The following is a 72,089-nucleotide window of genomic DNA, read 5'->3' as shown; positions in this document are numbered from 1 at the left end:
GTAGGTTACAGTACGCTTGTTCGCCCACTGCTTGAATACTGCTCAGCAGTGTGGGATCCGTACCAGATAGGGTTGATAGAAGAGATAGAGAAGATCCAACGGAGAGCAGCGCGCTTCGTTACAGGATCATTTAGTAATCGCGAAAGCGTTACGGAGATGATAGATAAACTCCAGTGGAAGACTCTGCAGGAGAGACGCTCAGTATCTCGGTACGGGCTTTTATTGAAGTTTCGAGAACATACCTTCACCGAAGAGTCAAGCAGTATATTGCTCCCTCCTACGTATATCTCGCGAAGAGACCATGAGGATAAAATCAGAGAGATTAGAGCCCACACGGAGGCATACCGACAATCCTTCTTTCCACAAACAATATGAGACTGGAATAGAAGGGAGAACCGATAGAGGTACTGAAGGTACCCTCCGCCACACACCGTCAGGTGGCTTGCGGAGTATGGATGTAGATGTAGATGTAGATACCCTTGTCTCTGATGGACACTCACCATTCAAGAAAAAGTACTATCACTTAAGAACTCTTGGAGCCACTCCCATAATGGAAACATATTCTGTATTCTCAGACCTTCATTAACAGATGCAATGCAGCACCTTCTGTAAATCCAGGAATATTGTATTTGCCTGTTGTCCTTCATCCATAGCTTGCAGTGCATTGTGTGACAAACGTGCAATCTGGGATTCACATGAATGATGTTTTGTAAATAATGCTGATTTGTGGACGGAAGCTTTCATGTTTCAAAGACATTTGTTGCATTCAAAAATAAAATGCACTCAAGAATTCTGCAGCAAACTGATATCAAGGATATTCGTCTGTAATACTGCAGGACCGTTCTTTTACTCTTCTTAAATTCAGAAGTCACCTGTGCTTTTTTTCCATTTACTTGAGACTTTTCACTGGGCAAGAGATTCATAATAAATGACTGCCGCACCACACTCTTCAATGAGTGCTTGGATAGAAGCGTTCTACATGTGTCACGATTTCATGTAGGAGCAGAATATTCTAGAGTTTTCGGCAAGATCTTTCACTGACACAGTACAATGGAAGTTATAAGCATTGCACACAAAACTTTTTTAACCCAAGAGTGGAACAGTCTCTGTGTACTAAGCGTTTTCTGAATTTTGGTATTAAACCATGATGAGTCTTTTCCATACTTAATATATTTACTTAACACATACTTCTCAATAGTGCAATTTACATTCTATTTAAACTTGACCCACAACTCCTCTACAGCCATCTTATTTGAACTAAATGATGTCCATTTACTGCCTGAAAATGATGCTAACAACTCCTTGTCTGTCCTTTTCAGCATAAGAACTCTCTTAGCCTTTTTTGATAGATTACAGACCTCTAGTAACCATCGTTGCTTTGATTATGAACACTGATTATTGTCTCTTTACTGCCATTTTCATTATGATCAGGCCTGTTTGTGCTACAAGGTCTAAAATATTTCTGTTCTGCGTGGTTTGTCAAACTAGTTGCTCAAGAACTAGTTTTTAGAAAATGTCTTCAGAACTACAGAAGACTGACCGACTGTAACGTGCAATTAATTAACAGACATCCCAGTCTATAATCAGTTGGTTAAAGTCACCTTCCACTAACACTGCATGACTGCGGTACTTCCATGCTAACGAGCATAGATTTTCTTTGACTGGTTCCACAACTGTTAGAACAGCATCAGATTGCTGGTAAAAAGATCTTATTATTAACTTTCATAACATTAAGTTATTTAATACTTAAATGAAAGGTACATTCTTGGCTTCTTTCCACATATCAGAATTCCCTCTCCTGTGAGATCCAAAGGATGTAATTGTATTGCAGATTTACTGTGTAGCATCTCCAGTGATGTAACACAATAAGTCTGCCTTACAATAGCACATGGACACAGAGAAAATTTTTTCACCAGAACAGTTAAAAACTTTTTGCAACTGCAATAGTAGCTTTGACAGATTAGTGATGCATGCCAAATATTGTGATTGACACTAACGACAAACATGAATGTCTCGGACAATGCTTATCTTCAAATATTAACTTCACAGATCTTACAGGAAGTCTATATGCTGCCTTTTCAGTGGAAGTACAGATGGGTCAAGTTATCAAAAGTGTGTTGATAATATAGAATAAAAATACTGATGGTCTATTTAAATCAATATTTATTCAACTATTTTTTATATATAAAAAAGCAATACACTGAAACGACTTTTGTCACGTACCTATGAACAGAATTCATTATAAGAATTTTTACACTTTTATGTTGATGTCATTGTCTGTTTTGTTTATGATTACAAGGTGCCAAAAGATATGGTACCAATAGAGTGAAACTACTAGTACATTTCAGTAAAGTGTATACAGCAGCTGATGATGAATAAGAACATGTCTTACATTAAACATATCACTGCTGTGAAGCACAACCTTGAAAAAATATTTGAAAATGTTTCTTTGGTTCAAAAACACTGAAGATGTGAGTACCAGACTCATTCATCAAAAATGTTAAAAATTACATATCTATGAGACACACTCAAGCAGATGTGCAGAAAGGCTGATCAGGATGAACTACCATAGCTACAAATGATGAACTCTCAAATGTGGTGCTCAAAATGTTTCAGAATTCACCAAGGTAAATTGTGTGTGGTGCAAGTGCTAGTAGTGAGTGAAACATTCTGGTGTGTTTACTCCATTCCAAGCCTTGTGCAAAAGCTAAGAGTCAATGATCCAGCTCTCACAGTACAGTCTTCTGAATCGTTCTGTGGGATGGTTACATGTGAACCACGATTTAGGGGTATCATTTTTTCAGTAAAATGAAGCATACGTCAAACTTCATGAAAATGTCAATCAACATAACTGAGTGTACTGGCATAACGATAATCCCCGCACTGTTACTGAAATGGCAGTGAATTTGCCTGGTAAGAATGTGTTGTGCAGTGTGTCTCATAACAGATTGTTTGGAGGTTTCTGTTTTGAAGGTACTGTCAAAATCTATAGAAAATTACCTAACAGTGCTCGCTGATTACATTTTTCCTTCATTGGGGCAATGTATCTGTAACTGCTATATGAACATGCCAGTATAAGAACATGTCACACCAGTGGATAGTACTCTAGACCTTACACCTTTGATCTTCACTAATGGAGCACAGTAAAAGAGGAAGTCTACTGTCACAAACCATGTAACTTAGACACACTTTAAGATGGATGTCAAGCAGCGTGCACAGAATTTGCATTGGACATTTGAGTGCTGCCTAAACGATCTTTCATGACGTACTCAGAAATTTGTTGATGTAGAAAATCAACTTTTTTAAAAAATTTCTTCGACCATCTTACAGAACATTTAGTTTAACAAGAAAGTACATGTGTAGGTACAAAAATAAATTTTATAAAACTGTTCAAAGTATGTGAAGCTTTTTTGCACACCTTATATACACATGGTAGAAGAATAAAATTCCAAGTTACAGATCTAAATGAGTACTGCACTGAAAAACACTGACGTCTGTGCTCCAGTAATAGACTCAGAAACATAAAAGATAGTTATTCTCATAATATATAACCCCCTACAAGAAATGTTTTAAATTTCATAGGGCAATTCAAAATTGTATTACGAAGATTTGACAGAAATAATCCGGTAGTCATTGGGTGTGGAATGCTATATGTGAATGTTGCATGGATGCAAAAGTGACAGAATGCAGAAGTGAAAAACAGCTCAAAAACATAAAACAATAAACTGGTAGCCAAGATCGCAGGAATTCTTTTTATTCCATGATTACCAGTTTCGGTGAAACTAAAGCCGCCATCATCGGATTTTAGGACACATACAGTTTACAACATAAAGGCAAACAATGGTGATATTAATAGTTGCCTATAACACGTATGCCTTACAAAATTGTCGTAAGTAGCACATAGGCATCCAAGAGAGATGACATTATAAATGTTAAGTGTCTCCATCACATACAAGCGCAAGCAGTTTATTGTTTTACTACCATCTAGATCGCTCCCACATGAGCACAATGTGCTCCCTACAAAGCTCAAAAACTTGATAAAGGAAAGGCTACAGGAAATGGTGGAATGCCCAATTAATTTTATATGAGATATACAGAACAGATGGCGCCCACTCCAGCATCATGTTAATGTAAGTTACCAGAATAATTGCATGTGTCACGTGAAGAAAAAGTAGAAGTTATTTTAATTTATGAGGAGGATTCTAAAAAAAATCCACAGAAATACTATCTGTGTATGAATGTGGTACCTTTTTTGGAAATCAGAAAGCTATGTAAAAAAGAAAAAATAAATAAATAAAACATGGTTTCCATAAGCATTGTTTACAGCTTGTGGTCTAGTGGTTAGTTTTGGTGCCTTTAGAGCTCAGAGTTCCCGGCTCACTTCCCAAACAGGGAGCTGGATGTTTGCTTTTCCTGATCATTTCATCTCATCTTCATCAATGCACAAGTCACCTACCGTATTTACTCGAATCTAAGCCGCACTTTTTTTTTCCGGTTTTTGTAATCCAAAAAACCGCCTGCGGCTTAGAATTGAGTGCAAAGTAAGCGGAAGTTCTGAAAAATGTTGGTAGATGCCGCCACAACTAACTTCGGCTGTCGAATATATGTAGCACTACACAGGCATGCTTTGCAGGCACAAAGATAAATACTGGCACCAAAACCTCTGCGTCATTAAAAAAAAAGGTGGAAGACTAGCTTTTTTCTCCGCCCCAAGTTTCGACCACCGCATTTTCATACATTATCCAACGAAGTAAATACAAATTTCGTATTGTTCATCTTCGAATGTAGCAGCATTTCAATGTACTACGAAAATCCGACTGGCAAGACTGTTTGGGATGTTTGTCACAAGACCACCTACAATACCTCTTGTAGATGGTCTTGGTTTGTCAATATGGCCAACTCTAGGTTCTGAATTTTTTCCTACCTGTGAGAAGAAGTGGTTGCTAATAGGAACTTTTATGAATTGTGAATCACATGGAGTATTCTCTTCACTATAATAATAATACGAATATAAACATTTTGCCATGTATTCTTTCGTGTTTACTGCTATCTCGTATAAATCCTGTCTGCCTAATAAACTACGAAACTAGAGTGAGACAACAGCAAACACGGAAGAATATACATATCATGTCACGTTTATATTCATATTATTCTTATGCCTAATAGTGATACAGCCAGAAATGAAGCATGGCAATTGACTAGATTTATAAATCTAAGATGACTCTAATTTCTGTGAATGTAATGTACTAAAGAGGCGTCTGCAAAGAGCTCCAAACAGAGAAAATTTTTTTGCTAAACTCTCATTCAGAACATCTTCTACCATACACAGTCAATTATTTGGTTCTTGTTGATCATTATCAAAGAAAGCAGAAGTGTAAGTAACAACAAATAGCAGTCTTTTGCCATTGTTTCGCCAACAAGACGATGCCCCCCCCCCCCTCTCTCTCTCTCTCTCTCTCTCTCTCTCTCCCCCCCCCCTTTTTTTTTTTGCCACGCCGCGAGCAGCAACAGGCCGTAAACACTCATTATCAGAATGCGACAAACAATGGATGACAGTACAGTAATGCATTTTCAGCTTAGAGTGACGTAAACACCTATAACAAAGAGAACGGCACTTATCAGACCAAAGAAAAATAAGCAATCAATTCAAACCACACGAAGCACGTGAAAAAAGAAGGGTACCAGTATAAATACGGATGGAGCGCCTGACGCATAGCAATGGCTACCTGGCAAAGCTTAATTACTAAGCTTACGACTCGAACCAAATTACTGTAGCTGTATCATCATTCATTCAACCTAAATTGTGTCTCATATTACAATGGACCAACTTTGTTTCGATTTGGAGGTGCGGCCTAAAACTTTTCTCTCCCCTAGAATATCAAGTCTCAAATTTCAGGTGTGGCTTAGATTCGGGAATTTTTTTTTCCCTTGATTTTGAGTCTCATTTTTCAGGTGCGGCTTAGATTCGACTAAATACGGTAAGTGGTGTCAAACAGAAAGACTTGCATCAGGTGGCTGAACAATCCCAGATGCTGTCTCCCGGTCAATAATGCCATTGAATCATCTCATTTCCACAAGCACTGATGGTCAGAAATCCTGTTTTCTCTTGTCATTCATGAGCTTTAGTAGGCAGCTGTTTGTTTAGCTCAAACCACAGCTGTGTTTCTTGACTTCCAGACAGCCTTTTGTACAGTTCCACAACACTGCCTAGTAAATGAAACACACGCAAACAGAACATCTGATCAGATATGGAATGGGATTTAAGATCTGTAAGCAAACAGAACTGAATATGTCATTCTTAATTGGCAGACATCATCAGAACCAAGGTAGCTGTGGCAGACTTCAAGATATTGCAAATAGGCCACAGCTGTTTCTTATTATGTCTGTAGCCTTACGAGGCTATTTGCAAATGACAAAGTTGTGTGCACAGAGGTGACATTGTCAAAAATTTGTTATAAGATACAAATGACTTGCACATGATTGCCAAATGATGCAAAGATTGGTGGCTGACTATAAACGTAAATAAAGGTAACGTAATGTGGATAAATAGACAAAAAGATACAATATCATTTGATTAATCAGTTAGTAGAATCTGGTGTAACCTTAAAGGATGTAGGAGTTTCTGGACAGAGAGATTTAAGGTGGGACAACAATATAAATCTAATGATGGAGAACAAAAATGACAGCCTTAAATTTACTGAAAGAATTCTGAAAAAGTGTAATTACCACATGAAAGAGGTTGCTTACAATACCAAACAATGGAAAATCCAGGACGGAATGTAACAATATTATGAGAAGGAAAGTTGCTACTCACCAGAGATACTGAGTTGCAGACAGGCACAAGAAAAAGACTTTCACACATAAAGCTTTTGGCCAATGGCCTTCGTCTACAATACACACACACACACACACACACACACACACACACACAGACATAAATGCAACTCACAAACATGACTGCAGTCTCAGGCAACTGAAATCACACTCAGTTGCCTGATACTGCAGTCATTTGTGTGAGCACGCGCACACACGTGTGTGTGTGTGGGGGGGGAGGGGGGGCCCACACGCGCGTGCGCTCTCACATATGTGTTTTCTATTGTTGACGAAGGCTGTTGGCCGAAAGCTTTAAGTGTGAAAGTCTTTTTGTTGTGCCTATGTGTGACTCAGCATCTGCACTATATGGTGACTAGCAACATGTCTTCTCATAATATTGCTTACAATACCCTCATCTGACTAATTCCTCTTCCAGCATACCCTATAAAAGGAAGGCAAGAAATGAGACTGGTAAAACAATACCGATGAAGATGTGGATGTAACAGTTCTGTCATAATTTACTCAACTGTGAGAAACTTGAGCCTTTCTGAGGATATGTAAGAAAAAACTTTTGGTGCTTCTTTGCATACAATTAACAATTACTAAAACACATACCTGATGAGAACAGTGGAAATGATCATTTTAATCACATGTGGAAAAGATAAAACACAGTATGAAATGCTGAGCTGCACAAGTAATCATGTTGCGTAGTGGTCTGGATCTGAAAAAAAGGTGCGGACAAAAAAAGCGTCACCAAATACGTTGACTACTATACAGTCTTGTAGAGGAGGCTTTGGTACATGCTACTCCAAACGGAAAGTGGGATATATTCGGTACCTCAGACACCTGGCATAGTATTAATGATGTGCAGTGGCTCCTTAATATCACATTATTGGAAGTGCCTGTAACTTTTTATGCAAGTGTCCTATTTCAGTTCTGTTTGATGGAGGGTATTAAGGATGGTTTCTAGAATATTAGCATATATAAAGTTTTCATTTATACTACTGTGTGTCAGAAATCATTGTCAAAAATGTGCCTACATAATGGCTTTCCTTGTAAAAAATTTTAACAAAAATTAGCAAAACATTGTTTTCAGCGTTATTCAGAAATTTATGACAGGGGCATATAGCTTCTGATGTTTTTTCATGGAATGTAAAAGAAAATTCTGTTCATCTCTGCTCCATACTTTTGAGATTAGAAATACTCGAGATCGAGCTACGCTGGGCAGCTGTTTTGACAAGTTAGGGTCAACTGCTATGGCCATTGTTGCTTTTTTTAATTGAAATATACTGGTTGTCTTTTTTTAATTTACTATTATTATTGTTATTATTTTCATTTGTCTAACTAATAATTCTAATAGAGCCTACATGAAAATATGAAAGTAAGTGGTATCTACTCTCTAGAGTGCTGCACTCCAGCAGGGTTAGCAGGAAAAAATTTTAGTAGTTCTTATTTGTCATGGTAGAGAGCAGTTACTAATATTACATCACATTATGTCTACATTTTACATTCACATGTTGATAAAATAATCTGCACTCAATGAGAGCTGCTCGATGTTTTCCAGAACAATTTCATTTCCAACTTGGACATGCTAATTGAGTTTGGAGCAACATTTAGCAACAAAGATGATAAACTGTTGTGGAACATTTGACGAGGATAGACAATCTTTCAAGTTGTTGTTGTTCATACCTACATGGAGATAGAAACAATCCCAAAGAACAACAGAAAGGTTTCTTAAAACTATAAAGAGTGGCTTTCTTTTGCTGTGGTTAGTAATGTGAATATTGACTTTAATACAGAAATACAGAAATTTAATTCTAATTAGCTCAAAACCTTACAATGTGATGCAAAATCTTCACAATAAATCCATTATTTACTTCACAGATTGTTTGGACAACTAGTAAAAAAACTTCAGATTTCAGTGCAGCCAACAGCTAGTACATCTAAATCAAAATCCACTGAATCTAATAAGGATGATGGACCAAGCATGGGGTTCGAGAAAGCAAGTGATTGAAGTAAAAGAAGAAAAGCTTTTGATTTATATAACATAGTAAACAAATTGGAATTACTGTTGGCTACTCAAATGGGCCTTCGTTCTCCAAACAGTGATGCACCTTAGCATTTTCCACACACATAAGTCTTTGCTAGATGTTGTCAGTGACAGAAAAACTTGTTACACTAACAAAGGATCCTTGGATTTATATTATGCCACTTATCCACTGAGACACCCAGCGAGTTACAACTACAGTATACTTTTGCAATGGCCTGCTTAAACAGACACCACCTTTCTGAGACACATTTTTTCCTGCAAAGAATATTCTTTGTGAATGCACAGGTATACTTCAGATATGATACCACACTAAATATTAGTAACAATAAACAAGCCTTGATACTTACATTCTCAATCATTGCAGAGACTATTTTTACAATGACGCTCACATTATTCAACTTCTATGTTAAGATTCTAAGTGTGGTGCATACATAAAAGCTTTCAACTAATCGCAGTCCTAAGAATTTATTGTACTCCACTGATTATTTGATCATTCACTGATAGTAAATTCTCACTTTTTGTTTAGACTTGTGTAAGTAACTGTATGCAGTTTGTTTTGGTGCAGTTAAACAATGTCCTATGAGACAGCGTCCATCGAATTAAGTCAGGTGATGCAGAGGGAATTAGATTAGGAAATAAGTCACTTAAAGTAGTAAAGGAGTTTTGCTATTTGGGGAGCAAAGTAACTGATGATCGTTGAAGTAGAGAGGATATAAAATGTAGACTGGCAATGGCAAGGAAAGCATTTCTGAAGAAGAGCAACTTGTTAACATCGAGTATTGATTTAAGTGTCAGGAAGTCGTTTCTGAAAGTATTTATATGGAGTGTAGCCATGTATGGAAGTGAAACATGGACGATAAATAGTTTGGACAAGAAGAGAATAGAAGCTTCCGAAATGTGGTGCTACAGAAGAATGCTTAAGATTAGATGGGTAGATCACATAACTAATGAGGAGGTATTGAATAGAATTGGGGAGAAGAGGAGTTTGTGGCACAACTTGACAAGAAGAAGGGACTGGTTGGTAGGACATGTTCTGAGGCATCAAGGGATCACAAATTTAGCACCAGAGGGCAGTGTGGAGGGTAAAAATCATAGAGGGAGACCAAGAGATGAATACACTAAGCAGATTCAGAAGGATGTAGGTTGCAGTAAGTACTGGGAGATGAAGAAGTTGCACAGGGTACAGTAGCATGGAGAGCTGCATCAAACCAGTCTCAGGACTGTAGACCACCACAACAACAACAGCAACAACAACAACATGAGAGAGCATCACACATTAATTGCATAAAACTTAGTCACTCACATTAAAGATACTAACCACTTCCTTCACCAACTCTCAACCATTCCCACCCCTTTACCACCAGGATCCCCGTTCATAATTGTTGATGCCACCTCCCTATACACCAGCAACCCTCATGTCCATGGCCTCACTGCTATCGAACACTACCTCTCCCAAAATCCTTCTAACTCCAAGTCCACTATCTCAGTCCTCATGTACATTACCAAGTATAGCCTCACACACAACTATGTCTCCCTGCAGTGGAAAGTATACAAAATCGGAGGCACAGCCAAGGGCACTTACTTGGCACACTTCTATGCTGACATTTTATGGGCCACCTAGTGGAAACCTTCCTAGCCTTCCAAAACCCCAAATGATTGGTCTACTTCAAGTTCATTTATGGTATCTTCATTACTTGGACTCACCATGAAGACACCTTATCATTCCTCCACAAACTCAGTACATTCCCCATTATCTGCTTCACCTGGACCTGCTCAATCCATCTTGCTGAGTTGGCCTGTCAACAACTTAACACTTCTGCTATTCGGTGACTTGTCTCCTTCATTCCTACATTATTTATACATATTGATGTTATTCACCACTTTACATGTTAATCATGAACATTAAAATGCCCATCTTTCATAATAACATCTGCGTTAACTGCAGTTTTTGATCACGTGCACCATAGTCAGTGCTTACAACTGCAGTTGACACTTAACCAGTGCAAAGTGTCTAACTTAAGTCTAACTTAAATTAGTTTCACAGCTGAGAATAGGTGTTTGTACAAGCAACAAATTCTCAGACAGGTGAGGGAAATCAGCCACATTACCTAAAAAAAGCAACCCGACATTCAAATTACACAATTTAGGGAAAATCTAAATCTGGATGGCTGGACAGGGATTTGAATCAGTGTCCTTCAAAATAGCAGTCCAGTGTCTTGTCAATGCACCATCTTGCTTGGCTGAATGTATTAGAACGATAGTAATTACGAGATCAGAGATTGTGAATCGCAGGACGGAAACTGCATTCTTGGGAATGACAGTGTGGAAGCAGGACTTTCAAATCTGTTCTTGACACTGCAGAATCAAACAACACAGCCAATGATGGTAATGAAGTTGATGACAAAGAGCCTGCACTGTCAAAAACAAACAAATCAGCTGAGACTTGACATAAAGAACAGCATAATATTCAGCATCAACTATTTAAAAAACAAGAACATATGGCTAGAAATATAAAAACTGTTTTCTTTAGGCTTCTGCTTACAGATGATGTACTTCAATTTGTAGTTGATAAGACAAACAATGCAGTGAATATGCTTCTGAGTAATATTACAGTGTTCGGGTATACGATTTGTAACTGGAAATATACAAGTTTAGAAGAAATACTTTTCTTCTTCAGAAATTTGTTACATTGTCAATAATCCACTGCCAAGACACCCAAAACCAGATGAAAGATTAGACAAGGAACAATCTTTACTAAATTATTTCAATAACAAACCGTGTCAAATTTATTACCCATGAATAGAGGTATCTTTCTATGGAATGATTATTTTGAGAGGGATACTGTCAAATAAACAATATATAGGGTGATTCAGGAGAAGTCACATAATTTGTGAGGCGATTCTGCATGCAAAAATAAACTGAAAAAGTCCTATGCATGTGTGTGTGATTTTCAGTTGTTACAGAGCTGGGCCTTCGTTGTACCTGTCTGCAACCCAATATGTCTTCTTTATGGTGAGTAGCAATCGATTTTTTCCTTATATTGTTGATATTCCCACCTGGAGTTTCTGCTGTTTGTAATGGGACTAAGTTCTACTGACAGAGAAATTGCAACCTCATCCTATCCATTTTGTTCGACTCAGTACTCTAACATTGTAAATCCATATATAGTATTCTTCACAAGCAGTAACAGTGCTTCCACTACAAAACCAACAAAACAAATACTATACTGGTATATTCAGAATGTGTAACATGTGTCACACTGTTTGAAACATTTTTATTACCACAGAAAGACAATTTCAACTGCAATATTGTTCCATTAAGACATCAGAGTCATGAGTTTGAAGTCTCTTTCAGACTTAGGTTGCTAGTCTCGGAACAGAATGTATAAACACCTAGCAACTGTATTTCAACTGAAATATTACAAATATGTACATGACTTTTTTAAAAAAAAAAACAACCTAAAATACTCAGTATTTGCTCAGAAACACACTGTATACGTAAATTAACTTCTTTTACAAAGAGTATTCAACCATTTTTTATTTAAATTGGAAATTCAGAAATAAGTAACGTACAACACAGACATCCTGAAATGTACGAAACAGAATTAAATCAGAATGTGTAACTTCTGAATTAATACTCTTGACTAGCTCTTGTAGTAAAAATCACTGATGGTGTTTGTTATCATCATCTTAATTACATAAAAACACTAAAGCAGTCTCATAGGTAGCAGAAAGGTACAAAATTCAGTGATCACCTTAATCACCAATGTTAACAACACATAAAATTATAAACAATTCCGTCCTTTTCAAAAAATATATGTATCACAGGTTACAAACACAATTGTCATTTCTGTTGCCACATGACATTTTCATTGCAAATTATTACACAAAACCATTCACCCAAACCAGTTAAAATGCCTTCTTAGTTCGCTGAGGTAGTATAGAATCCTTCGCATAATTGAAGAATGACAATAGTCCATATTTCTTTCCTTTCCTTGAAAAGTAGTTGGTAACCACATCACTGTCATCTGCAATCAAAGAAGAGAAACTATTACTACTTAAATACATGTTATAGATGTTCTCTTATGCCACAAACTTAAAAAAGGGAATGAATAGTATGGACAAAACCACTGCACCACAATAAAGTCAATTTCATTGTGTGAACTCCTTTGTCCACTGTCCATGAGAATAAGCAAGTTAAAAAGAACAGTTGAATTTTTGTATGACTGATCACCACAGCCTTAACTGAACACGAGATTTACATTGGCTCCAGTCTCTGTGTTAACTCCTGTTTTCAGCTGCATTCCTCATTCTCAAGTTCAAATTCTGAATGTCTTACAAAATGTCTTCTTACTTAACCCTCCATTTACAGAGATGAATCAAATAGTAATATACAGAAATCATTTCATTAGTCACTTAATACCTTCAACAGACCCAAAAATATAAACTGATCGAAAAAGAAAGTGTTACGCCATGATCACCTAGACTGAATGTTACCCAACTATTACTTCAGAATTTCAGTGCCTGGGGGATATGTTGATCAGAAATTCAGCCTTGAGCAAGCTTATTTTCAGTACAGAACAAAGCCAATTCTGGTGAGAGCACATGACAGAAATTTTGTGTGTGTGTGTGTGTGTGTGTGTGTGTGTGTGTGTGTGTGTGTGTGTGTGTGTGTAAAACATTACTGGAAGTTTTCAAATAGAAATCACAACACAATAAGACCATAGGATGTTCACATGTAGCCTACAGCCATCTTTTGAACTTTGAGAAAGGTTGAATCATTGGCATGAAAGACGTGCTGGTATCATACTGAGATAGTAGGATGTGGCTCAATAATTCCAGAATAAGTGGTGATGAGATGGTCTCAGGAGAGCTGTGTGGCAAGAAGAGGTGGCACAGTTTCTTCCCGAAGGACTACACTACATGATTATATGTCTGTTTACTGACACAGATGAACAGATATATAACAACAGCTGAAATATGGGAAGAAGTTACAGGCACAGTGTCATCACAAACCATCAAGAACAGATTACTTACTTCCAACAACCTGGTCCCAACAGTTTGTGGTCACCTGTACACTCTACCTGGATTTTAGCTGTTGTCTTCCCTCTATTTTTGTCTAGGCTGAGGCCTCTAGATATCATGCACCATCAAACACTGGCACCATACCACAGACAACACAGACTTGCATGATGTAGGGTCAAGTGAGACATTAAGTGGCTTTCTGCAGTGTCCTGTGACAAGTCTCACTTCTGTCTGTGGTGGACAGATTAACACCAAAGTATTTGTAGACAACCTAATGAAAAGTCACAGAATGAAATGATTCTCGGGACTCATACCTCTGCAATTCCTGTAATTAAAGTGTTGGAGGTTACTGGATATGTTAACAGGTACTGATATGGTAATTGTTCAAAAGAGGCTGAATGCGTGTCAGTGCGTGACAAGAATGGTAAACTCTTGTAGTCATGTACTTTATGACCAGGGTAGCAAATGGCATATTTCAGCAGGATAGTGAAAACGTCACACTGTAGTTTGTTAATAAAGACCTTGAGAAATGTACAGATCTTAGACTGGTCTGCCCAGTTCCCGGATTTATTACACTTAGAGGACGTTAGCGATATGATGGGAAGACACATACTTTCATTCCAGCCTCCGGTCAGAAACCTTCTTAAACTGACACAGCATGTGTTTCAGGCAGGGCAATGAATTTGTCAAAACGACATGTGAAGACTGCTTGTTTGCATACCGGAACAAATACAAGAATGTATTGATGCCAATGGGGGTACACCACATACTGATACTGGTGATGAGACCTCAGTTCTGAATTGAACAAAATTTTAAGTATTTGTACCAATATGTGATGGACATCTCTACAAAGGCTGATAAATACCAGACTTGCGCTTCATGGCATAATATTTTCCATTTCCATCAGTGTATACTCTGATATTAATTTCCCTGGCTATTTTTCAGCACATGCTCCAAGTTTCTTGGCACATATCTCTTAGTGGTGCATAATTTTCAAACTCCATCAGCTGTTTATATAGTCATTTGCACACAATCTTTACAGACTGTGTCACTATGAATTTTTTTGGAGGTGGAGATGAGAAAATCTTCCACACTGTAAAGACTGCTTTCTCTCAAACCACATTAACTGAAAGGAACTGAAGTATTTTCAAAAGAACTATTAAAAATGCCAATTGACTATAATATTTCCAACATCAGATAGCAACACCATCCATGCTCTTGAGGTAGGAGCATCAAGCATGTGTGAAAAACATCACAAAATGTAACAATGAATAAATCGTGAATATGAGATATTGTTGTACATGAAAGGACAAGCTGAGAATATACAATCTTTTGCAACACAGAATATGCTCAAGGAGAACAGTTGAGAAAAGTGAAGAGACAGATCCTCCTCATTCCTTATGTAGCATATACACTACATCCAACTTTCATTTATTTCCTTGCTTGGGATTGCAGCATATACTTTACACCATGTGCTTTTGTGTACATCATTTGTTTTCATTCCTCCATGTTTCCAGTAGGTTGCAGCACCTGCTTGAAGGGAGTTGTTTATCATATTGTCAGCATGTCTTCAAAAAAAGGGTAATCTGTGTTTGTTTTCAGCAATTTTGGACTGAATATGTTTACAATAAGCTGCAACATGTTAATATACTCTACACTTTCAAAAATCCAATTGTTTATTTCATCACAATAAAACAACATATTTTATCGGTGTAGCACTACGGTGTCTACATTCGGCAATGACCCATACTTCCACATTTCAGTGACATCGTTTTCGTAATTTTTAGGTTTTTAGTACTGAGTTTTCTGAGAGCTGCACATATCTCAGTTATTTTGGCATAAACTGTCTTCACTTTGAACATGTCCTAAAATTCTGAATCACACCTTTTTTTTAAATTAAGTATTTTAGTCTTTATTTTGTCCCAGATAATGCATTGACCATATACCGAATGAAAGTATGCTAGCAGTCCCTTTTGCCGGTCAACATAATGAGAGGAATTTCTATGCACAAGGCAAGCAGAACTGTGACTCTGGTTCAGTTATCCACATACTAGTGCCATCTCTGCTTGATTGAACGATTGCTACCAGCAGCATCTAAAATGGGAACTGGGTAAAGCTATGTGTTAATATCTGCAGTCATTTTACTTGGTGGTTACTTACATGCTTATTACCTTGTAGCTAAGTGAATAGAGCTGCAAAAGACAAGTAACAGTTACTGTTACCTCCAAGATAAACTTTTTTATATGATCCATCTTCATCGGAATCACTCAGAACGCAGAGGATGTCAAAATATCACAAACCTGGCTTACGTATTTTATCATACTCAGTGCCCGTTTGAATAGATTTTGTTACTTATCTCTTTTTAATAAATAGTTTGAAACTTTTTTTTAAATTATTGTTACCGTATAGGGTGTAGGATCAACTGATCTTAATTGCCCTATTAAAGAATTACAAGCAGCTGCCTTCTTATCTCTATCGCTGTATCCATTACTCTTAATCTTCCATGAACATGTGATTCATGAGCATTTCAGTAATTTCAGCAATGAACTCTACAGAGTAATTATATGAATCTGCCATGTTGAAATTCACTGTACAAATGCAGACAAGAAACACTAGACTGAACGAACAGCTGATTCAAACACCTGACTCAAACACATTTCGCCTGGCAGATTTGTGGCACTCTCCTGCCCATCCACTACAATTTATTAGTGTAGATGTGGTTGGTACCCATAAATTTGAGCAATTTTGCTCAAACCTCCAACTCCAACTCCCAGGTTTACACGTATCTCATATATGCGCACATCCAATGTTGCAGGTCATTTTTGACGATGTGGCTGGGTGAATTCCTTGGTGGAAGTTTCAGGATTCAGGAACTACTGAAGTATGGTCCGAAGAGCACAAATTCCTCACACATTCTTTTTTTTTCAGCCTTTTGAGTACTTCCACATAACAGGCAGGGCGGGTCCAGGGTCCAGCAGGCACAAACTCACGGTCGATGGTACCACCAGCATCGGACAAAAAATGAGCACTGCTTTCAGTTTGGATCTCTACATGCATGCCTTCTTGGGGCACAGTGATAATGAGGTGCATCACTCGGAGCTCTGTATCTTTGTCTCAGTTTTGTATCCAAACCCTATGTCTTAGCTCCTATAACACTGTACAAAAACTTAACATCATTTTCACAGAATTCAGGAAGTTCTTTACAAAAAGGCACTTGGTTGGACTTTGTGGTAGTCAGTAAAGATTTTCAGGACTAGTTTTGCAACACATTTCCTTCATCTGTAATTGTTTGGTTCCAATATTGTGGAAAATGGTTTTGGGTATATCCAGAGTCAGAGCTATCAGAGAACACTTATGCTAGGGCCTATGTTCAACGGTCCATGCACACAAATCACACTACCTTCAACTTTCAACATTAAAAGGTCTCCAGCCCATGTTTCTTCATCAATGTCACCTCAGCCTTCCAAAAACGCCTTGGGCCACAAAACACCTGCATTTTTGACATGTATTCATTCCCAAATGCCTGCTTAATTGTTGAAAATGTTTTCGCAGTGGACTTCCCAAGATTCAAGCAGAATCTGACCGAAGACCTTTGGTTCAAGTGAACACTGCATCGCGGCTGGTGCAAGATCACCAAACAGAGGTTCACGTAAGGGCACGGGCTGAGTCTCCGGGAGCTCAGAGGAAACTAGTGTTGTTTGCACTGAGAAGCTAACAACTAGCCCATTGGGTTGATCGGGCTCCAACCAACAGTAGCATTAGAATAGAACCAGCAACATTACTTTCTGGACAAAACTTTTACACACCCTTTCAATGTTACTATTAAAATGTACTTCTGTATGCAAACAAATCTGTGTAATTTGTGGTATCTGTTGGTGTTTGTTAAGAGTATACAAAAAGAGGTACTTTATCATATACTGTGTAATTCAAAGCTACAACTGTCAGCTACTTTTATCTGCATCGAGTTTGTCAATGGCCTCACTGTAAAATTCTGCCACCTGTGAGCTAATCCAAGCTTTGACACTCTCCTTTAACTCACAGTCTCTTTGAACTGCAGTCACCCTATCCATTTCTTCATCTTTAGAAATAGTGACAGTTACTGGGTAACAAATCAGGGCTGCATGGAAGATGATCAAACAATTCCCAGTTAAAACTGTTAAACAATGTTTTTGAATGTGTGGCATTATGTGGTCTACCATTATTTTAAACGAACCAAGACCAGAACTCTGACATCCAATGCGTTTTGTTCTGGATGACCCTACTGAGCTCTTTTAGGGTTTCACAGTAAATTTCGGAATTCACTGTAGTATCTCTTTCCCAAACTTCAACAATGAGTACTTCCTTTCTGCTCCAAAAAACAGCTGTCATCGGATTCCGCATAGAAAATCTTTGGCACTACTTCAGAGACTTACGCAACACAATAGTTTTGCTCCACTAAATTTTTTTTGGTTTCCATGTTGATGCATGCAACCCATGTTTCACAATGTGATTGAGAAATTAGTCTCCTTTGGCATTGCACCACATCAGGAAAATTAATGCGGCTTCCAACCCATTCATTTTGTGGGCATCATTTTAAAATTTGGGACCCATTTGGCACAACATTTGTGATAACTGTGTTCACACAACAATGTCCACAATACCTGAGGGAAACTGACTGATAATTCTGTAATTGTGAACTGCCGATTCTGTCATTAATCTCTGTAACATGCTTGTTTGTCACAACAGATGGTTTTCTACTTCTTTCTTTATTATGGCTGTTCACCCAATCTTCCTGAAACAAACGGCATCATTTTCTTCCAGCACAATTACTCGAAGTTTTCACCATATAACCCACAATGTTCACCACAAATTTCTGCATATTTCGTGTTTTTGCATACAGAAAACACATTACAGCATATAATTTAGAAAGATGACCAGTATTTTCAATAAAAATGGCCATTCTGATTTACAGTTACAGCACAAACAGCAATTTCCACTCCTCATCACAGCAGAGAGCACTGGAACTTATGTTCCAAACAACCCTCTTAGTTAACGGTGTGGAACAAAAAAAATGTTTGAAACAGTGGTTGCAGAGTTCTCAAATTAGAACAAGGAACAGAATAGAGTAATAAATTTCTGCAAAACTGATTGAAATTTTCAATCTGCAGCTGAGTGTGCACTGATATGAAACTTCCTGGGAGATTAAAACTGTCTGGTGGACAGAGACTTGAACTAGGGACCTTTGCTTTTGCGGGAAAGTTCTCTACCAATTGAGCTACTCAAGGATGAGTCACGACACGCCCTCACAGCTTCAATTCTGCCAGTACCTCGTCTCCTACCTTCCAAACTTCACAGAAGCTCTCCTCCTAACCTGCAGAACTAGCACTCCATGAGCTTCTGTGAAGTTGGGAAGGTAGGAGACAAGGTACTGGCAGAATTGAAGCTGTGAGGATGGGTCATAAGTCATCCTTGGGTAGCTAAATTGGTAGAGCACTTGCCTGCAGAAGGCCAAGGTCCTGAGCTTGAGTCCAGGTGCAGCACACAGTTTTAATCTGCCAGGAAGTTTTGTTTCTGCAAAACTGTTAAAATCTGCAACATGTTTGTACTGAATGTATTGTAGAATTGACCAAACTAATACTGTGAACATTTAAGTGTACTTCACTTTTGTGGTCTAGAGAGGTGACTGCATTTACTAATCTTGTGATTTTATTATCTCAAAAAATCCATGTGATGCACGTGTTTTATACCTGCATCAGTCCTAAATGTATTTCCTCAGTGTTTCATTAACCTAAACTCAAAAATAGCTGTTAACTCCACAAAGGTTTAATAGTGCAGATTGGCAGTAGAAGGCCAAAGATATTATGACCACTACACAGCCATTCTCTGGACCACTACACAGCCATTCTCTGCGTTGAATAAGGATTTTCGTAACCCAAACTGCAACATTCATTAAAGCTAAGCTAAGCTAGATTCTTGGCAACATTTTAAAGGTACGACAAATTACAATTATAAACTTGTAATCAGTGCATTTAAGTACTGGTTCAAACCAAAGAATTGCAAAAATATGAAAAAGGTATGGTTGCAAAGAGTTAGCTCTTGCAGCTAGTTATTGTGATACTTATTTTCTTGCCATAGTTAAAGGGATCCATTTGCTTACACTATACGCAAATGGGTAGTAATTTGTGCCTATCATAGTTTTGAGTGTGTTTACATGCAAGGAAAACAATTTTCTAACTTGACAAATGGCTGCAACAACATGAAGGGATGCTAACAGTACATTAAGGAGCACAAGCAACTGTGAAACTGATTTTAAGATTTTTTGTTTTTTACTTACCAAGAAGTGGTCTTGTTTCTGCCACTGTAGGGAGAACATTTTCGTTTGCAGACAGTGAGACGAATAATGCAAATGGAACTAGCCATAGGCATAATGTAAAATATGAAAGTACCTGAAAAGACATTCACAAGCATGAGAACAAACTCTGGCAATTTTAATTGTTGTAAAAGTAAATAGGGAAAAGGAACTGTGTGCTAGTGAGAACAATACGTAACTGTACCTATTCTACAAAACAGAAATTTTAATGAAGTAGATTCCCGTCAATCTGAACTAATTGGGACTGGACCTTGTTCGGATCACCGATTTGTTCGCATTAGTCGGTATTACGGTGACAAGTTTCTAGAATGAAGTATACCATGCAGATAAGTAGGTACACAATGGGAACAAGTGTGGGAACAATGGCTCACTATCACTCCCTACCCTTGTTGTTGTGCACTGTTGAGACCTTTGTAGTGTCTAAGGTCAGTACACAGCCAGTCGGCTCGCAAAGCGCTTGGTTATGTTAATTACCTATTGCTGGCATGCGTAACCAGTTGTATTGTATTTGTTCAGGTGTAGTGTTGTACATATTTTCATCATGATTAAACAGAAACATACAATGTTAACTCTCAAAGAAAAACTGAATGCTTTGAAGCTGACAGACAATGGTGAGAATGTACCTAAACTGGCAATGATTGGAAGAAGAACCGAGTGAAGCTTGAACAGTCCTGTGCAATGTCTTCGGGAAAAACACTCGAAATTCGGCAGATTTTGAAACAGTCCCAGTATGACAAAGTGGATGAAGCTCTTTTCCTTTGGTTTACGAAGGAAAAAGAAAGGGGAACTCCTTTGAGTGGAGAACTGGTTCAGGAGAAGGCTGCTTACCTGAACAAGTTAACGAATGGTTGGTTGGTTGGTTTAAGGAGTAAAGGGACCAAACTGCTTAACGAATGGTGATGAGTCTTTTAGTGCAAGTACAAGTTGGTTGGACAGATTCAAAAAACATCATGGTATCTCTCAGGTAACAATTACTGGAGAGAAGCTTTCTTCTGACCGCGATGCAGCGAAGGAATACTTGGGCAAGTTTGAAAAAAATGATAAGAGAGGGAAAGTATTTTCCCCACCAAATTTATACTGCTGAAGAGACTGGCCTTAATTTTAGGCCATTGCCAGCAAAAAGCCTGGCATCAAAAGCAGAGGACCATGTTCCTGGTTTTAAAATGTGCAAAGATCCTGTGAGTTTATTAACATGCAGCAACACTGCTGGTAATCACAAGCTGCCTTTAATGCTGATCAGGAAATCTGTCAGGAAATCTGCTAGGCCCAGAGCTTTTAAAAACTGCAACATGAAGTCCCTGCCCATATATTATCGCAACCAGAAAAAAGTATGGATGGATGGTAAGCTGTTCAAAGAATGGTTTCATGGCCAGTTTGTTCCCTCTGTTCAACGAATTTCTAAGGAAAATCATTTGTTTCCTCATGCAATCCTTTTGATTGGTAACGCGCCACCTCACCCCAGCACTATGGAATTATGTGATGGAGAAATTGTGGCGAAGTTTTTGCCACTGAATGTTACACCACTTCTACAGCCGATGGACCAGATTGTACTGCAAACATTAAAACTAATTTACAGAAAACAATTTTTAAGAATGCTGATCTAAGGTGATAGCATTTCTTTAGTGCACGAAATAAAAAAGATCAATGTGAAGAAATGTTGTTTATTGGGCGGCTGAGGCATGGTAGAATATTTCAGAAAATACTCTGAGAAAATCATGGAGACAACTGTGGACAACCTAGTTGAACATTAAGAGGAAAATCTACTACAAATGATACAGACAATCCTTGGATGTGAAGAAGCTAGTGAAGGAGACATAGATGAGTGGATGGCAGCGGATGGTGCATGTGTGGAGAACCTTGCTGACACTGATTTAGTTGCTGCTGTGACTCAAGACCAGGAAGAAGTGGACTGCTGTGACGGAAGTGACAATGAGCCTGAAAGCAACAAAGGAGAGTTGGTGCCACACAGTGACGCAGCAGAAGCCCTTGACCTCACGCTACGTTATTTGGAGCAACGGCCCACTGCTACACCTGCTGATTTGATGTTTACGAGGCGATGGCTCAACTATGCGTCATATAACAGATTGTCTTCATTACATCAAAAAACAATGACTGAGTTTTTGTCATCTAAAAAGCAGGGATAAAATGTCCACTGCATATTAGTAAGTTTGACAGCTTTTCTTTCACTGTTATGCAGTGCTTAAACCGAACGTTTTCTTGCCAATTTTTCTAATACATGTTTACTGTACTGTATAAATTAAAATAGTGTGTATGTACAGCAGTTTACTGCACAGTTTTCCATACTTAGACTAACACTTGTCATGTTCGGATTAATCGAACGTTCAGATTATCGGGACTCTTCTGTACTTATAAGCTTAACATTTATGAAGTTTGAGGAATGTGATCCATCAATGGCAGGTAGATGACCAGTGTTTAACAGGTGGTTTTTTTTCCTCTGATGGTTTTGAAAATATTTTCAAATTTGTTTCAGAGATTTTTAAGCAAAGCCAATCAAAAGAGTCCCTATATAATGATTAAGAAAATGACCAGTACCTAAATATGGCATATTGGTTCTCACTACAAACAAAATATTGTTTCAATGAGTGTTTGCAGCAGCAGCTGCAGCAGAGAAAAGCTGATGCAAGGGAGACATGCAGTACTGCATTGTCTTCATATTATTGTCATAAGACACCTTGTAACAAATGTTGCTGCCAACAATAAATAGCTTCATTATTAACGCATAATGTGAAACCAAATACTGCATTACATAAAATAAGGTAAAGGCAACACCTACAGCAGACTGATGTGTGCAGGATAGAAACACCTAACAGGAAATGGTACTCACTCTAGCTTTCAATCCATTGCTCGTTTTCTAGTAGAAGTACACACATTCACACACATGCGCACACAGACACCCAAATGTACACTCCTATGGTCGTGGCGCAACTGATTATTCATTATCAATAATTGAAAGCAGGAGTGTGGGCTGGTAGAAGTTGGGAGGGAGGAGGGAAGGACACACAAGTCAAGGAGGGGGAACATGGTTGACAGAAGACCTGATGACAGATGATTCACTGGCTGCACAACAAGACAAAAGGGAAAATTTTGTAAAAATGATAACATGAAAAATAACATGAAATTAGCAGTTTAAAACCCTACTAATTATCTTAGAAGCTAGATTAAGAAAAGGCAAACCTACATTTCTAGCATTTGTAGACTTAGAGAAAGCTTTTGACAATGTTGACTGGAATACTCTCTTTGATATTCTGAAGGTGGCAGGGGTAAAATACAGGGAGTGAAAAGCTATTTACAATTTGTACAGAAATCAGATGGCAGTTATAAGAGTTGAGGGACATGAAAGGGAAGCACTGGTTGGGAAGGGAGTGAGACAGGATTGTAGCCTCTCCCCGATGTTATTCAATCTGTATATTGAGCAAGCAGTAAAGGAAACAAAAGAAAAATTCAGAATAGGTATTACAATCCATGGAGAAGAAATAAAAACTTTAAGGTTCGCCGATGAGATTGTAATTCTGTCAGACACAGCATAGGACTTGGAAGAGCAGTTGAATGGAATGGACAGTGTCTTCAAAGGAGGATATAAGATGAACATCAACAAAAGCAAAACGAGGATAATGGAATGTAGTCAAATTAAGTCAGGTGATGCTGAGGGGAATTAGATTAGGAAATAAATCACTTAAAGTAGTAGAGGAGTTTTGCTATTTGGGGAGCAAAATAACTGATGATGGTCGAAGTAGAGAGGATATAAAATGTAGACTGGCAATGGCAAGGAAAGCATTTCTGAAGAAGAGAAATTTGTTAACATCGAGTATAGATTTAAGTGTCAGGATGTCGTTTCTGAAAGTATTTGTATGGAGTGTAGCCATGTATGGAAGTGAAACATGGGCGATAAATAGTTTGGACAGGAAGAGAATAGAAGCTTTCGAAATGTGGTGCTACAGAAGAATGCTGAAGATTAGATGGATAGATCACATAACTAATGAGGAGGTATTGAATAGAATTGGGGAGAAGAGGAGTTTGTGGCACAACTTGACTAGGAGAAGGCATCGGTTGGTAGGACATGTTCTGAGGCATCAAGGTTGTCACCATTTAAATATTGGAGGGCAGCGTGGAGGGTAAAAGTCGTAGAGGGAGACCAAAAGATGAATACACTAAGCAGATTCAGAAGGATGTAGGCTGCAGTATGTACTGGGAGATGAAGCAGCTTGCACAGGATAGAGTAACATGGAGAGCTGCATCAAACCAGTCTCAGGACTGAAGACCACAACAACAACAGGGCAAAAGAACACAAAATCAGCAATTTTTATGAGATATTGCAAATTTGCAATTCTGCCATAAAAAGTAACTGACACTTATTGGATGTTAAAACTGCATCTCCTCTAGGACAATGTTTGTGTATAATCTGAAACTGACAGTTCATTTCCCGCATAACGAACTTTGATGCGACAATCAAAATAGCATCGTACTTAGTAAAAATAACAAAGATTATGACAAAAAAATGCCAAATTTGGCAAAATAAGCACCAAATTTGGATAAATAAACAACACCAAATTTGGCAAAAAATTACAATGAATATGGCAAAAAAGTCAAACATGGCAAAAAGTGACACCGAATATCACACACACACACACACACACACACACACACACACACACACACACACACACACACACAACTGCAAATTTGGTAAAACCCAATTTGCCAGAAAAAACCTAGCACAAAAGCTGGCCTAAACTAGCACAAGATTTGTCAAAGAAGTAGCATAAAATTTGGCAAAAAGTGCATCTACATCAACATCTACATGGTTACTCTCATATCAGGGACACTTTCACCCCTATTGCATGATAACACAAAATGAGCTGCCCTTCTTTGCACTTTTTCGATACCCTCCGTCAATCCTACCTGGGAAGGATCCCATACCGCGCAACAATATTCCAGCAGAGGACAGACAAGTTTAATGTAGGCTGAGACAGCCTGGGTTTGTTGCATCTTCTAAGTGTTCTGCCATCAAAGCACAGTCTTTGTTTTGCCTTCCCCACAATATTATCTATGTGGTCTTTCCAATTTAAGTTACTTGTAATTGTAATTCCTAGGTATTTAGTTGAATTGACAGTCCTTAGATTTGTGCAATTTATCGTATACCCTAAATTTATTGGAGTTCTTTTTGCACCCAGGTGGACGACCTCTCACTTTTTTATGTTTAGTGCCAAATGCCACTTTTTGCACTATACAGAAATTCTCTCTAGATCATTTTGTAATTGGAAGTGATCGTCTGACGATTTTACTAGATAGTAAATTACAGCATCATATGCAAACAATCTAAGGGGGCTGCTCAGATTATCACCTAGATCATTTATGTAAATCAGAAACAGCAGAGGGCCTATGACACTACCTTGCGGAATGCCAGATATCACTTCTGTTCTAGTTTATGATTTACCATCATTCACTACGAACTGTGATTTCTCTGAGAGGAAATCACAAGTCCAATCACACAACTGTGATGACACTCCATATGCACACAATTTGGTTAATAGTCGCTTGTGAGGAACAGTATCAAAAGCTTTCTGGAAATCTAGCAATATGGAATTGATCCGAGATCCCTTGTCGACAGCACTTCCATCGGAACAAAGAACGAAATTTTCTGAATCCGTGTTGGTTATGTATCAATAAGCCTTTTCTTCAAGGTGATTCATAATGTTCGAGTACAGTATATGCTCCAAAATCCTACTGCAAATTGAGGTCAGTGATATGGGTATGTAATTCAATGGGTTACTCCTATTTCCTTTCTTGAATATTGGTGTGACCTGTGCTACTTTTCAGTCTTTAGGAACAGACCTTTCGTCAAGTGAGTGGTTGTGTATGATTCCTAAGAAAGGCGCTATTGTGTCTGCATACTCTGAAAGGAACCTGATTGGTATACCAACTGGACCAGAAGACTTGCCTTTCCTAAGTGATTCGAGTTGATTTGCAACACCTGAGATCTCTACTTTTATGTCACTCATGCTAACTGCTGTTCTGGTTTTGAATTCTGGAATATTTACTTTGTCTTCTTTCGTGAGGGAATTACGGAAAACTGTATTCAGTAACTCCGCTTTAGTGGCACCATCATCGGTAACATTCCATCGCTATCATGCAGTGATGGTATTGGCTGTTTTTTTGCCACTGGTGTACTTTACATATGACCAGAATCTCTTTGGGGTTTCTACCATATTCTGAGACAATGTTTCATTGTGGAAACTATTAAAAGCATCTCGCATTGATGTCTGCACAAAATTTTGAGCTTCCATGAAACTTAGCCAGTCTTGGGCATTTTGCGTTCTTCTGAATTTGGCATGTTTTTTTTGTTGCTTCTGCAACAGTGTTCTGTCGTGTTTTGTGTACCATGGTGGATTAGTCCCGTCTCTTATTAACTTATGCGGTATGAATCTATCTATTGCTGTCGATACTGTATCTTTGAATTTGAGCCATATCTGGTCTACACTTACATAATTAGCTTGGAAGGAATGGAGACTCACTCTTAGCAAGGCATCAAGCGAATTTTTATCTGCTGTTTTAAATAGATATATTTTGCATTTATTTTTAGTGGTTTTGGTTGATACGGTTTTGAGCCTTGTTACAATGACCTTGTGTTCACTAACCCTTGAACTTTGAACATGTATTTTCGCCAACAAATTGAGGGTAGATTGAAGTCTCCACCAATTATAGCTGTATGAGTGGGGTACTTATTTGTAATGAGATTCAAGTTTTCTTTGAACTGTTCAGCTATTATATCAACTGAGTCGGGGGGTTGGTAGAAGGAGCCAATTATTATTTTGGTACGGCTGTTGAGTATAACCTCTACCCATAGTAATTCGCAGGAACTATCTATTTCAACTTCACTACAAGATAAACTACTACCAACAGACACAAACACACCACCACCTACTTATTTAATCTGACCTTTCTGAACACAGTTTACATCTCTGTAAAAATTCTGGCAGATTTTATCTCCGGCTTTAGCCAGCTTTCTGTTCCTGTAACAATTTCAGCTTCAGTGCTTTCTATCAGCTCTGGTACTTTTCCAATACAGCTACGACAATTTACAGCTACAATACTGACTTTGCTTGGCCGATTCTCGTCATTTCTTTGCCCTGTACCCTTTGAGACTGAAGCCCTTTTTGATCTTTCCCAAGACTGTCTAACCTAAAAAACTGCACAGTCCACGGCACACAGCCCCTGCTACCCGTGTAGCCACCTCCTGTGTGTAGTAGACACCTGAGCTATTTAGTGGTACCCTATGGCGCAAGTTGAGGAATCTGCAGCCTACACAGTCACAGAACCGCCTGAGCCTCTGATTCAGACCCTCCACTCGGCTCTGTATCAAAGGTCCACAACCGGTCCTGTTGACAATGCTGCAGATGGTGAGCTCAGCCTTCATCCCACTAGCAAGACTGGCAGTCTTCACCAACTCAGATAGCTGCCGGAAACCAGAGAGAATCTCTTCCGATCCATAGTGACACGCGTCATTAGTGCTGACATGAGCCACCACCTGCAGTTGGCTGCACCCTGTACCCTTCATGGCATCCAGAAAGACCCTTTCCACATCTTGGATGACTTCCCCCCGCCCCAGTATGCACATGCAGTGCATACTGGCTTTCTTCTCATCCTCAGCTGCCATATCCCTAAGGGGCTCCATCATCCGCCTAACACTGGAGCTCCCAATGAAAAGCAATCCCACCATCTGTGCTTGTCTGGGCCTCTCAGGAAGGCCAGCCACTGCCACAACAGGCGAGGCCGCCCTTGCTGGCTCAGAAGTACTTCCAGCAGTGGGCAGTACCTCAAACCTGTTACGGAGGCGTAAGGGTACAGCCTTTCAGCCAGCACCAACTTTCGCCTTCCGCCCAGGGATTCGCGACCCCGTCATGGTTCGCCAATCACCATCAGGCAAGTGTCAACCAGCAGGGGCATCCGAATCCAAGGGCAAAGTGGCTTCAGGGATCCCAGGCTACAAGTTCCAGAGGCGCCAAAGCACTCGCCTCGGGTGTCCCAATGTCAACGCAGCCCAGGGCAACAGCCTGGAGCCTGTCGACAATGGCCAACACAGCTTCCAGCAGTTTATGGACGGTGGCCAATTCCCCCTGAAACCATACACAATGGGCGCAGTTCCTATCCATCCCTCACAATTTTTTCCTCTCTTTTACCTCACAAACTGTTCAAAACAAAACAGATGACTGATGACTACGCAAATTTACACTATTCAGGTACTAAAACGCAATGCTACAACACTCAAATACTATAATATGCCCGAAATTTGTGAATTAAACTATGCAAGTACTCAAAGCATGCAAAGAAATTATGAATTAAACTATAAAACAAATAAGTGAGCTAAGAGTGTGATTTACTGCTGGTTGCTGCTTATCTAACGGCAGCGAATGTGACAAAAAATATTCTTGTCCCTACATACAAGAGATATAGAGTGAGGAAGGGAGAGTGGGAGGGAAAAAGATGAGGCTGAGGGAAACAGTTTAGCAGAGATTTAGGGCAGGGGACTGTGACAGTGCAGGATATGCTGGAGAGAGAAATCCCACTTGTGTTGGGAGGGAGTATATAAATGGCTTGCATAGTGAAGCTGCTGTTGAAGTTACTTCAAGAGATTGTACTTAAATAAAATACAAATATTTCCACATCCTCTCTACAAGCTCTATGGAATATGTCGTATAATGTAATGTACTGCCACGTATTACTTAAGCAAGTTAGCTCTACAGCTCTAGCTTCCACAAAGCTTATTACCTGGCAGCACAAGACTAATTTTCCTTGTATCTGTTAACTAGTACACATCCTTAGATTGCCATTTTTTGTAGTTATTTTATTTCTTCCCTGTTTGAAACATTCTTGCTACTGGTTTGATACACTCTGTTTGCTTCTACTGCTGGATGAAAACATTTCTCTAATGTCTCACATAACAGGTGACATTCATGTTTCAATTTGGCACAGAGAGTACTCTGCCATCTTGTTCTTTCTCATCTCTGTCCTCTATCTGGGCAACTGCCCAAACTAAACTGAATCTGCAGTCTCATAAAAACTCTCCCAAACTAACAAAATCAAAGAATATCTACATCTACAGGTATGTTCATGATGTTACATGTTTTGTGGGGCATAAGCTCCTACATTAAGTATGAAATTTACTCCTGTTATTCTAAGAATCACACAAAAAATACTCTACAATCTATGCTCTTGTATGTCCAAAACTATTGCAATACAGAATTCACACACTGAAATCTGCACCATATTTTGACAACTGCTGAAATATAATAAAAGCATGTGCATCCTTTGTTTCCTTGTTACATACCATCACTCACATTAACTAAAGTTATTATTGTTACAGCATTGCACATTAATATTGTTCTTATCATATAGAGAGACAAGTCGGTATTATTCTATAGCACAGACACAAAATATGACACTCACCTCCGAAAATGAATGGTACACAGCAGCAAAATATTGGAATGCTAAATAGTGGTTCACAACCAACATAATAACTGCAATTATAAATGAAGGTGATGTGATCACAACATACGGATATGTTTTCAGGATAAAAAGATGAGAGATCTGACTAATAATGCCACACACAGTTAGAGTGCGGGGTAAATCTTCAAAGAGGATGAAGCCAATGTATATAAGCAAAGTTCCCTGCAAAATATAAGATAAAATGAATCAAATATGTATGAAGTAAATATGCATGTTCATGAGATATCAAAATTATAATACACAAATTGAATATGAAAGTGCTTATCACATATTAAAACAGAAAAACTGACCACAGATGTTTCCTGGGTGCTATAACTTATTAATTATGAATTTTATTTTCTGCTACTTTCTTATCATAAATAAATAACAGAATTATTAGTATTACTGCTTTGCTGTCAACAATATGCACCTTTTAAAAATGTACATGTCTTAACTACCATCTGAAAAATTTCTGTATGCTGGAAAAATTTTAATGAAAGACACTTTTTGTTTGGCGAAACTGTTTAAACATTTAATACTGCTTCCCATATTACAAAGAAAAAAAAAATCACAAAAAGACTGTTCCTTGAGCTAAGATGAATGAGTATTACATTGCCACATTAGTGCTTCGATATAAACCACCACAAGCAAAGGAGCAGCACTAAAGTAGAGAAGTACATTTGTGCATGTTTAATAGTAGTATCAATATTATGAAAAGGATACATGCTACTGACCATATAACAGAGATGCTGAGTCGTAGATAGGCTTAACAAAAACACTGTCAGAAAGTGAGCATTCGGCCAACAAGGCCTTCTTCGGAAATAGACAAGATAGATACACACACACACACACACACACACACACACACACACACACACACACACACACAACTACAGTCTGTGGCTGTTAAGGCCAGACTGTGAGCACCAGCGCATGATGGGAAAGGCAACTGAGTGGTGGGTGTAAAGAGGAGGTGGAGGAGAGTACAGCAGCTAGGTGCAGTTGGGAGGTTAGATGAAGGGCGGGGGTAGCAGAAAAGGAGAGAAGTAAAAATACTGTGAGTGTGTTGGTGAAGTAGAGGGCTGTATAGTGCAGGAATGGGAACAGGAAAGGGGCAAGATGAGTAATGACAATGACTGGCGAAGGTTGAGGCCAGGAGGGTAACAGGAATGTAGGATATATCGCAGGGTGAGTTCCCATCCACGAATTCAGAAAAGCTGGTGTTGGTGGAAAGGATCCAGGTGGCACAGGCTGTGAAGCAGTCATTTAAATGAAGACTGTGGTGTTGGGCAGCGTGCTCAGCAACCAAGTGGTCCAGCTGTTTTTAAGCCACAGTTTGTCGGCGGCCATTCATGTGGATAAATGGCTTCTTGGTTATCAAGCCCATGTAGAATGCAGCTTAGCTTGTAGATCACATGAATAGTTTCACAGGTAACCCTGCCTTTAACAATATAGGCGATGCTTGTGACCGGACTGGAGTAGGTGGTGGTAGGAGAATGTATGGGACAGGTCTAGCATCTAGATCTAATACAGGGATATGAGCCATGAGGCAAAGGGTTAGGAGCAGGGGTTGTGTAGGGGTGGATGATGATATTGTGTAGGTTCGGTGGGTGGCATAATACCACTGTGGGAGGGATGGTGAGGATCATGAGTAGGACATTCTGATTTCAGGGTATGATGAGAGGCAGTTGAAGCCCTGGAGGAGAATGTGATTCAGTTGCTCCAGTCCTCAGTGGTACTGGGTCACAAGTGGAATGCTGTTCTGTAGTTAGACGGTGGGACTATAGGAGGTGTTGGGTCATGAGAAATAAGGCATGGGATATCTGTTTTTGTACAAGGTTGGGAGGGTAATTAAGGTCTGTGAAGCCTCAGTGAGACCCTTGGTATTGGTATATTTTAAGAGGGACCGCTCGTCACTGAAGATGCAACGGCCAAAATTTTTCCCCAAATCCCTCAACATGCATATCAACCAATGTTTTGACGCATTCAGTTAATTTAATGAGTTAAGTTTTATTTGTAAATTCTGTAACTTTTAACTTCAAACCTACTTCAGTACCTATTATTGTGATGATATATAAAACCCCAATTTTGATCATGAGGCAGTCAGTCCACAACCAAGTTTCAGACGAGAAACTTTTGTTGGTTAGAATGACAACAATGCATCAACTTAACAGTGAAATTAGTGTTACACCAATAAGCTGTGTGTTAAAGCAAAGACAGTGTCTGTTCAATTTATTTGAAAGACTGAACTGTGTGGTTATGTTTTTTACTGCTCTTAGATGTTCAACAATAAACTATTGTAGCAGTATGTGGATGTTCACCTGCAAACTATCAATGAGGCTTATCGAAAGTTAAACAATAGTGCTTTGGCAATATATGGGGGGGTTGTTAAAAGTGAAAGTAAAAGACAGTGAAACGCAAATGTGCATCTGATGGGTACATGATTTACAGTAGAAAGTAGTTTCACTTCCACCCCCTATTTTTTCAGGGAGGATGGGAGAAAGTAAATTGGTACCATGGTTAAAGGATTTTGTTAAAGAGGTAAGTTAAACATAAAATGAAAGGTGTCAGCATATGTGGAGGATAATTAACATCTGAAGTAATCAGCTCATTGGTGCAGCAACAGAGGCAATACGCAGTAAACACCATCTTAAATTATGAGATCTTAATATTAATTGGGCTATAATTGAAGTGTTTGTGTTAAGTGCAATCAGTATATGGAGATAACTATCTACCCATAGAAGTGTGTCATGATACAGCCTTCTCTAACATTAAGGAATTCCAACTTTAAACATAGTTGCCTGGAGTAATGTGTGGAATATATAAGCAAGATCGGTATGTACGAGCGGGGACCCAGAAATAACCGGAATAGTAATGCTGCACATCATGTACTTGTAGTAGCAGGTTCCACCGCCAGAGGGTTGTAGTAGGAGCTCTGTTGAGTCATTCTGCCACGCAGTGTCACCCAACAGTGAGAAGTGTGGTTTCTTTGGCAATTCTTCGAGTGAGCATACAGTGCAGACGTGACACGAGGAAATGGCTAGTTCTTACGAACAACGTGCGGCAGTGAAGTTTTGTTTCTTGCTCAGCAAGAATGCAGCAGAAACTGTTGTGATGATTCAGACAGCCTACAAAGACCATGCTCTTAGTAAAACGCAAGTGTACGAATGGTTTTCTCGGTTTAAAAAGGGAGCAATGGTGGTTGAAGATCAGCCCCGTTCCAGTCAACCTTCAACTGCTTGAAGCGAAGACAACATCGACAAAATCCGTGATCTCATCAGTGAAGATCGACGCAGGACAATCAACAAACTCGAGAACTTGTCCGGGTTGTTCTGGAGCTCAATTCAGTGCATATTGACCATTGATTTGGGGATGCGAAGAGTGGCAGCAAAATTCATGCCGAAGTTTCTTACCGGAGATCAAAGGGATCGTCGCGTTCAAGCCTGTCTCGAAATGAAGGACGCGTTCAAAGATGATCCACATTTTTTCAACAAAATCATTACAGGTGATGAGTCATGGTGCTATGGGTACGATCCAGAAAGTAAACAACAGTCATCACAATGGAAGTCACCTGGCTTACCTCACCCAAAAAAAGCAGGACAAGTGAAATCGAATGTGAAAACGATGTTGATTTTTTTTTTTTTTTTTTTTTTTTTTTTTTTTTTTTTTTTTTGAGGTCATACACTCTGAATTTGTCCCTGAAAACCAGACAGTAAACCAACAATTCTATTTGGAGGTTATGAAATGGCTTTGCAGAAGTTTGTCGCGACAACGTCCTGCTTCGTGGGATTCTGGTGTGTAGTTCCTGCATCACGACAGCACTCCCGCGCAAGCGGCTCTCAGCGTTCGCCAGTTTTTGGCCTCAACGAAGATGACTACCTCGACCCACACGCCCTATTCGCCGGATTTAGCACCCTTGGTTTCTTCCTATTCCCAAGGATGAAAAGAGACTTGAGAAGGAAGCGTTTTGCAGATGTGGAAGACATAAAACGCAAAGTCATGAAAGTGCTAGCAGGTATCAAAGAGGACAAATTTAAAAGGTGCTTTGAACACTGGAATGAACGTTTGGACAAGTGTATTAATGCTAATGGAGAAGGAGATTAACGTTGTATATTTGAAAACAATAAAGTACATGCTTTCTAGGAAGAAATTCCAGTTATTTTTGGGTCCCGCCTCATATATCGCCCTTCAGGCTAGAATGCCAAACAAATAACAGTTTTTCTAAGTGATAATTTTGTCTGATCGGTAATGAGAGTTAAGTTTGCCTTAGCATAAGGTTCTGTTACTGTGGAGTGTTTTTTGGTAGAATCAATTTTGCATTAGATAAGCAAAGCAGGTGTTTATTTACTAGATAATGAAACAATAAGGAAATAATAAAATAATGAATAATGTTAGGGTCTTAATGGTTAGGGAACCTGTCTCTGCAGTACGGACATTTTTTGAGAATGCATTCCACTAGCTAACAAGGTAAGAAATGTAAGTGAAATAATGGTGCTGACAGACATGATTAATGCAAAAAATAACTTGTACAAACAAATGTGGTGTAACTGTATTGATAATCTATTTTTAAACTAGGCAACATTGGGTATTGTGTATATAGTGCAATTCATGACGCTGCGGCTGGGAATGAAAGTTTAACAGAAAGAGTAATATTTTAGTGAGGTACAAATCATATAATGCTGCATCATTGGATCTATAGGTTACCTGAAAACTTCTATTTGTGTTCTGAGGAATCATGAGCTTGAAATGGTAATACTGGGATGAAGAAACATTAATTTTGCTGACTGACTGATAACTATGATGCTAGAGTGAATATTCTGACAGGTCAACTATTTGGTAACATTTTGTAATTTTTTGAGAATTTAATTTTCTAGTTGAATAAGAGTAGTGCTCGAGTTGAGTAGATAAGTGGGGCTATGATTTGGTACAACTTCCATCCCCTTTATTTTCATCTGAACAGTAATTAAGTTATGTGATGGTGATTATCTTTTTTCATAACATGATGATTAATAAATCTATGCTACTGCACATCTTGAGTTTTTGTTATTTTGACAATGGGAAAGAAACAAAAGTCTTTCAGGTTTAACCAATTTCAGACATTTATGACTTAAGATTAATATTTTGTGGTGTATGTGCAATTTATTTAAAAAAATTGCTAGTCCACACCTTTCATATTATAGTCAATTTTAGTGCTAATTATTGTGAAGTCATGTGGACTATATGATGTAATGACTATTATTTGCCATTAGTGTTAAACATTTTTTTCTTAGACTTAAGTTAGAAGTAAAGGTATGTGTACTAATGTAGGGTATTTTGCCTCATTTTTTCATGGACTGTGGTGGAAGAGAACCACCTGCAAGGGAACCGATCACAGTGCATTTGGTAACTGCCACTTGGACCTGTTGAAGGCATGGACAACTTGGTGAAAGAGTGTGTTAAAGCTCATTGAAAAATTGCAAGTTCTTGTGAAAATACTGAACATTGAGCAAGTGAAATTTTCTATCTAAAAATAAAGTGAACTGCAATCACACAATATAATTTAGTTCCCCCCCCCCCCCCCCCCCAACCCACGAGGATCTATTTTGTTTAGCAGCAAGACAGGACTTGTACAAAGTGATATGTATCTTAAAATGTAATCTATGCTTACCCAAAAAGGACATAACTCACGATGAAGATGCCTAATTTTTGTTAAAAGTATAACTTTTGGATATTTTATGTAAATGTACAATACATTGTATGTAAATATTTTGTATGGGGGATTTTCATACAGCCAGTTATTATAAGTAGGAATTTGAAAAATATATGAAGGCCTTATTTCAGTAGTGGTACAAGTCCATTACCTCCACTTTTCTGCCTATAATGCTTCTGAAATTAATGATCCAAACAAACAGAAAGAAAGGTTCATCTCTAGCAGGAAGCCATATGCTTGAATATCTCTGGTATCTCAACTGCAGATTTTTCAGCGCTCATTTAACTTTAGGACTCTGTATCTCAAAATAAAGAAAAATGGACTTGTACCACTATTGAAAAAGGCCCTTCATATGCACTGTAGTTTTTGAAAGGATTTCTTATGTAATATTTTTGTGTGTGTAGATTTTAAACCCAATTTCTGGCATCACTTGTGGTCATTGAATTGTCCAGTTAGCCATTTGCAATATCTATCTGGTCAATCCAATGAGGGAGTGAGGTGACGAAGCAAGTTGGGATATTTTTACTTCCCCTCTTGTTTTTCCATCTGCCTCTTTAAAATTCATTTTTTTCAATTTTAACTAATTACCATTAACATAAGAGAGTATAATCTACATTTTCATAAAAGAGAAAGAATGGCCCTTAGTTTTAAAGAATATAAAACCAGATCTAATTTTGTGCTTAGTTTTAGGTATGTAATTGATTTTCTAAATTATTTTGACTATTCCTAGTTAGTATCTTTTATTATAGGGCAAAATCAGTAATTCTTAAGTAACTTAAATTCTACTGGTGACGTATAAACAAATATAAACATTTGGGAGACGACACAATGGCGTTCTTAAAGGATCTCTTTGGCTCTATCCGAAAACATGTTAGCAAAACCAGCCCTTCATTAATTCCAAAGTAATTAACAATTTTGTCAAAAGTATTGTTTACATAACTATATATGTTAATTTCATCATTTAAACAAATAATTTGGCCTAACTCCTGCAGTAGAAGAAACTGTTACAAGAACCAATGTTTTGATGTATTCAGTTAATTTAATGAGTTAAGTTTTAATTGTAATTTCTGTAGCTTTAACTTCAAACCTACTTCAGTGCCTATTATTATGATGATATATAAGAGCCCGAATTTTGATCACGAGACAAGTCAGTCCACGGCTGAGTTTCAGACGAGGAACCTGTGTTGGTTAGAACAACAACAATGCATCAACTTAACAGTGAAATAAGTGTTACACCAATAGGCTGTGTGTTAAAGCAATAAAAATGTCTGTTCAGTTTAATTGAAAGACTGAACTGTGCGGTTATGTTTTTTACTGCTCCTAGATGTTCAAGAATAAACTATTTTAGCAGTATGTGGGTGTTCGCCTGCAAACTATTAATGAGGCTTACGGAAAGTTGAGCAATAGTGCATTGACCATATAAATGTGTATATGGGGGGTTTTGAAAAGAGAAAGTAAAAGACAGTGAAACGCAAATGTACATCTGTCGGATACATCATTTACAGTAGACAGTAGTTGCACTTCCACCCCCTATTTATTCAGCAAGTACTTCGACACCAAGGACAATCAACACTGAAGACACAGAAGGCAAACGGCTACTAAGTGGGAACTCTACATGCAATAAAACCTACATTCCCAAAGTCCTCTTGGCCTCAACCTTCATCAGCCATTGTTCCTACCCATCTAGCCCTTCCCTGTTGCCGTTCCAGCACTATAAAGCCCTCTATTCCACCAGCACACCCACAGTCCTTTTACTTCTCTCCTTTTCCACTACCCCCTTCTCCACCTAACTATCCAACTGCATCTAACTGCTGTAGCCTCTCTCCACGTGCAGCACCTTACCGTCCCCCAGCCCTATCCTGCTTTCTCTCCCCCTACCCTCCCCCAGCCTCCTCCTTACACCCTCACCACCCAGTTGCCTCTCCCATCATGGACTGCTGCTCACAGTCTGGCCTCAACAGCCAGAGACTGTGGCCATCTGTGAGCACGCTTGTGTGTGTGTGTGTGGGGGGGGGGGGGGGGGGGGGAGTTAAATTATGGTGAGGCAGCACTTTTCTGATGAACAGTGATGGAGCTCTATATAGTGTAGGCAGACAATATGACGAGGTGCTTATATATCTAACCTCTTGTCAGTTACAACAGACTGTGGGATAGTTTCTAATTCAAGCTTTTACTTCGAGAAAGATACAAGCATGGCCAGTTAAAGACAGCAGCACAAGGCAATGACTGGATGGTATTCTTTAGGACTCAAAGGAACACGATTATATTCCCATATCAACTACACTCTTTTTCTCGATGCAGCAACCAGAAGGGTGCCATAACCGAACACCATTTACAGAAGGCTCCTTGAAGAACTGTAAGTACATCTTGATAAGTCACGCACGTGCCAGTCATAATATGTCACGGGACTTGTCAATGTGTACAACAGGTTTCAGATCAATTGAAGAGTCTCAATTTTGCTTGCAGAGAGAGGGCAAATGTGTTTCAACTTGCCAAGAAACGTGAACTAAGTATCATTCGTCGAACTTCAGTGAAAGAGATGAATGAGGTAATGTTTATGTGTGGCATGGTAGATCTTTAAATGAAGCTCCATGTCATTCCACATGGGACAGTGACTGTGCACATCTATAACAAAAATATTCATGATGCTTATGAAAATCCTCCCCCCCCATGAACCATGGACCTTGCCGCTGGTGGGGAGGCTTGCGTGCCTCAGCAATACAGATGGCCGTACTGTAGGTACAACCACAACGGAGGGGTATCTGTTGAGAGGCCAGACAAACGTGTGGTTCCTGAAGAGGGGCAGCAGCCTTTTCAGTAGTTGCAAGGGCAACAGTCTGGATGATTGACTGATCTGGCCTTGTAACAATAACCAAAACGGCATTGCTGTGCTGGTACTGTGAACGGCTGAAAGCAAGGGGAAACTACGGCCGTAATTTTTCCCGAGGGCATGCAGCTTTACTGTATGATTAAATGATGATGGCGTCCTCTTGGGTAAAATATTCCGGAGGTAAAACAGTCCCCCATTCGGATCTCCGGGCGGGGACTACTCAAGAGGATGTCGTTATCAGGAGAAAGAAAACTGGCGTCCTACGGATCGGAGCATGGAATGTCAGATCCCTTAATCGAGCAGGTAGGTTAGAAAATTTAAAAAGGGAAATGGATAGGTTAAAGTTAGATATAGTGGGAATTAGTGAAGTTCGGTGGCAGGAGGAACAAGACTTCTGGTCAGGTGACTACAGGGTTATAAACACAAAGTCAAATAGGGGTAATGCAGGAGTAGCTATAATAATGAATAGGAAAATAGGAATGCGGGTAAGCTACTACAAACAGCATAGTGAACGCATTATTGTGGCCAAGATAGACACGAAGCCCACGCCTACTACAGTAGTACAAGTTTATAAGCCAACTAGCTCTGCAGATGACGAAGAAATTGAAGAAATGTATGATGATATAAAAGAAATTATTCAGATAGTGAAGGGAGACGAAAATTTAATAGTCATGGGTGACTGGAATTCGAGTGTAGGAAAAGGGAGAGAAGGAGACGTAGTAGGTGAATATGGATTGGGGCTAAGAAATGAAAGAGGAAGCCGCCTGGTAGAATTTTGCACAGAGCACAACTTAATTATAGCTAACACTTGGTTTAAGAATCATGATAGAAGGTTGTATACATGGAAGAAACCTGGAGATACTAAAAGGTATCAGACAGATTATATAATGGTAAGACAGAGATTTAGGAACCAGGTTTTAAATTGTAAGACATTTCCAGGGGCAGATGTGGACTCTGACCACAATCTATTGGTTATGACCTGTAGATTAAAACTGAAGAAACTGCAAAAAGGTGGGAATTTAAGGAGATGGGACCTGGATAAACTGAAAGAACCAGAGGTTGTACAGAGTTTTAGGGAGAGCATAAGGAAACAATTGACAGGAATTGGGGAAAGAAATAAAGTAGAAGAAGAATGGGTAGCTTTGAGGGATGAAGTAGTGAAGGTAGCAGAGGATCAAGTAGGTAAAAAGACCAGGGCTCTTAGAAATCATTGGGTAACAGAAGAAATACTGAATTTAATTGATGATAGGAGAAAATATAAAAATGCAGTTAATGAAGCAGGCAAAAAGGAATACAAATGTCTCAAAAATGATCTCGACAGAAAGTGCAAAATGGCTAAGCAGGGATGGTTAGAGGACAAATGTAAGGATGTAGAGGCTTATCTCACTAGGGGTAAGATAGATACTGCCTACAGGAAAATTAAAAGAGACCTTTCGAAATAAGAGAACCACTTGTATGAACATCAAGAGCTCAGATGGAAACCCAGTTCTAAGCAAGGAAGGGAAAGCAGAAAGGTGGAAGGAGTATATAGAGGGTCTATACAAGGGCGATGTACTTGAGGACAATATTATGGAAATGGAAGAGGATGTAGATGTAGATGAAATGGGAGATGCGATACTGTGTGAAGAGTTTGACAGAGCACTGAAAGACCTGAGTCGAAACAAGGCCCCCGGAGTAGACAACATTCCATTGGAACTACTGACGGCCTTGGGAGAGCCAGTCCTGACAAAAACTCTACCATCTGGTGAGCAAGATGTATGAAACAGGTGAAATACCCTCAGACTTCAAGAAGAATATAATAATTCCAATCCCAAAGAAAGCAGGTATTGACAGATGTGAAAATTACCGAACTATCAGTTTAATAAGCCACAGCTGCAAAATACTAACACGAATTCTTTACAGATGAATGGAAAAACTAGTAGAAGCCGACCTCGGGGAAGATCAGTTTGGATTCCGTAGAAATACTGGAACACGTGAGGCAATACTGACCTTACAACTTATCTTAGAAGAAAGATTAAGGAAAGGCAAACCTACGTTTCTAGCATTTGTAGACTTGGAGAAAGCTTTTGACAATGTTGACTGGAATACTCTCTTTCAAATTCTAAAGGTGGCAGGGGTAAAATACAGGGAGCGAAAGGCTATTTACAATTTGTACAGAAACCAGATGGCAGTTATAAGAGTCGAGGGACAAGAAAGGGAAGCAGTGGTTGGGAAGGGAGTAAGACAGGGTTGTAGCCTCTCCCCGATGTTATTCAATCTGTATATTGAGCAAGCAGTAAAGGAAACAAAAGAAAAATTCGGAGTAGGTATTAAAATCCATGGAGAAGAAATAAAAACCTTGAGGTTTGCCGATGACATTGTAATTCTGTCAGAGACAGCAAAGGACCTGGAAGAGCAGTTGAACGGAATGGACAGTGTCTTGAAAGGAGGATATAAGATGAACATCAACAAAAGCAAAATGAGGATAATGGAATGTAGTCAAATTAAGTCAGGTGATGCTGAGGGAATCAGATTAGGAAATGAGTCACTTAAAGTAGTAAAGGAGTTTTGCTATTTGGGGAGCAAAATAACTGATGATGGTCGAAGTAGAGAGGATATAAAATGTAGACTGGCAATGGCAAGGAAAGCGTTTCTGAAGAAGAGAAATTTGTTAACATCGAGTATAGATTTAAGTGTCAGGAAGTCATTTCTGAAAGTATATGTATGGAGTGTAGCCATGTATGGAAGTGAAACATGGACGGTAAATAGTTTGGACAAGAAGAGAATAGAAGCTTTTGAAATGTGGTGCTACAGAAGAATGCTGAAGATTAGATGGGTAGATCACATAACTAATGAGGAAGTATTGAATAGGATTGGGGAGAAGAGAAGTTTGTGGCACAACTTGACCAGAAGAAGGGATCGGTTGGTAGGGCATGTTCTGAGGCATGAAGGGATCACCAATTTAGTATTGGAGGGCAGCGTGGAGGGTAAAAATCGTGGGGGGAAACCAAGAGACGAATACACTAAGCAGATTCAGAAGGATGTAGGTTGCAGTAGGTACTGGGAGATGAAGAAGCTTGCACAAGATAGAGTAGCATGGAGAGCTGCATCAAACCAGTCTCAGGACTGAAGACCACAACAACAACAACAACAACAACAACATGAAAATCCTTATGCCAGAACAATACCTTCTGGCATTGTCCTACAAGAAGATAATACTTGACCACACAGGCAACATGGGAAGCCAGCTAGATCTCTCCAAAGGGCATACATGGGATGTTCCCAAGAGGTACATTGCTGCTACCAGTTCACTTTCCACCTTTAAAAGAAAATATTAATTTCCTGTTTACCATGTTTAACAGTGTAATAGATTGCTGAATATGTACGTGAGTGTTGCTGTTTGTGATAGATGAACTCCATACTTCCCTTGTGCAATGCCAAACTGACACATCCCTTTGGAAAACTTCATATGCTCCCCACACCTTAATATAAACTCTCTGTCAATAAAACTGCATTTTCACGTTTTACTTATATCACAACTAAGGTTCACACACTTCAGTTAGCTTTCATCACAAGGCACACTTAACTTACAAACGCAAATATTAAAAATGGACAAACATCATCTAAGTGCAGAATAAAAACTGCAACATTACATACATACTTCTTAAGTGCTGATATTTCTTTTGAACTGCTAAGGAGAATCAATGTGGAATGGTATTACATGCAAAAATAAATCTCCCTCTCAACCCACTCATCATCTTCAAATTTTTTCATAGGCAAACAGAAATATGTAAGAAACACTTTTATCATTCTGACAAGTAAAAAGGGTGTTTTGAAATTTTGAAAAATCATACTTTTTACTTTTACAACATTAATTTCACGGTAATGTTATACAATATTAAATCAAAGAACTGTTCAAGGTCTTCAAAATGACACCACGGTCAATTCTACAGCTTTAATTGTATTTATGCTCAAATTTATACCTTCTAGTTTTGGAAAATTGTCCAGTTTTTCATATTTTGAAACCCCAATACAAGTAATAGGCATGATCAAAAGATGTTAGAATTTGCAGGCTTAGTTACCTGCATGGTTACTGTTGAAAATCTGATAAATATGGGGCATCAAGGTCTAAAAAGTACGAATCCACCGTTTCCAGTTCACAAACAGTTCCTTTCACCTATTAAACAACCATTTCGGCTAGTTCTAATAACTTTCGCTTTATTTCCATTTCCGTTTTTCCCACATCACTAATCATTTTTAGCTGCTTTCCACAGGTTTTAACGTCATTATTTCTTTGCCAGACAATTGTTAGCCTCATTTTCATAATCTGCCACCACAAAACCACTCCTTTTAATACATTTACACACAGTTTTTTCGAAATTTTCCCAAATTTCTCCACCCTTTAACGTGTTTTGGCAGCAACACAACCACCTAACCTTTGTGCACATCGTTGTTTACCAACCCAAGTTCACCACAGGATCAGCATAGCTCAGCTTTAACCAACACTTTTTCGACTTTTTTCACACCAGATCTCCAGTTGCTTTCTAGTTCACCTTTATCTCTCCCCATATATTTTTATTTTCATTTTCATTTCAGCCTCATGTTACACTTTCCACCTTCTAATACCATGTCACCCTCACAGCATCCCCACAACGACCCCATTAAGTTTTATTTATATTCTCTCGGCAAACATGCCTTCGCCCTAGCCAGATTACGCTTCCATATTTTATTTACTCAGGCTTGTCTGACATTTGGCATTACCCCCAAAGGACTCACACTTAAAGTTCCCATCTCTGGCTGTAACCCTTCTTTCCATCAGTCCCTATACCAGTTCCAAACTGAACAATCCACTGCCCTCACCCACCTAATCCTTCACCTACACATCAACTCAGCCCATGAACACACCCGTCAACTCCTATCCTTAATAAAAGTCCTCAATCTTTCCTCTCCCACATCCACACTGGCTGTTCAGAGCATCCTCCTACAGGCCAACCGCAAATTAGAACAGCATGCCACCCTCCACCTCAAAAAACTATCCAATCTCCTGGTTTCCCAACTCCGGAAAGGCAACTCACTCACCCTTCACAACCTTTCCAGCAAACCTCAACCTCCTCTCATTGCACACAGACCCAGTCTCTCCCATCGACTCAATCTCCCACTTCCAGCTCCACTCCCCCCAAAACCTCAAAATTCTAATCAACACAATCTGGAACCACAACACCCTAATTCAGTAGTTAACCTTTCCTCCAAACCTCTCTCCCAATCCGAAACCTCTGTCCTATCCAAAGGGCCTCGTCAAAGATTTACTGTCCTACACCCGTACTCTCTGTTGGAAATATCACTTTGCCACGAAGAAAAATGATCCTACTCCTACTCCTAATGATCCAACTCCCCAAGACACTATCGAAATTGAACCCTGCCTGGAACAGTTCCGTCCTCCGTCACAGCGGGACCCACCTCCTCTTCCTCAAAATCACCCTCTCCAAACCTTCCAGGAATTTCTCACTTCCAGCCTTGCCTCTCAATCCTTCTTAAAAAACCTTAATCCTACTCCCAACATCACCACTGCTGAAACCCAGGCTATCCGTGATCTGAAGGCTGACCGACCCATCGTCATTCTTCCGGTGGACAAGGGTTCCATCGTCGGGAGTATGTGGCTGAGGGGCTGTGTCAGCTTTCAGACAACACTACATACAAAGTTGGCCAAGGTAATCCCATTCCTGATGTCCAGGAAGAGCTTCAAGGAATCCTCAGAACTTTAGGCCCCCTACAAAACCTTTCACCTGACTCCATCAACCTCCTGACCCCACCGACACCCCGCACCCCTACCTTCTACCTTCTTCCTAAAATTCACAAACCCAATCATCCCGGCCGCCCCATTGTAGCTGGTTACCAAGCCCCCATAGAACCTATCTCTGCCTACGTAGATCAACACCTTCAACCCATTACATGCAGTCTCCCATCCTTCATCAAAGACACCAACCACTTTCTCAAACGCCTGGAATCCTTACCCAATCTGTTACCCCCGGAAACCATCCTTGTAAACATTGATGCCACTTCCTTATACACAAATATTTCGCACGTCCAGGGCCTCGCTGCGATGGAGCACTTCCTTTCATGCCAATCACCTGTCACCCTACCTAAAACCTCTTTCCTCATTACCTTAGCCAGCTTCATCCTAACTCACAACTTCTTCACTTTCGAAGGCCAGACATACCAACAATTAAAGGGAACAGCCATGGGTACCAGGATGGCCCCCTCGTACGCCAACCTATTTATGGGTCGCTTAGAGGAAGCCTTCTTGGTTACCCAGGCCTGCCAACCCAAAGTTTGGTACAGATTTATTGATGACATCTTCATGATCTGGACTCACAGTGAAGAAGAACTCCAGAATTTCCTCTCCAACCTCAATTCCTTTGGTTCCATCAGATTCACCTGGTACTACTCCAAATCCCATGCCACTTTCCTTGACGTTGACCTCCATCTGTCCAATGGCCAGCTTCACACATCCGTCCACATCAAACCCACCAACAAGCAACAGTACCTCCATTATGACAGCTGCCACCCATTCCACATCAAACGGTCCCTTCCCTACAGCCTAGGTCTTCGTGGCAAACGAATCTGCTCCAGTCCGGAATCCCTGAACCATTACACCAACAACCTGAAAACAGCTGTCGCATCCCGCAACTACCCTCCCGACCGGGTACAGAAGCAAATAACCAGAGCCACTTCCTCATCCCCTCAAACCCAGAACCTCCCACAGAAGAACCCCAAAAGTGCCCCACTGGTGACAGGATACTTTCCGGGACTGGATCAGACTCTGAATGTGGCTCTCCAGCAGGGATACGACTTCCTCAAATCCTGCCCTGAAATGAGATCCGTCCTTCATGAAATCCTCCCCACTCCACCTAGAGTGTCTTTCTGCTGTCCACCTAACCTTCGTAACCTCTTGGTTCATCCCTATTAAATCCCCAAACCACCTTCCCTACCCTCTGGCTCCTACCCTTGTAACTGCCCCCGGTGTAAAACCTGTCCCATGCACCCTCCCACCACCACCTACTCCAATCCTGTAACCCGGAAGGCGTACACGATCAAAGGCAGAGCCATGTGTGAAAGCACCCACGTGATTTACCAACTGACCTGCCTACACTGTGAAGTTTTCTATGTGGGAATGACCAGCAACAAACTGTCCATTCACATGAATGGACACAGGCAGACAGTGTTTGTTGGTAATGAGGATCACCCTGTGGCTAAACATGCCTTGGTGCACGGCCAGCACATCTTGGCACAGTGTTACACCGTCCGGGTTATCTGGATACTTCCCGCTAACACCAACCTGTCAGAACTCCGGAGATGGGAACTTGCCCTTCAGTATATCCTCTCTTCCTGTTACCCACCAGGCCTCAACCTCCGCTAATTTCAAGTTGCTGCTGTGACTGATATCTCTGGGCAAACTCTTTGCCTTTACAAATGTGTGCTTGTGTCTGTGTATGTGCGGATGGATATATGTGTGTGTGTGTGTGTGTGTGTGTGTGTGTGTGTGTGTGTGTGTGTGCGCGCGCGCGCGCGCGTACACTCGCACACGAGTGTATACCTGTCCTTTTTTCCCCCTGAGGTAAGTCTTTCCGCTCCCGGGATTGGAATGACTCCTTACCCTCTCCCTTAAAACCCACATCCTTTAGTCTTTCCCTCTCCTTCCCTCTTTCCTGATGAAGCAACCGTTGGTTGCAAAAGCTTGAATTTTGTGTGTATGTTTGTGTGTCTATAACATGCCAGCACCTTCGTTTGGTAAGTTACACCATCTTTGTTTTTAGATATGTTTCTTTCCTTAAAATTTTACGGACAGAGGGCAGCTATCTTCACATCTTCATTTCTAGTATCTTTTTCATTGCTCCTTTCTGCCACTCAGTGGCACCTGTATGTACTGAGTAACAATCTGCCCTTTACCTATTGTTGTTATCTTGATATGTACGTTGTCTCATCCTGATACCTCAAGACAGACTATTTATGTATCTATGTTCCTCTCCCCCCCCCCCCCTCCCCCAAACTCTCCCCTTGGGTTTCTGTGTGCTTCAGTTTTGGCCACATCAGAAAAGCCCTCAGAGTGTAGTGACAACAACAATGCTAACCTTCCCTTTATACCAAATATCTACCATATAGTGACACTGGAGACATGGTCAAGTATGAAATACCAATCATGCAAGGAGAGCATATGTTCCTTGTAGCAAAAAAATTTCTTTCAATGGCCACTGTGTTTAACCAGCACTGAATGCCATACACACCAACAAGTAACATTCTTGTACATCTTCTCCCTCATGAATTCTATCAACTGTTTGTCACTCTGCATCCCAGTGAGCTCCTGCCATCACATACAGGTAATTCGAATCTAGCACTTTCATTACCACCAATCTTGTACACTCTTCTTTTTTCAGTCATCATCAGTCTTCTGACTGGTTTGATGCACCCCACCACAGATTCCTCTCCTGTGCCAACCTCTCCAGTTTTTACCCTGTTCAGCTCCCTCTAGTACCAGGGAAGTTTATTCTCAAATGTCTTATCACAGGTCCTCTCAGCCCAGCCCTTCTTGTTGTCATTGTTCTCCACACGTCCTTTTGTTCGACGACTCTGTGGATAGAACCTCCACAATTCCTTACCTCATCCGCCCACCTAATTTTCAACATCTTTCTAAAGCACCACATCTCAAATGCTTCAATTCTCTCCTGTTGCAGTTTTCCCACAGTCCATGATTCATTACCATATAACGATGTGCTCTAAACACACATTCTCAGAAATTGTTTCTTCAAATTATGGTCTACGTTTGACACTCTTAGACTTCTTTTGTCCAGGAAAGCCCTCTTTGCATGTGTTAGTCTTCTTCTTATGCTTTGTTCATCACGTATTATTTTTCTTCCAAGGTAGCAGAATTCCTCAACTTCATCTATTTTGTGATCACAATTTTGTTGTCAAGTTTCTTGCTCTTCTCATTTCTGTTACTTCTCATAAGTGTCTTTCTTTTTCTTACTCTCAATCCACATTCTCTACTCAATAGACTTTTCATTTGCTTCAATAGATCCTGTAATTTTCCTTGACATCCGCTGAGTATAGAAATGTCACCGGCAAATCTTATCATCGATATCCTCTCAACCTGAATTTTAATCCCATTCATGAACCTTTCTTTTATTTCCATCATTGCTTCTTCAATGTATATGATTGAACAGTAGGGACAAAAGACTGTATCCTAGTCTTATATCCTTTTTAATCGGAGCACTTCATTCTTGATCTTCCAATCTTATTGCTACTTCTTGGCTTTTGTACGGACTGTGTATCACCTGTCTTTCCCTTTATCTTACTTCTTTTTTCTCAGGATTTCTGATATCTTGCACCATTTTACATTGTCTAACACTTTTGCCAGATCAACAGGTCCTATGAATGTGTAATGATTTTTCTTCAGTCTTGCTTTCATGATCAAGCAGAGATCAGGACTGCCTTTCTGGTGCCTTTATCTTTCCTAAAGCCAAACTGATCATCCTCTAACAGACCTTCTATTCTGTTTTCCATTCTTTTGTATGTTATTCTCTTCTGCAACTTGGATGCATGAATTTTTAATATGATCGAGCAAAAGTTCTCATATATATCTACTCTTTCTATCTTCCCCAGAATTGTGTAGATGCTATTTTTCTGAAAGTCTGATGGTATGTTGCCTGTCTCTAGATTCTACACTCCAACTTTGGTTGCCACTTCTTCCAATGATTTTAGAAATTCTGATGGAATGTTACCTATCCTTTCTCCCTTATTCAATCTCAAGTCTTCCAAAGCTCTTTTAAATTCTGACTAATACTGGACCCCCTATCTCTTCTGTATCCACACCAATATCTTCTATCACGTCATCAGACAATTCCTCCCCCTCACAGAGGCCTTCAATTTTGTCATCACTTTGCTGATGGATAGCATGATAGTAGAATATCTTCCCTTTGCGGTGGCCCACAGTCATATAGAAGCTTTTGAAAGACATTTTTGCCGTCTGACTGTTAATTGTTCATTTATTTCACACGGTTTTTATTTCTGGTTTGTTGCCATTCTTAAGTGTATGTTAAGGCCAGACTTATTTTAATATTTTAACATGTAGTTCAGAATGGCTAAAAAGCCGAAATCATGATTGTGTGAAATAAATGAACAATTAACAGGCAAATGGTGGAAATCTCTTTCAAAAATAAATAAAAATAACAATTAAAAATTGCTGGAATATGTCCACCTTCTTTTGATTTTGTGATCTGATATGGCGATTTCCAGAATTCAAACCTGTTTCCAAGTGCTCAATTTTTGCAACATTCAATGTGAGTCTAACTGTTCATACCATGCCTGCACAGGCTACTTCAATTCCCGTGACAAGCAGCAATCATGGCAGTGAGCGGCATCAGTGTAGAACCAGGTCAAAGATACGTTCTGTGGCAGGTCTGATGTGATTGTGTCTGCAATCAAGATGAGCAGCAGTGACACTGTGGAACCTTGGTTCATCCCACCTGTCACTGTGAAGCTGATGTCTAGGCCACATGGACAACACAAGTAGTTTACTGTTTTCTTTACAACATTTTAACCCAGAGAACAAGATGAATAGCCAATCTGTGGTCACAGAGAGTATATCAAAACAGACGGTGTGGAACATGCCAAAATGCTTCTTCATCTCTAGGAAAGCGATTCGTAAGAGTATGTATTCCTCTTTAATGTTTTTCATTGACTTGACAGGCTGAGAAAGTAGCATGAAATCATGGGGATCTGGGGGATGGTGCAGATGCAACTGCCAGCAATTCTTCAAAATATGTAATCAGCAATAGAGGAAGTGGATGGCAACCCATAGTCTTATGGTAGTTAAATTCATTAAGTGAGAGGTACTGGCACATTGAAACTTTTAATGTGGCTGTGTGAAATGCCAGACAACAAGACAGTTGCCTGGAAAATGCATGTGTTCATGCCCTGGTCTCGCACACAATTTTACTATTCCTGGATGTCTCCCCTCTTTATATTCCGAATAGACCATATTCCAAAATCAGTAAAAATGCATTCGTTCATGAATACCCTTATTACCAAGGTTTATGTTGAAAATCTCCCTTACAAAAAGCAGTAGCCAATATCCTACCAAACATTCTCCAAATTGAATCTGCACTCTGATCAAGTGAGAGGTACTGGCACATTGAAACTTTTAATGTGGCTGTGTGAAATGCCAGACAACAAGACAGTTGCCTGGAAAATGCATGTGTTCATGCCCTGGTCTCGCACACAATTTTACTATTCCTGGATGTCTCCCCTCTTTATATTCCGAATAGACCATATTCCAAAATCAGTAAAAATGCATTCGTTCATGAATACCCTTATTACCAAGGTTTATGTTGAAAATCTCCCTTACAAAAAGCAGTAGCCAATATCCTACCAAACATTCTCCAAATTGAATCTGCACTCTGATCAGGTGTCCTCTCTGTTAATGTGAACTAACCTGTTTCTAGTCTCCCAAGTCTGTGCTGTTGCCATGGCTATGTTTTATTCTTCTTTTCTGCTCACATGATAGTATTACCAGTAGCACCATCAGTGAAATTAATTGTCTGACGCTATTTCCATTCTTGACCAACTGTATGCTTAACGTTCTTCTTATTTCCTCTCCTCCCCCCCCCCCCCTTTCCCTCTGACTGCTGGAAAAAAACATTTACATCTTCTGAATACTTATCTTAGATTCTGATTTCTCTGACCAAACAAGTGACCTTCAAATTTTAAGTCTCATTTTGTTGGTTATTTTTATTTTCTGCTTTGTTCACTAAATTTTGATCTTGAGTAGCTTGTAGCCCACTACCATCTTCCCACTAAACTCTGTTGCCTCTCGTTCCTTTTTCAGTACTTGCAACTAAGCCACTTATATGTCTCCTCTACCCCTTTGCTTATTTTTCTCCACAAGCAGAAACTTACTGTTCTGGCATTTCACGATTTCCTGCCTACAGCTGCTACTGTCGGCTGTATAATGACTTACAGCATGTCATGTTAGCTTGGTTTTCTTATGAACTATTGTTCTACTGGAGACTTCAAGGCCTGATTATCCCCTGTGTTAAACACCCCACCTTCCATATTCTGTTCATTTTCGCTTAAATAGCAAAACATCATAGCTAGGCAATTCCAGGGTTGCAAGTGTTTTCCCCATTCATTTATTACCTTTCTCCATTAAGTATTGCACTTACAAGACTGATTACTTGTTTGATTATACAATTATATATGCAGTATGACTACAGTAACAATTAGCTAGTTTATTCATGTTAATGTTGGATACGCTCCATGGCTGTCGATTGAATTGCTTGAATACATACAGCAGCCAGTCACTTTTTTTTTATAATGCAGTAATCGGCCACTTGGTGAATACTGTGCTGTACCAGTGAGGCTTGAAGTGTTGGTGCTATGCACGTGGAAGTGGAGAAAAAAGAGCCAAAAATTACGGACAAAAGACAGCTGAAGAATTCAAAATGCAGTCAATAAAAATGGTGTACTCGCAAAGATATAAATTTATTATGCTAATTTAAGATCATTGAGAGCCCAAAATATGTTTTCACACAAATAGAACTACGGTAAAAGTGACTTATGGCTCTATTTCTTCTAGTAATAAAACAATAATAACTTAAAAAATGCTAATTAAAAAATCAACAAACATACTTTGTAGGTTTAGTGTTAATGTTATGAGGTAATATCAAATTTTGACTTACAATTATCATCCACCAAATTACTTTTTTTGATGCGACGGTATATTCCTCCACAAGTTCCGCTAGGTAATACAGTCCAGCAGCTGTAAAAATGAGATGTGATGCATATTTCCTAATTTTCTACATACATTCAAAATTTCATAGCACTCATATTCATGAGAACATTTAGTACGTTATAGTGTACACACATAACAACACAAAAACAACAATGCTGGACACAGAGAACAATTTATGTGAATACACTTACAAGCGAACAATTTATGTGAGTGCACTTATAAGAAGTTTACATTCATACAGCCTATATAGGTGACAGAGTTCAACTAAGTGGGAATTGTAGCTGTGTCCTGAATGTGCAGCATAGTACCAGTTCTGGAGACAACACAAGCAGCTGACTGATTACATCCACTATCAGGCACCATATGAAGTGAAACCTTCCACTGCAACCACCATCTGTCTGGGCCTTCTCTTAACAGGCACCAGTAGGGTTCATCAACAGACAGTGTAAGGAACTTCTTAATATAGTGTTTCAATTGGGGTTTTGTTTACTACAGTGGGGAACACTATTATGGCAACAGCCCGAACTAAGATTTACTATTTATGGGGCTAGCTCTTTGAACAGCAAGGACACTGTGGAACATTTTTTCTGTGTTGTTCCTAGGCATAATACCACTAGAACAGACATAGGGAGAATGGTGGTCAATGAAAGAATTTGGTGAGTGACAACTATCTGTAATAGTTTCAAGGGTGACTCACCTGGCACATAACATTTCACAATGATAATGATTGGTTCCAGTGGAAGCAGAGCCTGTGTTTAATAGTGTAACAGTCCCACAAACAAGTTAGATGTAAAATAAGATGGACTGGGGACAACTTTCTGACAATCTTCAAGGGACGCAGGAAAGAAAGTAAGGGTGTGTGGCAGGAGGTCCTGTGAACTATAGTAGCAAAAATTTTGGTTTGGGCATGACAAAGAACAGCTTGAAGTCTTAGCATTAGTTTACAGGTGTGCAAATTTCTGTTTCTGAGCTTCAGCCAAAGTTCTAAGTTGCAGGAGTCAAAGCAAATAAAGAACATGGTATGCAGCCAAAGAGAAGGCAATGAGGAAGTAATTAGTCACAGGATAACTCTTCAATATATAACAGATATAGCTGCCTTTTCAATGTATTGCAAGAAAAATGACGAGAACCTTAACTTCATCTATGTAATCTGGAGTTCAACACTGTGATCAGTTAGGAAAAAAGTGATAACCAAACTGACTTAATACAGAAATCTAGATGGATTGACAAGGATTTAAGCCCCACTTCTTCCTAACAGAAAACCACGTTCTTGGCTGTTGTACAGTTTTGCTCAGCACCAGTACATCTTGGAGAGGCACAATTATTGAATACATGTAACATGTCATCAGCATGAGAAAACTTTATTTCACTCCTAAGGTTATCTAGTTGGAAAAATGGGTTCACAACTTTTTAAAATTTGAAGCTAAAAGCTCCTAACACTGGCAGCTCCAACATTCAGAGAATAGGGGGAGGAGGATGAAAGAGTTTTTAGGTACTCAAAATATGTCACTCGTCTTACAAGAAAATGACAGTGGCACACACTAACATACATACGCACGCATGCACATGCACGCACATACAGACAATAAGGTGGGTTGTGGAGTACACATGAAGACCAATTGCTCCTTCCATCACATAACTGAATGTGTTTTCTAGAACTATTATATATACCTTGTTCCAATCCTGTAACTACTTGTAAATCTCAGAGGGCTTAAGATTCGATGTGTGGTTTTTTCCCATTAGCGGAGCTATCAGCCTTGTTCCAGTTTATTTAGTTTCAGCATGCTAGAAGCAGGAGTTCTTGGACTCCCTACAACACGTATCATCACGTTAGCAACACCTTTTTCCTGCTATATTACCCAACTATTTCATATTTACATTTCTAATTTACTGGACTTAAAACAAATAGTGGTTCATGGTGTGGATTCCTGTAGTCATGTCCTAGTTCATGAACCACGGGTAACGTATGAGTGGCCAAGTAAGTGGTCCCGACAGTCGGGATACCAGTTACTTTGGAATAAGGCTGGGCATCTCTGACATATTCTGAGTCGTGGTCACCTTTGTGCTCATACGGCAAAGACTACCAAATCCACCGGTTAGTCCCTCAGCCGTTAGGGGTAAAACCCAATGGGACTCGGGGCAAGTAAGGCTAGCAACCTGCTTCCCTGGTACTTTAAATATGATGCTGGCAACAATCAGAGCAAAATGCCTCGGACCTTTGGAGGTGATGGAGTTCCACCTCTAACTGACAAACCAGGGACTCCTAAGATACGACTTGGCAAACAAATGGTAATGAGATGGGGAGCTGTTAATATCAATGGGGGCTACTCTGGGAAGAAGGTAGAGCTGGCAGAGGCTGCAAGTAATATGGGGCTGGACGTTTTAGCTGTTAGTGAAATTCGGGTAAGGGGTGAGAAAGAAGAGGAAGTGGGAGAAACAAGGTCTACGTGTCAGGAGTCACAGCAGGAATAGCACAATGGGGTGTAGGGCTTTACATCAGGAAAGAAATGGAACCCAGCGTAGTTGCAATAAGGTATGTAAACGAACGACTTATGTGGATAGATTTGACAGTGTCTAGCAAGAAAATTAGGATTGTGTCAGTATATTCGCATTGTGAAGGGACAGATCAAGATAAGATGGATAGTTTTTATGAGGCACTCAGTGATGTATTTGTTAGAGTAAAGGACAAGGGTGATTTTAATGCCAGGTTTGGAAATCGAACAGAAGGGTATGAAAAGGTTATGGGTAAATTTGGAGAGGATATGGAGGCCAACAGGAACGGGAAACAACTCTTGGATTTCTGTGCCAGTATGGGCTTAGTAATCACAAACTCCTTTTTTAAACATAAGAACATTCACCGGTATACTTGGGAAGGCAGGGGAACCAGATCTGTCATTGACTATATAATAACAGATCAGGAATTCAGGAAGGCTGTGAGGGACAAACGTGTATTCAGGGGATTCTTTGATGACACTGATCATTATTTAATCTGCAGTGAAATCGGGATTGTGAGGCCGAAAGTGCAAGAGGTCAGGTCCATATGTAAGAGGATAAGAGTGGAGAAACTTCAGGATAAGGAAATCAGGCACAAGTACATAACAGCGATCTCAGAAAGGTACCAGTTAGTTGAATGTAGTCCATTACAGTCATTGGAAAAGGAATGGACAAGGTACAGGGACACAGTACTAGAAGTGGGTGAAGAATGTCTTGGAACAGTAGTGTGTAAAAGTAGGATGAAGCAAACAGCTTGGTGGAATGACACAGTCAAGGCAGCCTGTAAAAGGAACAAGAAGGTGTATCAGAAATGGCTACATACTAGAACTCAGGTAGACAGAGAAAGTCATGTTGAAGAAAGAAACAAAGCCAAACAGATAATTGCAGCATCCAAGAAGAAATCTTGGGAAGACTTTGGAAACAGGTTGGAGACTATGGGTCAAGCTGCTGGAAAACCATTCTGGTGTATAATTAGCAGTCTTCAAAAGGGAGGTAAGAAGGAAATGACAAGTATTTTGGACAGGTCAGGAAAACTGCTGGTGAATCCTGTGGATGCCTTGGGCAGATGGAGGGAATATTTTAAAGAGTTGCTCAATGTAGGTGAAAATGCAATCAGTAATGTTTCAGATTTTGAGGTAGAATGGGATAGGAATGATGATGGAAATAGGATCACATTTGAGGAAGTGGAGAAAATGGTCAATAGATTGCAGTGCAATAAAGCAGCTGGGGTGGATGAAATTAAGTCAGAACTCATCAAATACAGTGGAATGTCAGGTCTTAAATGGCTACACAGGATAATTGAAATGGCCTGGGAGTCGGGACAGGTTCCATCAGACTGGACAAAAGCAGTAATCACACCAATCTTTAAACATGGAAACAGAAAAGATTGTAACAACTACAGAGGTATCTCTTTAATCGGCGTTGTGGGTAAAATCTTCTCAGGTATTGTTGAAAGGAAAGTGCGAGTATTAGTTGAGGACCAATTGGATGAAAATCAGTGTGGGTTTAGACCTCTTAGAGGTTGTCAGGACCAGATCTTTAGCTTACGGCAAATAATGGAGAAGTGTTATGAGTGGAACAGGGAATTGTATCTTTGCTTTATAGATCTAGAAAAGGCATATGACTGGGTTCCTAGGAGGAAGTTATTGTTTGTTCTACAAGATTATGGAATAGGAGGCAAACTTTTGCAAGTAATTAAAGGTCTTTACATGGATAGTCAGGCAGCAGTTAGAGTTGACGGTAAATTGAGTTCATGGTTCAGAGTAGTTTCAGGGGTAAGACAAGGCTGCAACCTGTCTCCACTGTTGTTCATATTATTTATGGATCATATGTTGAAAACAATAGACTGGCTGGGTGAGATTAAGATATGTGAACACAAAATAAGCAGTCTTGCATATGCGGATGACTTAGTTGTGATGGCAGATTCGATTGAAAGTTTGCAAAGTAATATTTCAGAGCTAGATCAGAAATGTAAGGACTATGGTATGAAGATTAGCATCTCCAAAACGAAAGTAATGGCAGTGGGAAAGAAATATAAACGGATTGAGTGCCAAATAGGAGGAACAAAGTTAGAACAGGTGGACGGTTTCAAGTACTTAGGATGCATATTCTCACAGGATGGCAACATAGTGAAAGAACTGGAAGCGAGGTGTAGCAAAGCTAATGCAGTGAGCGCTCAGCTACGATCTACTCTCTTCTGCAAGAATGAAGTCAGTACCAAGACTAAGCTATCTGTGCACCGTTCAATCTTTCGACCAACTTTGTTGTATGGGAGCGAAAGCTGGGTGGATTCAGGTTACCCTATCAACAAGGTTGAGGTTACGGATATGAAAGTAGCTAGGATGATTGCAGGTACTAGTAGATGGGAACAATGGCAGGAGGGTGTCCACAATGAGGAAATCAAAGAAAAACTGGGAATGAACTCTATAGATTTAGCAGTCAGGGAGAACAGGCTTAGATGGTGGGGTCATGTTACACGCATGGGAGAAGCAAGGCTGCCCAAGAGACTCATGGGTTCAGCAGTAGAGGGTAGGAGGAGTCGGGGCAGACCAAGGAGAAGGTACCTGGATTCGGTTAAGAATGATTTTGAAGTAATAGGTTTAACATCAGAAGAGGCACCAATGTTAGCACTGAATAGGGGATCATGGAGGAATTTTATAAGGGGGGCTATGCTCCAGACTGAACGCTGAAAGGCATAATCAGTTTTAAATGATGATGGACTTAAAATAAAAAGTTCAGAGGCTATTTTGCTTCTTTTTTTCCTTTCAGAACACAAGCAATGTCACATAACGTGAATCCCAGCTTAAAGCTGTACACCACTAAATGTGAGCAACTTCTTCATCCGGCATGGTACTAATATCAAGGGACCAAGCACTGATGGGCCATTTTTTGATTTTCACTGATGGATGAACACAAGACTCAGCTTTGTGCTTTGACTCCTTTTGGGCTGCTTCAATGAAAAACTTCCCTGTACATTAAAAACAGGCAGCATCCAAAATAAAAATCTTTCTCGCCCTTTATGAATATATCTCTCGTCTTTTCCTAGTGTGTGTCCTTTGAGTTGATTTGCTTGGTAACTCATCTACTACACCCTCCCCCACTGTCAGAGAAATGAGCCTCAAGTTCCAAAAGCAAGCATTACTGCATCACCAATTTCAATAACTAATTCAGCATGGTGACAGAAAACACTGCACCTGCTAATAACTAAGAAAGTACAGATACATTATATTCATTCTGCAGACACTATTTACTTCACTGGCAGACAATAGTTCCAATAATTTAACCCCATGGAGATTCCACAAATATTCAATCTGTGGGCTGTTTCTAGATCTATCTAAACCATTTGATCTCGTGTGATATGATCAGTCACAGTCTGCTGCTTAGAAAAGTGAAAAGAAGTTTGCCTACAACTGACGGAAGTCACACCGTTCTAGCATGCAACACATGGTAGAAATATGTCAAGAAAATAAGATCAAACAATGGAAAATCCAAGATGGAATGTAACAAAATTATGAAAAGGAAAGATACTGCTCATCATATAGTGGAGATGCTGAGTCGCAGACAGGGACAACAAAAAGACTGCTATGCAATCCTAAATACCTGGAACCCATAACACACATTGAAACTCTTGCCCTGCAGGAACTTGAGCAACACGCACAATGCCACCTCAAAAAGTTCTCCACCCTGCTCAAGTCCTATTCCTGCCTTGGAGTACCACTGTCCACCACCTCTACAACAACCTCCAAACTTCCCCCACGTCCCCTCATATCTGACAAACCCTGTCTTGCAGACCTACTACACTTACCCCACCCTCCAAAACTCCCTCCCACCAACGCACAGAATCCAGAACCTAAACAGACCCGTAATGCAGTAATGAACCTTTCCTTCGGAAGCCTTAGTCCCACAGAAAATCAGCCCATTCCAAAGACCTCACCTTTTGCCCCTCTCCAAAATTCAATCATGCATGCCTTGTCATAGAGCTTCTCGCCTTCTCCCAGTCCCTACAGTGGAAACACGTTTTTGCCACCAGCCCTACCAATCAGACTCAACCAAACACCAATACTGATCACTGCCTAACTCATTTCAGTTCTCCATCCAACCATGATCCACCCCCTCTGCCCCCAAACCACTCCCTGTTAACTTTCCAGAATTTCTTAAACCCAAATCTTGCCTCACCATCATTCCCCAAATCCCTCAACATGCAAACCAACCTTACATCCACAGAAAGAACCACAGTCCACCATCTAAAAACTGATCTCGGCCTTATAATCCTACCTGCTGACAGAGGCACCATCACTGCTGTTTCGAACCGCAGGGATTACCTGGCAGGGCTCTGCCAGCTGTTGCCCCTACAAACCTTGCCACAGTGACCCTACTCCAGAAATCCAGCAGGATCTCCAGCCTCTCCTCAAATCCTTAGGACCATCCCAGAACCTCTCCCTGGAGTCCATCTGTTTGCTCACCCTTAGCACTCCCCACACTCCTACCTTCTACATGCTTCCTAAAGCTCATAAAAAAACCTAACCACCCATGACACCCCATTGGGTCTGGTTACTGTGCCCCCACTGAGAGAATCTCTGTTCTCATAGACCAACACCTTCAACCTATTACCCAGAACCTACCCTCCTATATAAAAAATACCAACCACCTCCTCCATTGACTCTCCACAGTTCCTGTCCCTTTACCACAGGGTGCCCTGCTCGTCATTACTGATGCCATCTCCCTCTACACTAACATTCCTAATGCCCGGGGCCTTACTGCTATTGAATACTACCTTTCCCAACACCCAATGGATTCCAAACCAACAACCTCCTTCCCAGTCACCATGACCAACTACATTCTCACCCACAACTACTTCTCCTTTGAAGGCAATACCTACAAACAGATCCGGTGTACAGCCATTGGCACCCGCATGGCACCATCCTATGCCAACCTTTTCATGGGCCATCTAGAGGAATCCTTCCTAAACACCCAGAATCCTAACCCCCCCCCCCCCCACCACCTGGTTCAAATTCATTGATGACATCTTTGCGATCTGGATTGAGGGTGAGGACACCCTATCCACATTCCTCCAAAACCTAAAAAACTTCTCCCCCATTTGGTTCACCTGGTCCTACTCAACCCAACAAGCCACCTTCCCAGATATTGAACTCCACCTCAAAAATGGCTACATCGGCACCTCCGCCAATATCAAACCTACTAACTACCAGCAATACCTCTATTTTGACAGCTGCCACCCATTCTATACCAAGCCCACCCATCTGCAGTCGTCGCATCTGCAATGACGAGCAGTCCCTCTCGAGACATACTGTGGGTCTCAATGAAGCATTCAGACGGTAATTGTCCTCCCAAACTTGTACACAATCAAATAGCCCGTGCCCTATCTTTCCAGTCTCCCATCACCTCCCAAGTAACACTGTCCAGTCCAGACAGAGGAACATTCCACTTGTAATTCAGCACCACCAGGGTTTCGACTACCTCTCGTCGCGCCCTGCAATGAGAAATGTCCTGCCCACTATCCTTCCCACCCCTCCCACAGTGGTATTCCGCCATCCAATGAACCTACACAATACAGGGTGTTTCAAAAAGAATATACGTATTACAAAGTATTATTTTGTCCAAACTATCGATCACTGCGCCTCAGCTCGGCTATTGGAGAAACAAATACATTGTTTCGTTCATATTAATAGCCACTAGATGCCAGTTGTCTTCTGTCTTGCTTGCTAATTGTCATATATTTAAAACGGCTACTCTGCAGCAGAAATCATTTTGTGTTCTCCAGTGTGCGAAGTGCAATTCCGTGATTACAGTGCAAAGATGTTTCGGGCTGAAGTACCAAATTGATCCTACAAATGGGTGGAACATTTGCAGATGGTATCGACAGTTTCTAGATACAGAATGTGTATCTAAAGGAAAAAGTCCTGGCCGTCCTATGTTCATGAAGAAAATGTTGCACAAATTCAAACTGCTTTCCAACATAGTCCTTCAAAACCAACTCATCGAGCCAGTCAGGAGTTAGAACTACCTACAACAACACTTTGGCGCGTTTTGAGACGTCGGTTGGTTATGTTTCAAACTCTGCATCCTGATGACAAATGCAAATGTGTGGCATTTTGTAATGAGATTCTTGATGCTACTGACAATGATAACATCTTTGCACAACACATTGTGTTCAGTGATGAAGCGACTTTTCACATTGGTGGTCAGGTAAGCAAACACAATGTTCGAATTTGGGGCCTACAGAACCCACATGCAGCCATTGAAGATGTACGAGATCCACCCAAAGTCAATGTGTTTTGTGCGATATCCCGATCATCTGTTTACGGCCCATTCTTCTTTGATGGCAACATGGTTAACGGTCGGCAGTATCTTGCTATGTTACAAAACAGGTTGTTTCCGAGGCAGTACGAAGACAACTTCATTTTTCAACAAGATGGGGCACTCTCTCACTGGAGTTGCCAAGTGCGTGAATATCTGAATGAAACTCTACCGAACCACTGGATTTGTCATCAAGGAGCTGGCAACTTAGCATGTCTCAGATGGTCTCCACAGTCACCAGATTTGACACCCTGACTTCTTCCTGTAGGGTTTCGTCAAAGACAACGTTTATGTACCACCACTCCCACAGAACCTGGAAGAGTTGAAGAACCGGTTCTGTATTGCCATAACATTAGTGACGAAGGACATGCTTGCCCAAGTATGGGAGGTATTTGAGTTTCGATGTCATATTGTTCATGTAACTGATGGAGGACATATTGAACATCGGTAATCTGAACTTGAGAGGTTTTTAAATATGTGTGTAAAGTTTCATATTCGTATGTCTTAAAGTTTAATAAATATATGAATTTGAAATACGTATATTCTTTTTGAAACACCTTGTATACTAGTCCACCCTTACACAACCCCTGCTCCCAACGCCTTACCTCGTGGCTCATACCCTTGTAATAGACCTAGATGCAAGACGTGTCCCATACATCCTACCACCTACACCACTTCAGTCACAAACATCACCTACCCCATCAAAGGCAGGGCTACTTGTTAAACCAGTCATGTGATCTACAAGCTAAGCTGCAACCACTGTGCTGCATTCTATGTGGGCACGACAACCAACACGAGATCTATCTGCATGAAAGGCCACTGACAAACAGTGGCCAAGAAACAAGTGGACCACCCTGTTACTAAGCATGCTTCCAAACATGACATCCTTCATCTCAATGACTGCTTTACAGCCTGCACCATATCAACCCTTCGCACTAACACCAGCTGTTCTGAGTTTCACAGGTTGGAACTTTTCCTGCAATACCTCCTACGTTCCTGTAACCCTCCTGGCCTCAACCTTCGTCAGTCACTGTCCTCACCCATCCAGCCCCTTCCCTGTCCCCATTCCAGCACTAGACAGCCATCATTCCACCATCACACCCTGTCTTTAATTCTCTCCTTTTCTGCTAGTCCCCCCCTCCCCTTTCCACCTCTCCCCTGCCCACCGTCCAACCTACAGCACTAGACTGTCTGCCACCCCTACCATACTATACCTCCCATACCCACCCCAGCCTCCTCCTTACCCTCACGCAGTCGCCATTCCCATCATGCACCGGTGCTGCTGCTGGCAGTGTGGTTTCAGTTGCCTGAGACTGCGGTCGTGTGCATGAGTTGCATTTGCGTGCGCGCACCTCTGTGTGTGTGTTGTGTGTGTGTGTGTGTGTGTGTGTGTGTGTGTGTTCTATTTTTGACAAAGGCCTTACCACCTGAAAGCCTATTTATTTGTTACAGTCTTTTTGTTGTGCCTATCTGCGACTCAGCATCTCAAGAAAATAAGAATTACTTTTCAGGATACTGGAAAGTAAATTATGGAGTACCTCATTGCCCTCTGTTGGGCCTTTGGTTATTCTCACTTTTTATAAATGATTTACATACGACTTGAAAGCAGCAGAACCATTGTTGTTCACACCATCTTCTTGCCAAAGTGTAAAGATATTGCAAATGTACCCCTGTTCATATGTGTGTGTGTGGGGGGGGGGGGGGGGGGGGAGATTGCTATCTCCTCACCCTGCTGGTGAGGTTGGGTCACCAATATACTAGGCAAATGCATCACTGTAAATGGAAGCAAAGAATATATTAGGCATGTGCCCCTAGAACAGAAAGGCAAATAAGGTGTGGCAAGTACAGCCTGAATGAAGAACATACAATTGAGTTTGAGAACACAAAGTTACTGTGCCAAGCCAGCACTTACTAGGATGGCAAAATAAAAGAATCGATAAACATTAGGATCCATTGATCAACAGAGACTAGAGTTATTAACTCAGTTTGGCGTGGGATACTGTATAAGCATCTATCCACTTCCAGTGTGTCCAACAGTGGACAGCACAAGATGGATCATGAATGCCCATGCACAGACTGAAAGCAGCCTCCTACTCTGGCACAACCTCACAAGACTTTGGCACCTATACCAAGAGGAAATGGTATTTTCACCTCTTGTATAACATCTGCAACATCTCAAGTTGGTAAGACAATTGTTGAAATGTTGTGGTTTTTAATACTCAACTGAAAAAAAAGTTTGCTGTAATCTGGCTGAAAATCAATGAGCTTGTCATCAACATGACTCATTGAAGAAATACGGTTAAGTCTTTAAACTAATTTGTTGGGATACTTTACAACTTTGCTAAGAAGGCAATGTAGAAAATAAAATTCTAATGTGGAGTACTAATTCTTTTCATAACAGAAAGCAGAGGGGTCACAACAATAACCATCAAAGGAATGAAACTTAACTCACAGTGAGAAAAAATAAATGTGAAGTCTCAAAAAAATTCTGTAATGTGGTCACTCCTCTTCTGAACCTAAATAAATAACCACCAATGCCTTTAAAGTATGAAACTACCTGGCAGATTAAAACTGTGTGCCCGACCGAGACTCGAACTCGGGACCTTTGCCTTTCGCGGACAAGTGCTCTACCATCTGAGATACCGAAGCACGACACACGACACGCACCCGGTACTCACAGCTTTACTTCTGCCAGTATCTCGTCTCCTGCCTTCCAAACTTTACAGAAGCTCTCCTGTGGTAGAGCACTTGCCCACGAAAGGCAAAGGTCCCGAGTTCGAGTCTCGGTCGGGCACACAATTTTAATCTGCCAGGAAGTTTCATATCAGCGCACACTCCGCTGCAGAATGAAAATCTCATTCCTTTAAAGTATGTTCGAAAACTAATGTTTGCTATGACAACTATATTAATCAATGGCCCAAATTGAACCATATCAAACCCAATATATATTACAGCTGAGTGGGTCTACAAGTGGGTCAGTAAATGGGAAATCAACCAATAGTCTTGTTATCGATATAAGAAATATTGATAATTTTTTGTACTTTTGTAGTAGCAGTGTTTGCATGAAATATCACAAATTAAAACATTTTGACCTTTCATTTTACTAATAATGAATTTTTAAAACTTCCAAATTACGCAATGGTTGTTACATTGGACCACCAAATCTTCAAGACTGCATGATTTACAGACCTAAATTTTGTAAAATTTTATCCAGTTTCTAGTAAGCTTTAAAAGTAGTTGCTATTTGATGAAGCAATGCTGAATTTAAATTTTATGTTAGTCATGTGCGTGCAAAATATCATGACGCTATGCTATTCCAGTGTGAACATGTTAAAATAAATTTTATTTTGCTGATATGTGCAACATCTTGTGCATAGTCTGTTGTCCTTTGAACTTATTACTAATTTTACTGCAATCCTTCCATGTCTAAAATCAAACAAGGAGCTCAAATCATTATTAATTTTTATTCAGTGACAGTCAATATATTACTTTATTAGAATCACACACTTAACTTCAGATACAGCTTTCCCATGTTAACTTTGAAAATATTTTAGCATACACCATAATAACGAATCATTAATTAAGACTATGAATAATTTAGTTAATTATGCCTTCATTTTACCATTAAATTAATGCACCCAATATTATTAATCAAACAATGGTGCAGCTGTTATTATTTAACAATGCTTTATTTGAGTACAATGAGCAACATTTTATTATCTTCACCAAGTTATAGTTATCCAATGACAGTCATACTAATTTAAGCTGATATATTGCAGTTTTCTCTTAAATAACATAGCCTAGTTCTCCCAAGCAATAATACCATATTATTGATGTAACAATATGTTCATTTCTAGTATAATCCTACATCTACATCTTCCACAACTCTTCATCTGATCATCTTTACATTCTTCCATGGCAGTAATATAATTTAGTTTACAAATTAAGACTTTTTTCGGAACAGCCAATTTATCTAGTTTTCCTGGTTACAGAAAAGAAAAAGGCAGTCCACAATGATGCATAAATTAAAGGTTTACTTCTCATTTTTATCTCTGGACAGGCAAGCCACCCACAAGTTACTGTCATAGGCACAAGCAACACGTCCTGCAATTTGTTCGAAAACATGCTATCTGCATCTGGACTCACTTGAATTTTATAAACCCCAAAATCCTAAAAATCAGAAACAATTCTTGCTTTACCTGTGGCAATGCTCGTAGGAATAAATGCATGTTACTTCTAAGTCCCTGTGACTGCTATAGCTTCATAAAATCTTTTTTCCAAACTCTTTTTCATATGCTGCCTGTTCATAATCTGTCACAAACAAAAAAGTGACTGAGGGCGTGCTTAGGGCCAACCGAAGTTCGCATAACACATGTCTGCTATGACCCATGATATAAATGTGTTGTGTTCTGTGACATCAAGAAGGCGTGGCATATTTGAAATGGATCACATTTGTAGAGGGTGTATTGATGTTAAGTGGTGGTGCACTATAGTGTGCGATATTTATCTTTCTAAATTGTTTGTGATATCAGTGACTCATTGGACTCCTTGAGTGCTGTTTGCGAGAATAATATCGGAGGGGTTTGTGGCAGTTTGTTAGAGAGTTATTTTGATGTTGATAGTTCATTCTTGGGTGTGGAATTATTGGTGCAGTGTTTTGTTTATGGTACGAGATTTCAATTTACGTCTCATTTCTTATTAGTTGTGGATAACAAATTTGATGGGTAGGTCTCTGCATGCTCGAATTGTTGACCATAATTAAATTCCTGCAGTTATTAAGTTTAACTGTCAATTACTTGAAGTGTTACATTTGTGCAGAAGGTACGAAATTGACCAAAGATTGAGAAGTCTACACTGGCCATTGGGGAGATTGTGTTAATGGCAATATTTTTGCTATCAATAGATGTGGGTGTCAGCTGACTTTTGTTGGCAAATATATTTTTATGATTTCATTGTAATATATACAATACAGAGTGTGTGTGGCGGATGGGGGTTAAGTGTGTGTTTCTTGCATATTGAATATAGTGTTGATGACATTTTCTTATGTATTTTTGAGTTAGGTTGTTAGTTGCTAGTAATTACATTGGAATGCGATTGGTAGGTATTGTGGAATTTGTTTTACCTACATTGGTGATGTTAGACTTTATGGTACCTTGGACTTCGTTTTAGCTACATATGTCAAGTGAAATATTAGATACTGGAATTATTGACTTTTGTGTGGCTTTGTGGAATCATGGATTTCATTTAGCTTCATAGGTCAAGTGAAATTTAGGATAGCAGGTTTTACAGCTATGTGTGGGTTCATGGTATTGTGGACTTCGTCTCAGCTAAAAGGTCATGTGTGAAATATCCGATAAGAGTTTCTGCTTCATTTTTGGGTTAGTATTTGTTTTTTGTATGTCTCCATTGTTATGACTGTCATATACTTACTATGTCCCTGCCCAAAACTCCCTATATCCCTCCAGTTTTCTTGACAGTTTCATATTCTGTGATTAGATTTTTTTAAATTAATTGTATTTGTTCATGTGTGTATCGAGTGCCATCATGGTTGCCATACTGAAACCTTGATGACGCAGTGCGTCAAAGCCAGCAGATGATACCACAATCTTTGATTTTGCCCATATTTCCTTTTCCCCATTCAAACAATTGGAAGGAAGTTAATATTGCATTTCCACAAATGATTATTATGAATGTTTAAGAAAACAACCTCAACTGTTATTTTATGTTCATTTATTTAACCGGTAACAAAGGGGCAAAAATGCATCAGTGCCATGATTTAAAGTGTTTAACAACCCAACAAAAAACTGAAAGGCACATGTTGGAATATACACTTCGTGGTTGCCACTTGTTGCACACCGACATGTGCTTTTATTGCCCTATTAAGCATTTCAAATCATCACAACAGCAGTTTTCTGCCAAATCCCCTGAACATGCTTAATGAGTTACACATGTGTGCACCAACTTGCTCTCATTTGCCACACCAGTGCTTTGCTAGTTCTTTCTAAACATTTCATCTCCAATGAAGTGAATTACTGTCAATGGATGTGAATGTTTCTGTTTCGTTATATATTTGTAATATAAATTTCCTGCTGTTCTTTCAATATGCCTCATTTGGAATGCCAACAAGAAACTTGACACACACTGACAGTGTACAACTAAAAAGGAAAATAATTCTAAATTTAAAAAATTGGCAAAACTTAGAATTTTAATGAATTTTGTCAAATAGCACACATTTTAATGCTTTTAATAAACTGAATAAAATGGTATGCGTTTCACCTGTGTGTGCAAAATAGTTTGGGATATGGTCAGTTTAAGGTTTCAAAATGTGGCAGAAATTGCACACTTTTAGAAAATTCACAAACAAATAATTCAGAAATATAGGCCTACTGTCCAAAAAATCTTAATTTGGATTTTAGCTTCTTTTGAAAGGTGGAAAAAATTGTGAAATCCTAAATCATCATGCTTCACATTTATTTTTTAATTTTTTTAATTGGTTGACTTCAAATGGAATGACCCGATTGGTTTACAAGGAACAGTGTAGGGTCTGGTCTCACAAAGATTTGTACTATACTGTTACAGACAAATACAGATGACCTGTTGGCACCAGAAATAAAGATCAATTGTCACATATTACATTTCGGTAAATGTCATGCGTGAAGTACCCTAGCAGCCACATGAGTAAGAAGCTAAATCAGAGACAACACAATCAGTGCAAAATGTCGGAAGAAACCTCTGCAATGAGAAAAAGTGTGGAAGGGGTGAAGTTTCTTTGTGCATGGTGGCAGAGAAAAGGTAAATACTTTTCATGTTGTCATGTCATACAAAGTGCATGCAACATTAAATAAAATAGCATCAGCAGCAAAGTATAACCAAGTCACACTCTACAGGAGAGCATTTATTGCCTCCTCTGTTACCCACAGTAAGGCATCTAGTGAAGGACTAAGTCTCATTGGTTGCCAGAGGCTACTGGGGGGTGGTCATGCAAACAGTTCAAAACTGAGATGCCTTCCGATGTGATGCACACTATTTGACACCTACACTCTTGTCAGTTAAGAAATGAGACACTTAAAGCAGTAAAGGAGTTTGCTATTTGGGGAGCAAAATAACTGATGATGGTCAACGTAGAGAGGATATAAAATGTGGACTGGCAATGGCAAGGAAAGCATTTGTGAAGAAGAGCAACTTGTTAACATCAAGTATTGATTTAAGTGTCAGGAAGTTGTTTCTGAAAGTATTTGTATGGAGTGTAGCCATATATGGAAGTGAAACATGGACGGTAAATAGTTCAGACAAGAAGAGAATAAAAGCTTTCGAAATGTGGTTCTACAGAAGAATGCTGAAGATTAGATGGGTAGATCACATAACTAATGAGGAGCTACTGAATAGGATTGGGGAGAAGAGGAGTTGTGACATAACTTGACTAGAAGAAGGGATCGGTTGGTAGCACATGTTCTGAGGCATGAAGGGATCACCAATTTAGTTTTGGAGGGCAGCATAGAGGGTAAAAATCGTAGAGGGAGACCAAGAGACTAATACACTAAGCAGATTCAGAAGGATGTAGGCTGCAGTACGTACTGGGAGATGAAGAAGCTTGCACAGGATAGAGTAGCATGGAGAGCTGCATCAAACCAGTCTAAGGACTGAAGACCACAACAACAACAACAACAACAACAACAACAACAAAAAACAACAACAACAACAACAACACACTCTTTTCACTATATTTTTCGAAATAAACAGGTAAATCAGTTAAGAAAGTTTTTCTTCTTGAAGTACCTATCACTTTGTGCACTACTTGAACACTAGAATACTTAACATACTTTCACTCTATCATTTTATGGAATTATCTTCAGAAGCAGTATTCAATGAACCGAAGCCTGTAATAAGAGCACCAAGTAAAATTAATAACTCCACATCATAGACTTCGGAATTCTTTCCAGCACATTGGCAGTGTAGTGCTACTTGTTGCTAACAACAAAACATCAGTTATACTTAATCTGTGATTTACATACCCACAATACGAGGAACACAGATAATTTCGACTTTGGATTTTTGTCTCCGCTTCAGAGTGAAGGTCTATATTCCAGTGTGAAGGCTTTCAGGAAGAGGGACGGGGAAGAGATGTTAATAACGGAAACATAAGGGTTTAATGTATACGCTGGATGGCGGTAGGTCGAATTGGAGACCCATTCGTTCCGAATTCAAACTCACTATTTTAACCACTACAGAATTTCGTCCGGTGTATCACATGAATTTTCAATTAAACTACTAATAAATGATGTGTCAGGTAAATTGATTTCATTGTTAATGATGGCGTTGAAACATATGGGGAAATCTATTTTGGGAAGACGTAGCAAAAGCCACACAAAACATTCAGGAAACCAACTAGTCAGAAGCCACAGCGCTCACGAAAAGTGGCATGGGCAAAAAGTGTCCCTTCCACTCCATCCATCACAGGAAACCTAGGAATATCGGACCACTACACTCCGCATCTCTACTAGAAGTAAACTCTCTTATTAACATTATGTGAGTGCTTACTTAACAGTTTTAGTATTATGAAAGCAACTCCAACAAACAAACAGTTCTTCACTTACCAACAGCCACAGTCACAAAGCACACTTGCACCAACAATGCAAACCAACTCAATAAATAAAAAAACCACATTGTTAGTACACCTATATCAATGACATTATGATACACGAGAACGAATATGCATTTCGCTTTTCACTACAACTTTCCTAAACTTATCGATTTCTCTTTGGTTATGTTTATAGTCATGTTGACAAAATACTATCTGCACCAAAGTTGTTCCACAGCTGGCAACGTTACAGTTGTACCAACATTCCATACCTGATGTTGTCTGCAGGCGCTAAGAAGTTATCTGGTGCCAATTAACTTTGTATTTATTGCAGTGCACGTTACTGATCCATTTAGACATTTGTGTAATTTCATTAGAAGTGTTTTATAAGTATATACCGAGCATCTCAGGAGACTTTCACCTCTTCGTTAAAAATCTGGAAGCTCCGTTATCCTATCTCACTGTAAAAAAAAAAAAAATGAAATAGGGTTGTTGGTGATTTTAATGTGGATTTATTGCAAAGTTATGTCAGTCTAAAATTATTGCCATCAGTAAAATGTCATCAATTTACTTCCTACTGTGAACTTCGCATCACAGGTTTGTAAGTACTCTGAGACTGGTACTGACTTACTAACTTTGTAGACACTAGACAAATCGTTTGAGCAGTTGCCAGCGGGCTCTTGCGCATGTGCAGAGCTGAATTCCCGTATGAGCAGTGCCTGCTTCCGCTTCTGGCTACTTGAAACGTCAAAACGTGGATGTTTGCCGTATGACGTATGAGCAGTAGCCACATGCTACCCTGAAAAATTTTTCTGGCGCGCCCAACCTGCCAGATTCACGCATGCGCAGAGCAAGCTGAATTATAGGGGGGTTATTCCCCACGTGCCCTGCGTGAATATGTTTCGTGATATTGCTAGTCTCTCACAGAACAGGTCACACGTCAAATAAAAGCAAAACAGATTTCATTCTCATAATCGTGAAAGACTAAAATAAGTTGGTACTTTCCATTTTCTCATTATATATTATTTCCACGTTATTAGCAATCAACCATTAATGTCTTAATGACGCAACTTGTGTCAGTTTTGTGGAGAAATTTGCTTGTGTTATTTTTTTCTTCTGAGGCAGTTAGTTTATTTGAAATGAAGTTTCTGAAACTATAAGTGTCTGGGTAAAGACGGCCTGCACTTGAATAGATTAGGCTCTGTGAACCTTAGTAAAATGTTCATTGTTGTTGTGAATTTTAAAATTGTTGTTGTTGTGGTCGTCAGTCCTGAGACTGGTTTGATGCAGCTCTCCATGCTACTCTATCCTGTGCAAGCTTCTTCATCTCCCAGTATCTACTGCAACCTACATCCTTCTGAATCTGCTTAGTGTATTCGTCTCTTGGTCTCCCTCTACGATTTTTACCCTCTGTGCTGCCCTCCAAAACTAAATTGGTGATCCCTTGATGCCTCAGAACATGTCCTACCAACCGATCCCTTGTTCTAGTCAAGTTATGCCACAAACTCCTCTTCTCCCCAACCCTATTCAGTAGCTCCTCATTAGTTATGTGATCTACCCATCTAATCTTCAGCATTCTTCTGTAGAACCACATTTCGAAAGCTTTTATTCTCTTCTTGTCTGAACTATTTATCGTCCATGTTTCACTTCCGTACATGGCTACACTCCATACAAATACATTCAGAAACGACTTCCTGACACTTAAATCAGTTCTCCATGTTAACAAGTTGCTCTTCTTCACAAATGCTTTCCTTGCCATTGCCAGTCTACATTTTATATCCTCTCTACTTTGACCATCATCAGTTATTTTGCTACCCGAATAGCAAAACTCCTTTACTACTTTAAGTGTCTCATTTCCTAATCTAATAACCTCAGCATCACCCGACTTAATTCGACAACATTCCATTATCCTCGTCTTGCTTTTGTTGATGTTCATCTTATACCCTCCTTTCAAGACTCTGTCCATTCCATTCAACTGCTCTTCCATGTCCTTTGCTGTCTCTGACAGAATTACAGTGTCGTCGGCGAACCTCAAAGTTTTAATTTCTTCTCCATGGTTTTTAATACCTACTCCATTTTTCCTTTTGTTTCCTTTACTGCTTGCTCAATATACAAATTGAATAACATCGGGGAGAGGCTACAACCCTGTCTCACTCCATTCCCAACCACTGCTTCCCTTTCATACCCCTCGACTCTTATAACTGCCATCTGCTTTCTGTACAAATTATAAATAGCCTTTCGCTCCCTGTATTTTACCCGTGCCACCTTCAGAATTTGAGAGAGAGTATTCCAGTCAACATTGTCAAAAGCTTTCTCTAAGTCTACAAATGCTAGAAATGTAGGTTTGCCTTTCCTTAATGTTTCTTCTAAGATAAGTCGTAGGGTCAGTATTGCCTCACGTGTTCCAACATTTCTACGGAATCCAAACTGATCTTCCCCGAGGTCGGCTTCTACCAGTTTTTCCATTTGTCTGTAAAGCGCGTTTGTATTTTTCAGCGGTGACTTATTAAACTGATAGTTCAGTAATTTTCACATCTGTCAACACCTGCTTTCTTTGGGATTGGAATTATTATATTGTTCTTGAAGTCTGAGGGTATTTGGCCTGTCTCATACATCTTGCTCACCAGATGGTAGAGTTTTGTCAGGGCTGGCTCTCCCAAGGCTATCAGTATTTCTAATGGAATGTTGTCTACTCCCAGGGCCTTGTTTCGACTTAGGTCTTCCAGTGCTCTGTCAAGTTCATCACACAGTATCATATCTCCCACTTTATCTCCATCTATGTCCTCTTCCATATCCATAATATTGTCCTCAAGTACATTTCCCTTGTAAAGACCCTCTATATACTCCTTCCACCTTTCTGCTTTCCCTTCTTTGCTTAGAACTGTGTTTCCATCTCACCTCTTGATATTCATACAAGTGGTTCTCTTTTCTCCAAAGGTCTCTTTAATTTTCCTGTAGGCAGTAATTATCTTAACCCTAGTGAGATATGCCTCTACATCCTTACATTTGTCCTCTAGCCATCTGATACCTTTTAGTATCTCCAGGGTTCTCCTATGTATACAACCTTCTTTCATGATTCTGGAACCAAGTGTTAGCTATGATTAAGTTATGCTCTGTGCAAAATTCTACCAGGCGGCTTCCTCTCATTCCTTACCCCCATTCTATATTCACCCACTACTTTTCCTTCTTTTCCTTTCCCTACTGTCGAATTCCAGTCACCTGTGACTATTAAATTTTTGTCTCCCTTCACTATATGAATAATTTCTTTTATCTTATCATACATTTCCTCAATTTCTTCATCATCTGCAGAGCTAGTTGGCATATAAACGTGTCCTACTGTAGTAGGTGTGGGCTTCGTGTCTATCTTGGCCACAATAATGAGTTCACTATGATGTTTGTAGTAGCTTACCCATACTCCTATTTTTTTATTCATTATTAAACCTACTCCTGCATTACCCCTATTTACTTTTGTATTTATTACCCTGTATTCACCTGACCAAAAGTCTTGTTCCTCCTGCCACCGAACTTCACTAATTCCCACTATATATAACTTTAACCTATCCATTTCCCTTTTTAAATTTTCTAACCTACCTGCCTGATTAAGGGATCTGACATTCCATGCTCCGATCCGTAGAACACCAGTTTTCTTTCTCCTGATAACGACGTCCTCTTGAG

At 39.7% G+C, this 72,089-nt stretch overlaps 1 protein-coding gene across 1 annotated transcript; it reads right to left on the bottom strand.

Moving 5' to 3' along the window:
- Positions 1-12,120: 12,120 nt before the first annotated feature.
- On the bottom strand, positions 12,121-68,645 carry LOC126094588 (protein TEX261). The gene is made up of 5 exons (XM_049909056.1): positions 68,431-68,645; positions 50,973-51,052; positions 29,702-29,923; positions 20,201-20,312; positions 12,121-12,890 (listed from the first exon to the last, which is right to left on the bottom strand). Exons 1-5 carry the CDS (start codon positions 68,498-68,500, stop codon positions 12,772-12,774), a joined length of 603 nt encoding a protein of 200 aa, XP_049765013.1. The 5' UTR covers positions 68,501-68,645; the 3' UTR covers positions 12,121-12,771.
- Between the last annotated feature and the right edge of the window lie 3,444 nt (positions 68,646-72,089).

This window comes from Schistocerca cancellata, chromosome 1 (genome assembly GCF_023864275.1).
Source record: "Schistocerca cancellata isolate TAMUIC-IGC-003103 chromosome 1, iqSchCanc2.1, whole genome shotgun sequence".
Classification (NCBI taxonomy): Eukaryota; Metazoa; Arthropoda; class Insecta; order Orthoptera; family Acrididae; genus Schistocerca; species Schistocerca cancellata.
The sequence above is the reverse complement of the archived record's forward strand: the minus strand, read 5'-3'. Positions and strand labels throughout refer to the sequence as shown.

Bases quoted from the DNA above. Each gene is read 5' to 3' on its own strand.
- LOC126094588 (XM_049909056.1), bottom strand. From the start codon at position 68,500: ATGTGGTTTTTTTATTTATTGAGTTGGTTTGCATTGTTGGTGCAAGTG. The intron at 51,053-68,430 runs GTAAGTGAAGAA...TCATTTTTACAG, and splicing joins CTTTGTGACTGTGGCTGTTG to CTGCTGGACTGTATTACCTA. The intron at 29,924-50,972 runs GTAAGTCAAAAT...TATATTTTGCAG, and splicing joins TAATTTGGTGGATGATAATT to GGAACTTTGCTTATATACAT.